The sequence below is a fragment of the Polyodon spathula genome, chromosome 19, assembly GCF_017654505.1.
Source record: "Polyodon spathula isolate WHYD16114869_AA chromosome 19, ASM1765450v1, whole genome shotgun sequence".
Lineage (NCBI taxonomy): Eukaryota > Metazoa > Chordata > Actinopteri > Acipenseriformes > Polyodontidae > Polyodon > Polyodon spathula.
In genome coordinates this window covers 28,428,812-28,486,243 of record NC_054552.1, presented here as the reverse complement: position 1 = coordinate 28,486,243, position 57,432 = coordinate 28,428,812, and the positions used below count along the sequence as shown (strand labels likewise).

Sequence of the window (57,432 nt, the reverse complement as noted above, 5' to 3'; positions counted from 1 at the left end):
AATTATTAATTTAAGACATGCTATTTACATAACAACTAAGTATTAATAATGATGCATGAAGGATTTAAAAGGCATGCACCAAAATCCTATTGTTAATAATGACATCAAGAACAAAATATTGAATAGAACTACTGTTAATAACAAAAAATAAATGAGCATACAATAATCTGTCTCGCATCGGCCCATCACTTATCTGCCCTAACCGTTTATCTGCCATGATCAACCTTTTCAGCAACGTTAGTTTATTATTGAACAGAGAAGATTAGTTCAGTTAGTTTTTATCCTATCAAAGTTTTCATACACTGTGTTGTATGTGCTGTGTGCGCTATCATTGCTGGTAGTGTCATGCGAGCTGTTTAGTGTGTTGATATGTAAATAAAACCTGTTCGCCTGCAGGGCCTATCAACTTCAACCTCCGTCTTGATCTCCTGCCTGTCACTCGGCAGTGAATACATGCACAGCACTGTAGGTGATGTCAGAAGTATTAATACCATATATATTTCTAAAAAAGGGATTTAGGGGAGCTCCCGAATAAAATCTGAATCGCAAAACAATAATTGTGTTTATATAGTAATTGTTACAGCTCTGTATACTTGTATTTAAAACAGGATTCACTCATCTGACTTTTTACACATCTGCCTTTACACTAGTCCCACCGCAGGCAGATATGTGCCGGATTACTGCATGCATATATATGACCGCACTGGGTTGATCCCCGGAGCCAGCATCGCAGCCGTTGTGTGTGCTGATCCCTAGAGCCAGCCTTACACTTCAGCAATCAACACCAGACAGAAGGATATCTACATCATCAGACACAGGCTGAAGAAAGGGTAAAAAAAAAACCAAAAAAAAAAAAACATGAGAAATATACTACTTTAAAAGCCATTCACCAGAATGTTTTCGATGCATACCCTGGTTATTAATGACCATGATTTTGACACACTTTGTAATCTCCAGCTGTCCAGTTTTCTTTACGATAGTTTACCAGATTGATTCGAATCACTGAATGAAGGGTTTCTGTTTTCTTTTGCAAGTCTTGGTGTTAGAGTTAATAATAATAATAATATAATAATAATAATAATAATAATAATAATAATAATAATAAATGTTTAAATATTGCAGAGGCCTTCTAAATTATAATAGCACATATTAAGTAGCAGGTTTCCGAAAAATATAGCGTTCCTAGTCCTCACGTGCTGCTACAACTGTTTAAATAACGTAACTGTCATTTTTCCTTTCGTTGTTAAAATCCTGACAACTTCCTACACTTACATTTTAAAGTTCGTTTCAAAGCTCTTTTCTAAAGTTAAATAGGTTTGAATGAACATGCTAGTGCTGGAGAAATGTTAGAAAAAGTTTAAATGCTGCCTTAAGCATTATCATATTTGTATGTTTACACTAACATCCAAATGTATCAAAAAGATTGTCATTATTATTCATTTAAAAGTAACACTAACAAATAACGCAGGGTATGTATGTCATGTAAAACCTGGTATATTATATTTATGTTTATTATATTTATGTTTATATACAATATGATTTTTTGCTGGAATGGTAAGTAAGCATGGCAAATAACAATGAAAGCAATACAGAACCATCTAGAACTCAAACGCTAGGATATTAAAAAGGTAAGTAATTATATATTAGGAAAATGCTATCCTTGTTATGGTTTGTAAAGAGGAAGGCTCTGTGTGCTAAAGAGCTTCCTGGCCATACCATGTCATTGGGGAAAGGGAAGCTCTGGTTGTGTGGGTGGGATTGCTTCAGGGCCACATTGTACTTAATGGTATCTGTCAATTTACCCAAGATCCTCTCCTTGGGAGCCTCAGATTTCTCCTAAAACAACAACCGAACAAAGACATGCATTCATATTCAAGCTGTACAATTGGGATACTACATGTGAATACTATAATACCTTATATCTGACCAATTCAATTTGACTGTTGTTACGATTTATGATATGATGCTGTTCTAAGTGAAACATAAGGGTGTCGTTGCCAAAAAAAAAAAAAAAAAAAAAAAAAAATCTCTAGGTGAAATGTCATTGGAACGCTTTCTTTAATATAGTACCAGTTACAATTTATTCATTGATAATCCCTATCAGAAAAAAAAAATGTGCAGGCAGATCTATCTGCACTGTATGACATTTGTAACTGTAATTATTCATGTCCCATTACTTGTTGGAGAATTGTGTATATTGGTCATAGATAATATGATTGAATATGCAGTGGTTAAAGTCTAGGGCTTGGAACCAGGTGGTCACCGGTTCAACTGACTGACTCACTGTGTGACCCTGAGCAAGTCACGTAACCTCCTTGTGCTCCACCCTGTGGATGAGATGTTAAATCAATGTCCTATTGTAAGTGACTGCATATAATGCACAGTTCACAGCCTGCCTCTGGAAAGCGCTTTGAGATGGTGGTTCACATGAACAGTGCTATATAAAAATAATGATGTTGTTGTTATTATTATTATTATTATTATTATTATTATTATTATTACATTGTTTCTTTCAAAGTTTGTATCATGCCTTTTAACATAATTAAATTAAACCAACGAATATGCAGACACTCAGTCTCACATTACATCTGCAGGCACTTTCATGGCAATTAAAAACAAATTGACAACCCCTTGCTTTAATAAAACCCTTCACTGTAGAACCATCAGTGTCCCACTGTTGCCATGCCAACTAAACATACTTCAATAAGGAAATCAAATCATAAGGTAAGACTCCAGCAGAGAGGTAATAGGCAGAAACAAACTCCAGAGGGAAACCTAGCCAATAAATGGTTCGTAATTCTGTAGTTTGAGGACTTAAACCAACTCCTAAAAGATTATTCTGACACAGGTTTGTGGCAATCTGAGTTTTTGCACAGAGCCCAGGTTGTACACAGACTGAATTTTATAAGTACTGGAAAGGTGACAAAGAGAACACATGAATGGAAATAAGACTCCTATTGCTTAGCATTGTTACCCATTCCAGGTTTTCCCACAAGCTTGATTAGCCACAGTGTATAGGTAACAAACTCAGGCGTGTCTTAATAAACTCATAGTAAAACCAGGAATGGATCAAACTGCTATGCAATGGGGGTCTTATTTTGGTCCCTGGTATATCATATAGGGTGCTGTGTGATACAAGATTATATCCATTCCACCTGGCTGCTCTGACTTTGAGGGGGTGAAAAGCATCTCGTATCTTCCAAAGGGCCCTATAATACATATTTAAAAATATACAGTTAAATAAGGATAATACAAGAGCACAGCTAATCAGAATGTGATTTTCAACTATCTAATACAAGCCCCCTGATACAAACTCATACAGACATTTAAGCTGCATGGATCACATCAATATTAGGGTCTACTAAATATTATATAGGAATATCACTTGATTGAAAGTGGCATTATCCAGAAAAAAATTATTATAATGTACCACCAATACTGAATCATAAAATCTGGGTAGAACTAAAGAGTCTTCTTAGTCAAACATTATGACAAGCACCTTTTCAATGACATTAAAAAAGAAGCTGAAAAAGTAAATGTTTGCCTACCAGAGTGAGGCAATCTTTCATTTAAAGAGATACTGAGTGCTACCTGCAAAGACTTAACACAGCCTTTCATCATCAACATACAGTGCAAACAGAGAGTACCTTTGACTGTCTAAACACAGCCAGTGCTTGTTTGTAGTAAGATGCCATGGCAGAACTGAGTAGCTCCTAATCCTTCACGCATCTGCCACTGCCCATGCAGATCACCTAGAGAGTGATCAGCACAATCACCAATTAGGAGGTTAGGATACAAAGCAAGAATGAATTCAACAGCAATTCACACCTTTGCACTGTGAGACTGGTAGTGGACCTTGCACTAGAAGTCAATACTCTGCTCTCCATGGGAGTGTCTCAACAGATGTAATCTTCTGTTGTTTGGACAACAGAACTGCAAAGCTCCTTAAATTGTGCTAAATTACATCTATTAACATTATACAATATGAGCCACACTATGTAAATCACAAGAAATGACATCAGACTTAATAATTGCTCAGAAACATTAAAGAAAATAAAAACAACATTAGTTATCGTAGTGTCAATGCAAGAGGTGACATTTGTACACAACATTATAAGTCAGAAACCTATTAGCAACTATACTTATCACTGAGTGTGGATCTCACACTCTGAATGTCAACGACAAAGAAAACTAAACTTTTAAACCATGAAAGGCTCTATAAAGACAGATTAAGCATGTTAATATCAGCTTTTCATCTGTTTTTATTTAGATGTAATGACTTGTAATATGTTTGGAAGTGTTTGGTGGATACCTTTAATCAAGCTGAGAGGGTATTTTCTTGACAAAACAAAAACTGTGCAAGAAATACACCATCAACTTGTTTAGAGGTAGCCAATAAACACATATATGAACACACAAAAGATGCACTGACATTTTCACAAATCAAACAAAGTGTGATTGTTTTGTTTTTGTAAAGATGATGTACAGTACAATGAACAGAATCCAATGGGTGTATAGTTGTAATAATAAAGCCTAGTAGTAAGATCTTGACTGGGAGCAAACAGATCCTGTTTTTGAGCCCCAACTCAGACACTGACAACTACTGTGACCCAGATGGAAGTCCCTTTGTACTGCACGTTTCACTAGCCCAATCATACATGTAGAACAAGCAGAGCCACATTATGAAAGGCCATGTGTGTCTAATTGATTAATTGTTTAAAACCCCACTTGTACAGAATGAGTAGCTGTGGAATTAGTGTTTTATACGTTGCCAGAGATCAGGAGTTCAGCTGTGTTGTTTCAGCTCCCCACATGTATATTGTATAGTAGGTTTGAGTGAGGCAGATTTGACAGTTCTTCTGGAGAGAGATCTGCTGTGCACTACAGGTCTCTAAGTAGCTTTTCATTTTAATACTCTAAATCTTCTTCTTCTTCTTCTTCTTCTTCTTCTTCTTCTTCTTCTTCTTCTTCTTCTTAGTACTAGTATAATAACAATATAATTTTGCTTTAGCTATAGCTGTAATTAAATTGAAATTCCTTCAAGTTCTGTGTAATGTTCTGGCATGGACTCAAACCAGCTTATGTGGTGCTGGTAATTGATTTGACACTGGGGGCCTCATTGTTTCCCAACAAGATTAATTTTGCGTTGTCCTTCAAAGCAACCTAGAATTTTTAAATGAGAATTCAAACTCCCTGTGTACCCAAATACCATCAGAATGATATGCAATTAATTCCATTACAATTCTGACAGTTAAAAAAACTCCTTTCAGTTAATATGAATTACTCCCCAATTCCAATTGCAGTTGTATATTTCTAGTAATTGCACATGGCATTCCTGTACTATATACTATTCACAGTGGGGAATGAACAGGTGCATTCAACACTTCAATGCACGCAGCTCAGTGTACTACTGTATTTACACATTCATAATTGAATCATGCTGACTTCAGACATTCATTAAATCTCCACAGTGACATGGAGGCATCAGATTAAATAAACTACTTCCAATAGGTGTATATTTAAGAAATACAATTGCAACCAGCTCCTGAAAACCTTTTGGGTAAAATCAATCAATTTTGTTATAGCAACCTCCACAATAGAATTGTCACAGAGCGCTTCACAGGGTGATAAATAAAAAAAAAAAAAAAAAAAAAAAAAAAAAAAAACAGTACATTGTCAATTTAAAAGAGAATCCAGCAGGAAACATGACTCGAAAGTTACAATAAAACACTAAGAACAGAACAATAAAAGGTGCAGACAAGTCATTTTTACGATAAACAGGCCAGACTATAAAAATTTGTCTTTAGTTTTGTTCTAAAAACAGCAATGGTTGGTGCTTCCCTTATGGAACGAGACAGTTTATTTCAAAGTTCAGGAGCCCTATAGTTGAAAGCTCTTCCGCCTGTGTTCTTTAATGTACTATACATTTTTATTGATAAGAAAACTATGGCTATAATACATTTTTTTTTAACAAAGGAAGGAACATTATGTACTAGATTACTCAATTAAAGACTTATAGAATTAACTGATCAATAATATCATCCAAGAAATCAGTAAAGTTAGTTATTAGTTATTATTAACGTTAATTAGGTACATTAATACATTAATAAAATCTGAATTATTTGACTGCTTCACATTTATATTGAGGTGTGCCTTACTAATAATGATTTTCTTCATAAGCCAGATAATATAGGTACAGTATTCAGCTGTACTGAATAAATAATGGTACAATATAAAACACACCAGATTCTTTGTTCCTTTCATATTTTTGATTGTGAAAGTTTTTAAAGCAGGACATCCAATAATAATTCAAATAAAGTTACTATAATTTAAAGATACAGTACATAAAAAAACACATTTATATTAGCCACCTTCATGGTTTGTCTGTTAATCTGTTTCTAATTGTTATTAATGTAACATAACTCAAACAGTAACCAAGAAATACCACCTTAAAATCCCAGTTTACAGTTTGTCCCCATTTGATGCCCCAATAGAATACCGATTAGCTACCTGAAAAATCAAAGCCTAAGACTGTGGTTTTGTCAGATCTTTAGACAGACGCTTACCTACTTCCTTGAAAGCTTGCAGGGCCTCTTGGTAATAGAACGCTGCTGTTTTATAATTCTTCATCTGGCTATAGGCGTAGGCCAGATTGCACAGACTTTCACCCTGAGCCTTCCTTTCCTCTAGGGCACCTACAGACACACACACATGTACACCGCACATCCAAATTCAATGCACAACACAACCATGGTTACTTAAAAGAACGGTTAAGACCTTGTCGCTGGGTGGATTTTGGAAGCATGCCAGAAGTGATAAACGAAGTGTAAAAAAATTAATCTGAAGCATTGCAGTGCATACGGTAACATTAGAGATTATTTTAATGCAAAACAAGAGCCACCTTGTGTGCTGCCACAATAACATAATAAATGGGATATTTTATCCACTGTTACCACTAGAGGGCAAACACTACCTTAACCAAACTTGCAAACCTGACTTTTAGATGCAGATACTATAACACCAACATTGTACTTTTGGGGCAGGGTTCTCCTTGCATATCAAAAAATGTCCCTGTCAACAGGTAGTTGTATACTGTATTACGAATGACAGAATTAACTGTAATGCTGGTCAGTTGAGTAGCACATCTGAGCAGTCAAGACAAGAAAACCTACAAGTTTTTCCAACACCACGACCTCAAAGAACCCTGCATCTTACCGTACATGTCGGCTGCCTCAGCGTGATACTTGAGTGACGTCTTGTACTGGTTCATTGCATTGTGGATCGCCCCTGTGTTCTGAAGCAGCACAGCCCTCTTCCCGATGCTGAAACTCATTCCTGAGCAGCTGCCCAAGGCTTCAGTGAAACACCCTTCTGCCTGGCTAAAACTCTTCAGCTCTGCGGAATGTAGGCCAATGTCATTGAGCAGCTTTCCTGGAAGACAAAATGGTAAGTGACAGGCGGCACTCATCAGTGCTTTCGTGTCAACACCAATCTGTGTCAGTAAAACAGGGAAAAACAGAAAAAAAAACACCAGCCCACCAAGTACACCAAAGGTACAGGATCTGCCATCATAAAGTTGTATTGAGATGCAAGCCATTTAAAGCCATCAGTGTAAATGTCATCTCAAGCAACCAGTCTTGCAAGTTGATTAAACAGTGGATATTGAAATTGAATTTCTCAACAGACTCGCCCTGAAGTGTTAAGATGCCAGCCATGACTCTAGATTGCTTTTGCAATATACGATTCACAAAACTGGATGCTAAGGAACGTTTGCAACTCCCTAAGGCAAGAGAGTGTTATTGAAGCACAAGAAAATTAATTTACTAAATGTTATTTTATGTAGAAATCCATATATAAATACATACTTAAATAAAGCGTGAGGAAAATTACTATACATATTCTTAAAATCACACTAGATGGAAATAAAATGTAACTCTAAGCCCATGGCATTCCATTATCCTCTAGGACCCAATGGTGGGAGAAGATATACCTTTTAGGCTTGAATGTGTTATTGCTTTGCATATCTGATGACACTCCTTGAGAACCTGCTGCACTTCTGCTTTAGAGAACCTCTGGCTCTGGATCATGTAGCTGGCACATTCCCTCAGTGCCATAGCTGCGTAGTCCCACCTCCCAGCCTGTTGGTAAGACTGTCTGGCCAGCCTGAAGGAGTGTGCCCCTGATGCAGGGTCCTCCAGGTTCACAGAATAGTAAGCCAGCTTTATCAGGGCATCCGCGGTGTTGTCAGCCTGGTGAGCTCCATAGTCATTCACAGTCTTCTCGTAGAACCTGACGGCCTTGGAGTACTCCTTCATTTCTTCGTAGGCGATGGCGATGTTGAAGTACATGTCTGCATCCCTCCCCTCGGGCTCCTTCAGCTTGCACTTCATCAGGCACTTCAGGCCCTTCTTGGTTTTGCCCACAGCAATGTAGGCAGCACCCAGGTTAAACAGATAAGGCTTTTGGGTCTGGCCTTCAGAAAGCTTTAAAGAAAGCAGGTAGGCTTTCTTGAAGATGGACAATGCTGTTTCATGATGGTCATCTGCTAAAACCTGGCTGCCAGTCTTAATTCGGGCCAGGATGGCTGTGGCTTCAGTTTCACCTGAACTGTTCATGGTCACATTGGAAGCCATGGAAGCCATTTAAAAAATATAAATATATATAAATATTGCATACTTACCTTATTTGTGGAATGCTTGTTGTCTCAAAAAAAAGTAACTGAACTGCGCCAATATTTTCAAACTTTTGAGAAATTAAAAAAAACACCAACCAACCGTGCTCAATTCCACATGCAAAATGAAGTTAGGTTTGTAGTATTTGTAAAACTGTTCCCATGGTAACAAACGAGCTACTAAAAGCCAACGTCTGTTCTCTAAATAAACAACATGGAAAGGGTGCTGGGTAACAGCATATACCTGTCACCTGTGGTGGTATCTTTCAAGTAGTGTGTTACAGGTATCTGAATACACGCCAGCCCTGTTGCAATGTTGGTATCTGTCTGTCTACATCACATTATGACATCTGGTTGTGACGGATCAATGTTAGTTTACAATGGCAGCTTCATTTTATTATAATAATATATAATATAATTGTCTTACAAAAGTACAGCCTATCTATCTTTGGGACCATGGGTTTTGATGAAACAAGAAATAGACTGGATATCTGGAATAATCAAATAGAAATATAGTGCGTGTGTGTGTGTATATAAATAAGACAATGACAGTAACGTACACAAATAGAAAGGAAGTGCTTCTTGTTCTGAATGGCACAACTCAGATTATAGTGCACAAAGAAAGATGGGTGCATTGTACAAAATCACACAGTATCTTTTAAAACATGCATTCTACTTAATAATATTTATACATCACCTGAAAAACACTCTTTTTTATCAATATACACAGCACAATATGAAAAAAAAATCATTAAAATATGTTTTAAAAAAATCTATACCTTGTATGCTAATATACAATTTAAATTTAACATTTCTTTGTAACAGAAAATGGCAAGCACACATTTGTGCTCACTCCTTTAAAAAACAAAACATGCAAACCAAACTAGAGTAGTCATATATAAAATGTGTACCTTCCATTAAGGAGTGGCATTATAAAGCCAGCCATTCTTTTAAGCTGTCACACTGATTTAATACCCTGGACTTGTATCTGTAAATCAACTTTACATCAGCTGGCTCCCCTGCTGTATTCTTCACACGGTGCTTGTTGCCAGACAATGAGCTTGGGCGAGGGCCATCGATATAAAGCTGCAGTTCAAGACTAAGATATAATTCCCTGGTTTTGTTTACTGCATTCTTCCAGTCTTAGCCTTCTGTGCAGCAGCAATCACACACTGCTGACAGTTTGCTTACAAGGGATGAGCTGCACCAGCTTCCCCACCCTTTGAAACCTGCCACTAGTCAGCGTGCCTCAAATTGTTATACTAAACACATTTTATAGGAACAACCTTAGATTTTATATTTTCAACTTTAATATGCAACAACTGTTTAAACCACGAGTGACACTGTATTTTTAAGTTACTTAATAAAGCAGATTATAATACACAGCAAATTTTTTAATTTATTAAAAATAGCTATTTTTTTTTTAATTTAAAGTGCTATTACAAAAAAGAAACTGACAGCCCATTTCTACTGATAATCACTAACATCTAAAAGACTGGATTATTCCTTCAATATTTCTTCAAATAAATACAGCAGAAGCAGTGAAATAATTAATATATTGCAATAAAAACAGAAAATTGTAGGCTGTATATACACTGACTCACCTGCCAAAAAATGAACACCTTGTGCTACTCACTATTACCAAGGTGGGCAACCTTTGCAGCGATAACAGCTGAGATACAGCGACCAGACAGTGCCTGTCTGGGAGCCAGTGATACTGGACTGTGTTGGCAGATGCTGTTCAGCCTGCAATGCTGATAGGAATGAGGACATTCAGAGTTGGGGTAAATTCCCTATGAATCAATTCCAATTCCATTTACGACAGAGGCTTTATTGAGAAAACACACACAACTGTGTAATTCCATGTGCTGTTGACAAGTTGCGCATGTGTTTGTCAAGTTGTATGTATGTTTGCTCAATAAAGCCTATGTCAAATTAAAAGGGAATTGACCTCAACTCTGATGACATTGTTCCCCTCCAACAATGCAGAGAGATCAGCAACTAAGAGCATCGGCCAGGGGCTCTTAATGCACAGACCAACTCGCTCACTAGATCTGTCCAATCAAGCTGCTGCAACTAATATTTTGGCAGATAAATCAGTAGAACTCCCTTTTTCACCCCAAGTGTCTCTGGGAGCAGGATAAAGGGAATGTTATACCCAGACTTGATGGAAAATGTTAGGGGACACTCCTCAGATGAGGATGAACCTGTTTGTTATGATTGTCACTGTTGAATTTTCCTTGGGTCTAATCTTGGTGTCTGTGGAGTTTAGCTCATTGTAATCATTTCATATTTATCCTTCATGCTGTTTTCTTCTTCTGGAGTCTTCTGAGGGTCTGTGTGGTGAAGCTCGATGAAGAGCACGTAGATCACAGCTCCGACCATCCCTCCAACCAGCGGTCCAGCCACAGGAATCCACCACCAGTGGTTTCCAGCGCTGCCAAGGGAACAAAGAAACAGTCAACAACAGTCTAGATATTACTCGAAATTTGTCATTTTACAGTTTCCCACTTTTTTTTTTTTTACCTTGCTTATAATTTGCAATTTTCAAGTGTTACCTGTGATTTGCCCAGCGTGTCTGTGCCTATTTGTGGTTTCTGGTACCAATAGATCTCAAGGTACAGTAAAATAGCTCTGCTGCAGAGTGATGACATTTTGTATTCACTACCCAAGCAATACATACTGTACAATATTTGGGTTTTATCAAGCCACCAGATGTACCTGAAAACTTCAGTGCCCCACCCTGCCATGGCGGTGAAGAGCCTTGGACTGAGATCACGTGCTGGATTAATCGGGTAGCCGCAGTTCAGGCCCATGGAGACCCCGATAACCATGATGATGAGACCAATCACCAAGGGCTCCATTCCTTTCGGGGCGCCCTTGTTCTTGTTGTCCAAGATGGCAAGGATGCAGAGGAGCAATGCACCAGTTCCTATAACCTTTGTATCAGCATAAAAAGAAAACTCTTCCTTTATTAAGCTATCGAATAGAACTTTACAATGTGCCATTATAATACAATCAGATAGGCAGCACCCACTGTTGACAGTCTGAGATTTGTCACTACTGTACGTTGTGACTTTGTAGCTGGTTGTACATTGCTTTTGTGCATGTCAGACTTAACCAAACCCAATCCCCTTTACCTAACAAAGCCTTTAGTGGTACTGTTCCATTAGCCTTACTTGTCAATAAGGCAGACACTGCTGGTAATAACTACATCCGTTTGGATCAAACAGCCTCAGGTGTTTTATTGATTACTGCCTGCATTAGACTATTTAGGCTCTCTAAGTGTTTGAGCTAAATTAGGACGCTATTGACCAACTTTATTCTTCTGCACCTGAAAGCAACTGAATAAACAACCACTTTACAGAGGACAGTCTCTCTCTCTCTCTCTCTCTCTCTCTCTCTCTCTCTCTCTCTCTCTCTCTCTCTCTCTCTCTCTCTCTCTCTCTCTCTCTCTCTCTCTTTTATTTACAGAAGCACTGCTAATAAAATGCTTGGAGTTACACAGTAATGTGCTGTTGAAAGTCCTTTGCTTGTTTGTCTGTTCCTTTGCTGTCTGTAATTGCTGAACAGTGTAGATATAATTAATTTATTTAAGCAATAATATCAGACACAGAGGATAATGTCAGAGACTGTGGCTTGTTTTATGGTTGCAATGCATCTGGTCATTCCCCCTGTGGAGGGTATTGTTTAGATTATAGTGTTAACTGTGCAATTTTTATGCTAATTAATTCCATGTCCATTTAAAAGCGCTAACTTAAGTGACTGCTAATTATGTCTATTTTTCTATTTATATTATATACAGTTATGTTATATATTAATATATAGTTTTGTACTCCTCAGCAAGAATAAAATACTTTGGTTTAATAGGAATATTATTTCCAGTTTCTGATGAAGTTACTAGAAATGGTGTAACATTTACTGTACATAATGTATAATTATCTATATAGAAATCTAGGCTAGAATAATATACTTACCTGATCTATAAATCCATTTAAGATTGAAAGATGTTTGCCAGGGTAGGATGAAAAAATGTGTGCTGTTGCATTGGGGCCAGTAACTGTCAGCACTCCACCTGTATAATCCAGGAAGGCATCTGTAAGAAAAAAGGAATCGTTGGACTATTGCTGTATTTAAATACTGTGCAGAACTCACAGTGTCAGCAAAAGAGGATTACCATTTGAATGCCAAAGACTTTCCTAGAGGCTGAAATTTCCTCCAAAGTTATATCAATTTCACAAAGCAACCAAATCCTAGCAAATCAATACCTGTGGCTATCTGCTGTGATGAGTAAGTTCGGATAGAACCACAGCAAGTCTCAGGCCTATCTTATCTCATTAGCTGTACTCAGATCATTAGCAAATGTTGTCAATAACACAAATAGACCGTACAATGAAAATTTGGTCTTTATGGTCTTTTTTCTAGTGCTGGATAGTTCATGCTGTAATACCAACCATAATAAAGTCCATAGACTGCTGCGGCGCCAATAAAAGCACCAAGGAACTGAGACACGACGTAGACTGGGAATTTGCAGAGGCTCAGCTTCCCCAGCACACACATCGCCAGAGAGACAGCAGGGTTTATGTGAGCACCTGGAAATAAACACTAAGCTCACTATTTGGCATATACCTTTTCTACTGTAACATGTACATTTCTTGCATGACAGAATTTGAAAAATTCATACAGCAATAGGCAAGCCACTTTCAACCTCTCTTAAGGTTTTGATATGATGATGGACTTCAAGAAGCATCATATCATGTATCAGTACATTAGAAAGCAAAAGATTGCCAGGTAATGCATAGGACTAGAGGGCACGTATGTGTGGTCTGATTCTAAGTAAATCCTGCAAACAAAGATATGTAGCCCAATACCCCCATATACAGGGCAGCATACATTTGCATAATGACTACTGATATTTCCGAATAATTATGACTTTCTTGCTAAATGGTTCAGACTAATTGTGATTTATGTATAAATCATCTTTAAAAATAAACCTTTGCCTTGATTCAAAGCCACTTTGAAGCAATTAACTTTTAAGTAAATGGACTTGGCTTCTCAAAACCTTGATGTGTTAATGACCTGTGAGGCAGAAATAGGGTTTATTTGGAGGTCAAAGTGTCTCAGTTACCGTTTTAATGTTTTTTGCATAACACTGTGGACAATATAATCGTATAACATAACAAGCGTCTTAGGTCAAGAAAAGTGATTCACTCTGGGTCTAATTATTGTTTTTGTGTACCCAGATAATTATAATAAAGTCTTATTGCAGAGAACATTGCCTTTGTATCTAAAATGAACCATTTTTCTGAATGATTTTCTTTTCTTGCTGGAAAATGAGCTGGATGACTGTGCAGGCATTTCTTCAGTGAATTAGACAGAGAAAGAAAAGCAAAGCCTGTGCATTGTTACCAGTCCTAGCTGTGTCAGCTGTGCTATGCTGTGTGGAAATCATTTTTAAAGAGTTGTATGGCCAATTCATCAAACTCCTAACTCTGCCAGCTCTCTGACATTTGCAGACAAGTTCAGAGAGTGACTTGTTCTGCTACTTATTTAAAATGTATTTAACAAAATCTATGAGTATCCAAGCTAAATCTCGTTTCAGTAGCCATGTTCATCTGTGCCATTATGTAAACCAGATAGTCATGTCGAAACAGGACATACCTATGTGCAATAGAGGGGCAAACCGCATCTTGTAAAATATTAAATAGCAGATATTCAATTGGCATTATTCCTCTCAAAGGGCAAAAACTATTTTTTTTTTTATTGTATCATCCAGAATTACAAAACAAGATTAAAGTGTACACGTACTGTCCCCAAAGTTTCTCTGGACCGATCGAAAACAAAAATAAAAGTCAGCTAAAAGTCAGAACACCAGTTTTATTTTCCGTATCAGTCACTTGTCAAGAACAGGGCAAAGGTCAAGTTCAAACACTGAACAGAATGTTCAAAACAATAATGTCCTTCTATGCGCAATGCCTGGCTCTTGCTGGTACTTTGATTGGTAAATGCCTCAGTTAAATAGCCCATGTACATCTAGCTGAGAAAACAAAAGTCTCTGAACCCAACTTTGCTCATAGTTCAATTTTTTATAGTATTAAAATGTGTTATTCTTTTCAATTCAGTGAGTGTTTAACGTTCAGTTATACTGGGATTTACAAGTGATCTTCAGTGTCAAGGAAATGTATAGTACAGTTGTGGTTTAGTATTCATTTGGATCGATACTCGATATGTTCTTGTAAACTCAGTTTGTTTTGACAGATACCTTTTCTAGTTCAAGACTTTCATTTATTCCATAACAGAATGTAAAAATGAATCTCATAAAGTAATTAGTAAGTTTCAACCTCCTATAAGGTCTTTATCAACTGAGCAGTGACTTAAGGTTTTGTTGTATTTCATTGCTGTCTTCACAGTGATGTTTTAGCCACTCTCCAGAGTCAATTTAACGTAAGCCACTAACACCCAAGGTCGCGAATATGACCTCTGTGTATGTCAGTTTAACTCCATGGCAACGTCATAAGGCACATTGGGAAAGAATCCATACTCCGTTCAGAAATAGTTCCACGGGGACAGACTGAAAAAGTCAATCTGGATTGAGGCTAACATAATCTGAGTGGATTTGCTTAAGCGCCCTCTGAATTGAAAAGTGATCTGGTTAAGAAGCATTAGAAGGGATACCGATGTCTGTCAAACCGAAATTAAAATGAAATAATTAAATAACATTAGGCTTTTTCCACACGCTAACTACTTCAGGAAACCAGAGCTGGGAAAAAGCCCAGCACCTGATTCCTACACAGGTACCTCTATGCAGGAAGTGTGCCCCAGTAAAGCTCATTAGTCTGATCTCTCAGACAATCGTCACTGATGTCATTTAACAACATGCAAGCTTCCCGCGGTCGCGTGGGTAGGTGCAGCCATACAGAAACATATGCAATTATCCTTGATGAGTTTATTATTTTAAACAGAGACAACAGTGTGGTGCATTCTAAGGACCCATTTCAATCTCACAATCTAATCTTATTATTGGAATGTTCTGCTGCATTCTAAAGTTGACTGATTGGTGTTTGTTTACTACATGCTTACATATTTTAGTCTTCATTTTAAATAAAACAATCACTCAATACTTACCCGCTCCCATTTGTATAGTGTAGGAGGATTCATATTCTATCATGTAGGTATGCTGGTCCTCTTTACTTTTTACATTTTCAAACTTGAGGGTATTTTAAGGGATGTGGAAGTTTTTAAAATGCATTGTCTTGTAGCTAGCATGGGAACTTTGTTTTTGTGCCTTTTCGTTTTTCAGTTGATTTGAAGACTGTGCTGTCACATTGAATCAGGCAAAGACTGTTTTCACAACACTGTAGCAGCAGGTATTAGAATCCCACCTAACAGCACTGTACGTGTAGCAAGGGGTTTGTAAAGTTTTAGACAGGACACTTATACAGTAATTGTTGCACAGGGAGTAAACCTGTGGCGATGGGTTAAACGGACTCCATCAAAAAGAAAATAAAGTCTGAAAAACTAAATGATTTTACAGAAATTAAAGGGACTTGCAGGAAAATGGTTTAACTAAAAAAAAAGAGTTTAACTTATTTTTATGCTGCATGCTTCACATACTTTTATTTCTCTACTGATTTTTTTTTTTTTTTAATATGCTCACACATTATATTTTACCATATTTCAAGATGCAGGGTTAAGGACTCAAGTACTGAGCCCCCTGTTACACCATCCTATCTTGGCTCATCTTCAACACTATATTTTGACCTTTAAAACACAGACGCTGTTAGGATTCCTGCCCATTTGAAACAGGGATAAGACTATTCAAATCATGCCAGAGTGTGACAAAAATAAACTGCAGAATCTTGCAACTTTACAGATATAAACTGCTGTATGATCCAGTATTTTAGACACAGAAACACTGTAATGCGATTCAGTATGGGTAATTGTGGGAACTATGCTAACACTATGGGTACTCTGCAATGCTAAAGTGTCTAGTTCTTCTAGTTTTGAACAAATCACCTGTTAGTCACCAAGGGCGATGCAGCTTTAAAAATACAGTAATGGACTAAGCTAGGCTGTCCACATCATGTCTTTGGAAAGGGCACTCTGTAAATGCATTAGGTATGATTACAGGCATTAGTTACAGTACCTGAAACTCCTCCCGCCACATACACAGCCATGGTGACTGCGAGTGTAAAGCCAATGTGTATGGTGAGTGGATCTCCCATTGAACCTCTGCTTAGGACAGCCTGGGCAACCGACCCGACTCCAAAAAGCTGCAATCCAAAAATAGGCATTAGTCTTTTCAATTGGGCACATTAGTACACTGGGATTTGTAGTAGAGCCAACACGTTTAATTAGAAAGCTTTTGTACCGGAGCTGCTACTGCATTCCACTCTTACGTTTTTCAAATGCATTATAAAAAAAATATCAAAATAAACCAGAAATAAAAGCTTGGGCATCACAGAGTAATAGCAGCGGCAATGCTGCCATAGATTCTCTCTGACCCCAAGTGCAGCTGTTGTTAAAGCCTTCGAAGCATGAGACAGCGGATTATTAAAGCAGTGTCCATGCGATCACAGGGAAATACACAAGAGGTGTGTTGTGCTGATTTGTTTCTATTGTAATATGTGAGTCTTGCACACAGTTTTCAAATATTTATCAATAGAAGAACATCAAGCAAAGTGGAAATTTTCAAACAGTCTCCAACTTTCCTAAATCTGTACAGGCTGAACTAAACTGTAAGAGGGAGAACTTTGCAGTCTCAAAAGCTATTGTACTGTATATTATATACACATGTTCAGATTCAAGACCTTTCTAAAATAATTGTGAAATCCTTAAACCAATAAAGAAAGGGAAGGTGTGCTGGTGTCTTATGTGTGCTCAGATCAGTAAGTAATCCACTTGTTATGTCTTTAAACACCTGCTCCTCTCCTCTGCCGGATCATTGGATAAATGCAGTACACCAGCTCAGTCATAGCTGATGCATGCAGGTAACAAGTTCAGCAAAATTCATTAATTTTAATAGAATACAAGAGGTGTGCTGGAAAAAAAAAAAACTTGATCATTCAAGATTCCATTGATTTTAGATAATTTTGCTTTAAATTACAAACTCAATTCTGATTTCTATAAACACAATTGCTTGCAGTTTTTTCAAACACATCCCTGTTCATTTTATGGAACTTTTTTTTTTCTCCACGGAAATGTGAAGCAGGAATAAGTGGAATATCAATTTTCCACTCAATTGATTAATTCTTTAATAAAGGACTAGGTAAAAAAAAAAACAAAGTGAGTAAATGATTAATGAATAGTCTTTAAGGCGACGTGTTTAAATATATAATTGCATACACACATTATTGTGTTTAATTGCACCCATTAGGCTTACAAAATAATTAGGATAATATGTCAGGCAACAAACAACTTTGTTTGCCATATGCAATTTAACTCAACTTAATTGCATTATTGGTAATGTGTTCAAATCCATTTTCATTGTTGCCATGCCATTAAGTGTAAGAGGATTTCCGAAAGATATGCCTAAAACATCATTGTTCTGATAAAATGTATTTAAGGTGAATGGAAAACCTTCTGAGTTTCAGAGGTAATTGAAAATGTTAAAAGAATAAGCCCGTCTGGCATTGTCAGCCCTCCTGCTATGAAAGCAAACAAACAAGTTAATGTAGCTGATTATACAACATGTCTTTGTATACCTAGACCTGTACAGCATTTTAAACATAGAAGTGACATTATCATATTCATTCAATTAAATTAACCAACAAAGAAAGAAAGAAACAAACAATCAAATAAATAAATAAAATTGAAATACATTTTTAAAAAAAAGTTAATAAAAGTGTCTTGCATTACAGGACTTACAATTAGCAGAAATGTCCCAAGGAATTCTGCTAGGGCTTCCTTCACCAGGCTATTCCTCAGAGCAAACCTCTCTTTAATACTCGTGTTGTTTTGCCTTTCCATATCTCCCCCCTTTGCTGATCAAATGTGCCTCTTGAGTCCTATCGCTACTGAAGCAGTGCGAATACTGACTGGGTCCCTCCGTTGAGCTGCGCTGCATTTCAACCTTCGGCGCGTTTATCTGGACACTAGCTGGCGTACTGTTCGTCACTTAACTGATAAGGGATTATATGATGTGCCTAACAGAGGACACACCTACCCGGATCTAGTGTCTGTACAGCCAGCATTTTGAACCATTTTAAATTCATCTTTTTCTTTTGTTCCACCTTCATTTTTCAACTTTTTTTTTTTTTTTTAAACAATTATCCCAGATAAGATAAAACTCGAATTGACAAAAAAAAAAAAAAAAAAAAAAAAAAAAAAAAAAACCTCATGGTTTAATTATTACTTCATTTCAAGGCAAATGTCTTATCTTTACAACAAAACTCAAACAAAGCAAACGTTAGTCACATGCAAGGCTACAAGAATACATCGTTTGAGAGGTGCTGGCTGTGGTTCTAATTTTTAACTATTCAAAAGTGTTGCTTTAAGACAGCATCGTGTAAATTGTGACTGGAGTTGAGGAGTATTGTCCTTTGTGTTGAAAAAGTGAAAGACAGTGTGAACATCATAACTACAACATAATAATATTTATTATGCATTTGCAGATAGGCGATGCGGGTAGGGTACACTTTAAATTTTTCATATACTGAATCTGAAAACGATTTATCTAAGGGGGATGTGAATGCGACTTCAGAAATATGTCAGAGGCATAGCCAAACAGAATATTGATAGCGCATGCGCATATTGTGTCACATATGCAGATAAAAACAGGTGGGTCCTTATCAGCCCCACTTCTTCTTCTTCTTCTTCTTCTTCTTCTTCTTCTTCTTCTTCTTAGTTAGTTTGTTTGTTTGTTTATTTATTTATTTGGCAGGTGCACCCTTGCAACAATGAGACAGTCCAGTCCAAGGAACGCGAAGTTAGGCTTTGTAAACATTACAACGTGACAAAAACTTTCACCATTTTTTTCTTTAAAAATTATGTGTTATCATTGTAGGTGGTTATTGCAGCTGTTCCAGTTTTTTTTTTTTTTTTTTTTTTTTTTCGTTTGATAAGTCTGTTTTAAGGTGCTTTTACTATGAGTTCAGTCGCAGCTCTTCGACTCTCTGATGACGTTGTCATGCCAAATTTCGAAATTTGCCACGTCATCGTCAGGCGTGTATATCGGCTACATCAGAATTAGAAGTAGATTTTAGAAGTAGAACCAGCGCCATCTAGTGGTCTCGCACTTTGGATCAAATTTCCTTTGGATGCAGTTTTTTTCTGAGTACGCTATGCAATAATAATGCATGGGATGGTTCGCTTGCTAAAATAAGTACTCTGACTGACCTGGCCTACATTGCACATGACCATTTGGTTACCTACAACAGTAGCGTTGAATAATTTTGATTTGGTTTATGGAAATATGCGTTTACATTTTACTGTTAAAAAATGAAATTGACTTTTAACTTTAAAATTTAAATGTACCCTAATATTAAACACCAAATCTTATTTCCCATGATGCTCTCAGTATAAGGATATTTCTAAACAAATAAATGATTCAATTGACAAATAAAGTACTCTTAATTATGTGTGTGTATGTGTGTGTGTGTGTGTGTGTGTGTGTGTGTGTGTGTGTGTGTGTGTGTATATATATATATATATATATATATATATATATATATATATATATATATATATATATATATATATTCGTACCGTGTCCGTGGATCTCAATAACCTGGCTTTCTTCGGACCACTTATTTTAGGTTCTGTAGCAAAATATTCCAATACAACAAGCAGCCCATATCTCCGGTCCTATCCCTACAAAACCACATTATCGGTAGTTCCAACTAGAACCATTAGGGGTTATATGATGGAGGTTTTTAAAGAGTGCAATGTCCAAATTTCCCAGCAGAGGGAGCGCCAAGCACAGAAACTCAGATCGCAAAATGCATAGCAAGTTCATCTTTTCCTTCTGCCCTAAAGCACTGTCTGCGAAGGGGGGACATGTTTATATTGCATTAATCAGTGTCACGCTTTCAGAATTGCTTTCTTTGATGTCAACATTTTCAGAAAGTCACCCATGCTGTGAAAAAATGTAGTGACGATGGAGAAAAAACATTTCAGGAGGCTGTAACACACTGATTTACAAATTACAGCACGGCGGACAGTTTTATTGTCTTGTCAGTGAAGTTACTTTGCAATTTACTCAACAAAACAGTCCTGTATTTTCATTATATGTAATTGTATTCTTATATTCCATACTTTATGAACAATGATGTAGTATTAAAGAAAAAGGAAATAGACATACAGACATGTTTAATACATCCTACAAAATGTGCATACAAATAAATACACAGACTATATATATATATATATATATATATATATATATATATATATATATATATATATATATATATATATATATATATTCAGGTATATAAACAAATATATTATATAGTATCCCATTGTTGCAATAGATAGAACATCAATTCTCTAATTATTATATAACATTACAAATTAATAAACATCCAATATTACTTTTTTTAAAGCACAAACTACAATAAGACAAATACAATAATGTTGTTTGAGAACTGAAAACGCGCGGGGGAGTTGTAGAAGTCTGAAACTCTTAGTTTTGTACGCTTTGTGGAACACTCGCATCTCGACATTTCGGTGGAATCCTTATGCAGGGAATGCGTATTCAAAACGCAATTCTTGATTAACCCAAGCGAAACGGTTAGGCGAGCTTAGCACCTTTGAATGATCAACACAAAAACAGAACAAAAAAGCATTTGATCTCTTGTGATGTACACTTGTTGAATTAAACATCCCAGACTGAATGCTGTCTCTGTAGGAGGACAGTCTATCGGGGACACTGCTGTCTGGCAATACAAACTGGGACTGAGAGACGAGGAGCTGCAAGATTCATCTCTCTTTTTAAATACACAGTAAGAGGTCGTGATTGCTGTCGATTGTGCTGAAAATTACCAACATATAACAAGCTGTTGCAAAATATCAAATATTGTTGATACAGGGTGACAAAATATATCAAATGTGCATATTATGTTCGATTTTTCTCACAGTCTATATCATATTTATATACTGGCAACACGGTGACCTTTATTTAAAAAAAAAAAAGGTTACTTCTGCCCGATGTAATAAACAAAATAGAGATGAGGTGTCTAATGCCTTTACTTAACAGTTAATATATAATTAAGTTCACAGGTTTAGTTGTTTTGGTCGATTTATAAAACGTTTTGTAATGATTAGAAACTTCTCCATCCGACGGATTTGAGCGCGCACCTAGGTGTTAACTCTTTTTTAATTAGAACCCCTAAATCTACGGCGACGGGCTCTTTCGCTTCCCCAAAGCTCTCTGCTAGACTTCCCAATTGTTGTTTAGCACTGTAACTGTATCAGGTAATAAAAACAATGATAAGTTGAAATAAACAAGATTACATTTCATTCTGTGAACACCTGCATGGTTTCTGAAAGAAGGGATCTACTCGGGTATAATATTAGTCACGCCAATGATTTTCCGAAAGGCCGAGCTCAGTGCTTTATGTAAATGTAACATTTTAATCATTTCATCCCTGGGAGGATGGTCCAGCCCCCTGCCTCTGAACAGACCCAATAAAAATGGACCATGAGTCTGACACCTGGCTATATACACAGGAAGGAACACAAAGTCTTAATCAGAAATCAAGGGGAGAAATCTCAGGTCAGATCGCAATCGACGAGACACCCGAGGCACGATGACTTCTAGTAAAATTGAACTCCCAGGAGAAGTCAAGTCAGACCCCGCTGCGCTCATGGCATCGCTCCAGCTCATGCCCTCGCCAATTCCTGACTTGGAGATAAAGTACACCAAGGTTAGTGCAGAAGGAAACACTGTAACACTTCAGTCCCAGACACGGATACAAAGTTACGTTCGCTTTGCTGCAGTTTAACTGGGACAGTGGAACTATCTGGTTTAATTATGCAATATTTTACTGTACTTAAAAATATGCCAGTTGTTCGAGAATTTGAATATGTTATTGAAACGAGGGAGTTCATTTAAAAAAAAAAAACGACTATATTTATTGATACATATAAAGGACAATAATAAATACAGTACGTGATTTCACATTATGCAATCGGGTATTTAGGGCCGTTGTTTTACTGAATGCAACTATGCAAATAACACAGTCTGTCTATTTAACAGGCATTTTATGCATTTTTTTTTTTTTAAATAGTAAAAAAAAAGTTAAAGTTGTTTGTTAATGCTTTTTAGTTTTTACTTTCCTTTTACAGTCCAGGTGTAGTTAACTCTTGCTTAGACGATGTGAAAGAGTCATTGTTATAGAAAAGATTATATAAAGTGACTCTTAACAATGCATTTTTTAAAGTAAATGTAAGGGTAGTGTTTAATGGGCTACTGATTTGTCTGAGCCAGATTCTTCAGATAATGCAATCAAAGTGAAATCGTGCGAAGTATGAGTTAAATTCTCGGAGTGTCTCGGGATAGGCGCACAATCACCCCGGGGTAGCTACGATTACATCATAAACTTTTTACTGGTGTCGTTTTGCTATTCCAATAGACGGTTTTAAGAAATCTTTTCTCTTTGTATTAAGGGATAGTAGCATGTATTTTTATAGTTTATTTTTAAATCACAGCTTGACTAGCGATACTTCATTTTTACAATATCTTATTACTACTGTGTATGCATGAGAAACAGTTAACTTTGTTAAAAATAAATTGAAAAAGGGTAAAGTCATAAATATAGATGGTAGGGTTCTATTGGGCTGAAACATTTGTATTGCATTTACTGTATATTAAGACAAATGAAATAAGATAGCAAAGGATGAGTCCGTAACTACAGATGCAAAGTATAGTTTTACAGTATAGCGCAGTTGCTGGAGGCGTTCACGCAGGTGTCTTTTTACATGCAGGTGCTTTCAGAGCAAATATGGAAACGTTTTGAAATTGTTTTACAGACCAATTATAAAAATAGACTAAGGGCCATGTGTGTGTGTGTGTGTGTGTGTGTGTGTATAATAGAAACATTTTTTCATTTCAACTATGCATAAAGAAATACAGTAGTCTACGTGTATAGGACCACATAGGAGAACACTTTGCCTAAGAGAACACCCTTGTGGTGAAACAGATTTTTCCCATTGTGAATGCTCTGCCTAAAGGTACAGGAACTTTGCTTAAAGAACACCTTTTTTTTCCATTTGTTCACAGCTGATACAGTACTGTTTTGCAACCTGATAACTCATCATCATTAAATTTAAATTAAAATGGTTTATTCAATATTTTGAAATGCCACCTGTCATCGCGAGAGTGTCTTGAGGCATGTTGATTGGTTTATTAAATCTTTCAAAAATCGATGTCATATCATTGGCTTGTTTTGCATTCTGATTTCCACGAGAGCACCTCATCGCTACACAATAGCAAGTAAACAAACAGTGAAACACACTGCTGTTTCTCTTGCTACAAAAAGTTGGAAATTGTTGAGTTGCTTCACCATTCTGTTAAATCATTTTTTAATGTGTGTAGGGGTGTTGTGTTAATTTAGTTGGACAGTTAGTTTATTAACTTTAGTTTGTCTGTTTCTTTATTATTATAGTTCATTAATATACACTTGCCTATTGCTTTTCTCTAACTTATTCTATTTATGCTTCATGACAAGTAATGCATATTTATTGATTCATATTGTGTCTAGCGATCAACTCCATCTTAAAGAACACTTTGCTTGCTTCCAGAGGGGTGTTCTCTTATCCAGAGACTACTGTAACAGCAAGTTTAGCTGTGGACTGACAGTAGTGTTATATTTTGAAGAGAAACCACATTTTCCAAAGCCTAATAAGCAGAGGCAGTAAGTATTCTGCATTCCCACATCCCTATACTGTATGCATGGTAAAGAATTGTGCATAGCAAATCTCAATAGGAGTTGCACTGCTGTATGGGTCTTCTACAGAGAGACCTCTAATCCTGGGAGAGCTGTTTTCTAGCTCAGCTCAAAAGGATTAATTGTTATTGAGATTGTAACAGGGAAACATTTGAACGGTATCTGTCAGTGAAATGTGATTGAGGCACATGTTCATTTACTCCACCCCCCTTCAACAGATCTCACTACTTGTCAGAAGCACTATACAGGAACTGATCTGTATCTAAAGTCATTATTCAAAGGACTGTAATTAGGCCTGGCAATAATGCAGAATTTCTGATGTACCATTCCCAACCCATGCCTGCCCATTCTGCTGTGGAACTGGATGGGATCTTAACCCCTCCGCGAGCTTGACCCTCCCCAGTTTTAACAAGTACAAATTGGCTCTAATTTTCCTGGTGTTTCTGTATCAGTGAGTGGTCTCGTTTCTCCTTTATCAAAGAAGTCCTATTAACCAAGCAACATATTGACAACTGAGTTCTGGTCAAAGGGTCTCTTTACCTCTTTACTCCAGAAGTGTCTTCCTCTCCACTGAGGCGGCTCTTTGTAGTCAACTCCCCCAGCTGTTTGCCTAAACGGTCCTGAGGGAGAGTAAGTGCTTTGAACCTTAAACAATACATTAGGCTTCGACTGGTCCCCAGAAGAATCCAATCATTGCTTAGGGAATCAGATTGGGGAGCTGTGGTGTTTCACATCACTGCTGAGCTATGCAGTAAATTTAACCTCCACTGAAGGGTATTATTGACGTTCTCACCATTTTAAAAGCAGAGAGCCAGTTATTAGGCTACATGTGTTTAGTGTAATTAATATTTTGCATGTTTACGTGCTGGTAGGTATTTGTGCCACCCGGCTGGGTGGAACACTTCTCAAATTAAAATCTTTCTGGTGACTGCAGCCATTTAATGACTATGTATCACGGAGTTCAGCACCTTGAGTGTAAATGTTGCCTTGTAAACAGCAGGGGGGCTAGCAGGTTTCCCCCGCATTCTATTAGCATTACAAGCACTCCAGCTGAGGTAAGGGGGATGTGCACACCAAGCGTCCACAGAGAAACAAAGGGACCGCTATTCAATGTGAATGGTTGTTTAGATGGTCACTGATTTACATCCACCATCCCAGTCCTACACCATGTGTAGAAGGCAGATGTACTGGAAAGGACCAGTGTGAACTTCATATGTTTTCAGAAAGTGCTTACCCTGATTAGACTGCAGTTTGCACTGTGTCCAGAGGTAATCTGATACTGAATTGCTATAATGAAGGGTGGGTGGATCAGTGTCACTTAAGATGCACCCTGCACAAGATTATGTGTCAAGCTGTATCCTTTATCCACCTCTAGAATCATCTAGAGGTACAGTATTGTCATTCTCATAGTTTTTAACCAGATCAGTATTTGAAACTGAAGTTAGGAGGAGGTTCTGTGTTTGATTATTTTTGATGTAATAAATTATTTCAGATACAATCCTATTCACATATTTGTAACAAAACAGGCTTAGCCAAGGATAATGGGTACCTTAAAGCCAGATTGATCAGAAAAGTACATCCTGATTGCAGATTATAGGCCATTCAGAGTTAAGGATAAACTAAATGTAAAGCACATTTGCTTCTGTTCAGTTAAAATATAATCTCTATTTTTTTTTTTTTTGTTTTTTTTTTGAGCTGGTGATTTAACTCTTCAGCTGTGAAAGGTCTTTGACAGCAACCAAAACAATCACTAACTACCCCAACATTGTTTAAACCCCATTTTGTGCCTGAAACAGACCAAGGTTTTATTAGATTCTTCAATTTACGCTCTTATTACTATCTAATTGAAGTCCTGAAGTCCTCTTTCAATCTACTCAGCTGAGAAGGGCCAGAGATGATAATCACATTGTAGTCCTGTGCTTGATGTTGTTTTATGCAAGTATCTAAAGTGATTGAAATTCTACAGAGATGGAGTTTTGCAGAAGCTCATTACCAGCCACTTGGGTCTAATATATGGTCCTCCAGTACTGTGCGGGTCAGTGTCACTGCTATTCTTCTTTGACCTGAGAGATCTGGAGTTCTTCACTTCAAAACCAAGTCTTGCTGTGATAAGATCAAGCGTGCGAAGGTAGGGGTACTGCTGGTGATTTATCATGCCATGGAGAGCGATCAGACCGAAAAGGGGCCCGTTGCAAATGAGCTGACATTCCACCAATTTCCCATGTTTGATCATGAGCTTCCTTCTGCAGCCGAATAAGAAAGCCACCCATGCACTTGAAATATAGAAGACGATTTATGATTGCCTCATAAATTAAATTGCTTCAAAAAGTTACTTTGTTCAAATGCTTTCAAACTAAAAAAATTAAACTAAAGTTGGTGAGGAGAGTGTAAGTATGTGGTCCCAGATAATTATACAAGGCAATGTAATGTTATTTCTGGCTAGTTTGTTCATTACCCGCAATGGCATATGTAGAAAAAAACAAATAATGATGAAAACAAAAAGCCTTTGCAGATTAGCTAAGCAGTTTTCTTTGGAATGTATGCAAGGGCATCAATATTAATCTCATAAATCTGACACTGGAATTTTGTGGATATACACAGGGATCCACAGCTGTGATTTCATTCACAAATATCTCATGAAACAATGTTATACTTTACAAATGAAGATCACATTCACGCAGTCATGTATTTAGTTATGGTGTCTTTGCACACTGGTAATTATAAAACATGAATGGCAAATCCATTGCTGTTCTGAGTGGCTGTATGGGTGAGCACTATATTAGGAGGTAATGCAGGGATACCCTTGATTACCCAAACTAATTAACCATCTAATCCCAAGTCATATAAACAATGCTTTGTGTTTTCTTCCTCCAGTGCGTCCCCCTACAGTAAATAGGAAAATAAACAGACACCTCCTTTGATTGCTGGGCTGCCATTTGCAAATGAAAGGCTTAACACTTTGAAAGGCTCTTCCTAATTAAGGGGTTAAGAGAATACACAGTGCAAACATTTGGTGGTGGTGGTGCAAATGTTGTCTCCTCCTACTCTGTTAAGGCTGGACAGACTACCCAATGAGCTTTCTCCCCCCAGCACAACTGCTCCCACACTTTCAGTCTGCACTTACCCAGCTAAATGGAAGAGGACCACATTAACGTTTTCAGTTACAGTATGCAGCTTAAATGTAAACAAATGTAGTTAAGAAACTTTCATATTAGCTAAACAACTACAGATGCTTTTTTTAATGTGAAGGGACAGAAAAGGGTTAACAAAAACTGTTAATAGTTGCAGAAAGTTTGTAATGAAGCAAAAAAGTTTAAATTGCATTTAAGACTGATCTAATGCTGTGCAGAATAATAATTAACAGAATAAGTAAAGAAAGTTTAAAGAAAGTGAAAGGTTTGTTATATCAGCGTTGTGACAAAGAAGAGAAAAACGGCAGCTGTGTCTGTTTCACCTATCCTTTCCTAGCCTGTTACAATAATAATTATAAATCCTGAAATCTTTCCAGAAGGGAGCGGAACTGAACTTCCCGAGATAGGAAAGGATATGGAACTTCCTGACCAGACTCAGGCACAGGTGCCCAGTTGTATCTCTAATGTTATAGAATATTAGTCTCCGGAATTTTTAGCATGCCCTTGAAATTATCAAGAAATTAGCCTTATTATAAAATCCACAATTCTTCCAGCAATGAGAAGATGCCGGTGGCCAAACAGATGTGCTGTTTCTCCAGTAAATCTTATGCCCTTGGTCTTGCAGCCCTGTGGGTCTCCAAGGAGAAAGGCACATATGAAAAATAGATCAGCTTTGAGGAATGTTCCTAAATCAATGGAACTAGAAATTCCCATTCATTTCTCAATTCACCCAGAACACTTTCTCCTATGGGATGCTATTATTATTTGGATGTTAAAATTCTCTTCCTTTGCAAACACCCTCTCTCCCCCACCCCCCAAAAAAAAACATTTACAAGACTGTAAAAAACATTTCTGAGTGTGAAAAACCAAATCAGTACTGACCTAGATTTTAATGCTAAACCACTTATTATTGGCGAGAAAAGGATGCCTAATTATCATATCACTTGTCATCCAGTATACAAGCATACCATAACCACTACTTAACTTAAATGTAAGCTTTGCTAAAACGTGCTCAGCTTGCATGGAGGCTTGCAGCTGTGCTGGGAATAGACATAAACACTTTGCTAAATTATAATTAGAATAACCCGTTTCCAACACTTAGAACAAACAAAAAAAATGCTAAAAGAAGGATTCCAGGATTGTTTAGGGAATCATTTCTTTACAAACATTGAATCCCCACAATGTTTGTGTATGAAAGCCGAGATGCAATGCAGCTGTAAGCATTTTATCATAAGCATTCATTTGATTCATTATATTTGGACAGCCAAATGAAAAAGTAAACCATATGAAAGAATACACTTTTTCCACAATCAATAATCTTTCCTAACTATATACAGTGTCTGGCTTAATGATGCATAAATACACAGTAGCAAGCACAACAAATATGAAGGCTGTGAGCCTGCCTAAGTATTGTCTGTGAAATTAATTCATTATTATATACAGTAGTGTGCAAATGTATTAGAACGCCTCAAGTTTTGTCATTTATATCCTTTGTATACTTATCTGCATGAAGAGTGTGAGAGTTTCTATTTTTCAGCCACTAATCAGTGATATTGAAATATTAGGCACTTTGTGCTTTAATTAGGAATCTTAATCAACTTCTAAAAAGTCTCCTGCATTTTACCAGTTGTGGCTATGTGTTCCTTTTCTCTTACTATTTTAAATGAATTGAATGTGTGGTTTTTAAACTCATCAATTAAATTAGACAATCACTAACTTGCCTGTTTTGACAAAGTTCCATTTGTTTATTAGAAGCAACAAGGTATTCTAATAAAGTGCATCAGACCATAGAAAATAAAGTTTAAAATACATTTCTGAAAAGCCCAACAGACCCCACTTTACAATAATGTGCACATAGAACGTAGACCCATTTTCTGAAGCATTACGAAGACAACTTCCCAGTGTCAGTACCTGTCAGTTTTAACAGCACCACAAACAGAAGTACATTATTCAGAGACTTGAATAGAGACTGTGCTAGCTGCATTGAAACTATACAAAAAGAAAAAACTTAACCCACTGCTCTTTTCCGATCCCATTTCCAAACCAGAATGAGTTTTGTTTTGAAACCTTAAGAGCTGATTTATTGTCCAAGCTCCCTATCTTAATCAGGTCACTCAATGGGGCTAGTAAAGGTGAAAGAGATTCAGTGCAGGGATGGAACAATGAACGCCCCAAGTGCTGTCCATTTCGGAGCGTGATTTAGATGGGAGTCCAGAACTCTTCTTTTCTAAGGTTATTTTCTTCTCCCTTTTGCAGCGTGAGAGGGGTTAGCATAAAGCTCCCTGCGGATTGCATTCTTACCGAGACGTTTGGGTTGTCAAAGGGCTCCTCTGATTTAAAGCGTTCCTCTACAGTGGGTACTATAAATTTAAATCTAATTTAGTGCTCTGTAGGGTTTTCTGTTTTTGCAGTGTGTCATCAGTTGTCTTAGCAGTGACATTTTTATGAAGTGCCTTTAATGAGAGTCAGACAGAATGGGTCCAAATGTATACATCTAGTGAGCAGGTGATATCCCATTGAAAATGCTAAATGGGTTCTGTACCAGATTAATTGGAATGGAATCTGAGTGTAGGTAGTGGGAGTGTCTGCCGAATGGTACGAGCTGATACAGAACACCCCATACTCTCAAAAGTGAGTTGTTTAAGAGTAACATTTTCCTTGTAAAAGAGCCAGCTGGGGGATTCAGTCTTGAAACGCTTCCAAAAGAACTGGTATTTAATACCTGCACAAAAGTAAACACTCTACACTTTACTGCCAATTAAAATGTATTTAAACCTCTAAGATAAACATGCAGAGGAGTTACTAAAGATTGGGGAGAATAACACTGTGGTTTCCTCCCATGTTACATGAGTTGTTTTCAGTGCTTCTTCTGCTCAAAGTAAAGTGTGGTATTTTAACCAGCAGATGTGCTAAACACGAAGGCCCTTAGATACAGCGGTAAATAAAAAATCTATAAAGAAAACTCTTAGTTAAAGTTGTTAGTTAATCTTATCAGCCCTTGATTTGTGTTATCCTTTTCATGTTAGCTTCCAAAGTTTTGCTTCCAAACATTTGTGCTTCTTTAGTGGAATAACCTGTCAGTATAAGAATAATGTAGATTTGCGCTTAAAATACAATGGACTGTATTGCCACAAAACTGTGAAAATTGATTTTATACTGTTTAAAAGCAGTAGGAAGACAGTGATCTAAATACAATTCACTAAATAAAAGTTTTTGTTGTACAAGCCTGGAGATTCCGAGCAGCAGGCTCTAAATGCATTCTAGCAGTATTTAATGAACTGCTTCTTTTTACACATGACAAAAGCAAGCATGCCGTGTGTTTTATGATCTAATAAAGGAGCAGTAAGTTGTGAAATGTGTGTGTAAGGTGTCTCATCTTCGATAGGGATATTTCTCTCTTTCACTGCTTGTCTGGACTTCCAAGGGCTCCCTAGGGAGGAAAAATGAGTCTTCAACACTGAGGCGGCTTCAATAAGCTGCTTGTTAACTCAGGAGATGGTTGCCTAACACCTGTCTGAATCAACTTTCACACTTGGAAAGCTTCGGCATAAAAGCTGTATTTTCACAGCTAGAAATTGATTCTTGGGAGGCAGACTGGTATCTATCAAAATGAGCAGCTTTCTCCTCCTTAGTAAACCCACATATTCATGTTTGGAGATGTGTCCTTTCCAGTTCAAATACGAGACCTTGGAAATAATGCAAAGTCTATTTAACAAAGACTTTTAGGCCTTGTGCAGATGCAGCCTAAATGCAGTTGCAAGTTCACCTTTCACTCTTAATCCGGTTTAAGTACACACACAGTTTGATTGCAAAAGGCAGCGACAACCGTACCAGTTAATCCTATTCGTAACAGGTAGCGAATTCGGTTATTAATTCATTTTGGTTACTTAATGCACAGCAACTGTGTTTGTGTATTACAACTGCACTAAAACAACAGCAGTAGGTGCTCGGTAAGTTTTTGCGCAAGTAATGATGTCATCGTTTATCAGACATTTCCGTGTGATTAACACGACTAAGAAAAAAAAAAGGGTCCCATGCCTGATGAGCCAAGCTGATTTTGTAATATTGATGAATAGTAAATTCATAACAATAATAAATTGTGCATGCATCTAGTATGCTTTTTTATTTATTTAATCAAAGTGCAGTTGTATAATATTTTGTTGTAAGAACCACCCCCCCCCCCACAAAAATTGTATTTTTAAATTAAAACAGTATGGGACAATTCATGTCCCCAAACACCACAGTGTGACCGAACGTCTCATCTGTGTGTTTTGGCACTCCAGGAAAGGTGTCAGTAATGCGTACATTTTTAATCCAGTCATTTGGAAAACACTCAAGTCGTTCCCACCAGCCTTGTGGCCAGAAATTCGGCCAAATGTTTCATTCTACCGTCATAGTACTGCAGATCGTCACCACTGTGTTTAGCCACCACACAAACCCAACGAATGTCGTGTAATAAGGGTCCGAGTTCAGTTGTTAGTTTAAACAGGGAGTCACTCACTGCAGTAATGAAAGATGTGTGTGTACAACACACAACCACAACGAGTGCTGTTTGTTAATACGGTTGTCGTGGTAACAGAAATGTGTGTTTATGAGGCCTTGGGCTTCAGAGCACATGTTCGATGGAGGGTGCTGAAAAAAATAAACGCAGCCCATTACGCATGAGGGACCACAGATGAGAATGCCTTGTTGAAGTGTCAGAACACCTTTGTGTTATTATGATTCAATTGTAAGGCTTTAATACAAGAAAACATCTGCCATACTGTTACATGTCTCATAGAATTCTGATAAATTCAATATTTTTTGGCCATTTATTTTTTACTTAGAAGGCAATGCCATTTTAGATAACAGTGTTGTAGTAACAGTTCACGGACTCTTGCAACCAGTGTGAAATGATTTGAATATATTGTTATGCCCTGCTAAAACTGATCTTAAAAGCCATACAACTTGTATGTTTGTGCTTTGTGTTTCAGATTTTCATAAACAACGAGTGGCAAACGTCAGTAAGTGGTAAAACATTCCCTGTGTATAACCCATCAAATGGAGAGAAAATATGTCATGTTCAAGAAGCTGAAAAGGTATTTTTTGTAAAGTTTAAAATTGTTATAGACTTAACAGTTTGCTCTCATATTCTTCTGCAGAAATTCTCAGTGGAATTGAAACCTCTGTTAATTAAAGTTTAAACAAACGGTGGGGCACATGTTGCTCGTTGGCTGCAGTGCTGGGCTGAAGTGTAGAAGATTGTGGTATTCAGGGCCTGGCACCGCATCGTTAACACTGCTCCAACAGCGAATGCCTGGAGAGTAAAAAAACAAAAGGTTTAGTCTAATGTGGTTGGGCATGCAGTTATCGTGAGAGAGCACATGGCTACTCCACCCCATTCTAGATTTAAGGATCAACACGGGGGAAAAACTTTAAAAAAAGCATAAAACCTGCTTGATATTGTGTGTGACCTATATCTTTTTATTCAGTTAAAGAACACAATTATTTACATGTACTGAGAAACATTGGATGGTATTGCTTTATTATATTTCAAAATGTATTTTGTTTTTTGTACCAGTTCATATTAGGGTGCTTGCAGGAGTTGTAAATAGCAGATCTTGGAATTAAGGTAGAGGGATAGCAGTTTTGTTTATGCAATTCATAGAACAGGAATTATGTTATGTATATCGGATTTTTAAATTTTTTTTTATACGGTTCATCATTTTCAAAGGGCGATCCGGCACAAATGAACCTGTCGGTACTTGAAACTTGGCTGTTGCTAAAGTGCTCAGCTGTTGTGACTTGTGAGGTCTGTAATATCTTCTGCGCTCTGTCTCTCCTCACAGGCAGACACTGACAAGGCTGTGCAAGCAGCTCGACTGGCCTTTACTCTGGGCTCAGTGTGGAGGAGAATGGATGCCTCCGAGAGAGGGAGACTGCTGGACAAGCTAGCAGACCTGGTTGAGAGGGACAGGACGATCCTCGCTGTAAGCCTGTGCACATTTAATTGATCATCTGCTACCCGAACCAAAGCGGTAGACAATTCAAATAAAATAATAAAAATGGAAGAAAAAAAAACCCAGCAAGAAACATTCTAACTATCCTTAAAGTAGCTTTACAAAAAATTCCATGTAACAAGAACGATGGTAACTGTGTGCAATTATGTATTGCTAACAGTGCAAACAAATGCTAAAAAACTTCAGTTATCTTCTTTTTTTTTGGCTCAGACAAATCTGGGCGAGGAATGAAGCTAGGAGGTCATTAAGTCAGGATTCAGATTTCTTCTGTTGCTTTAATAATAAATATACCCTTGATTTTTTAAAAGTGCTCACAACAGTGATGGAAACGGTGAGTTTAACACATGGTTGTTTCCGTGATAAGAATTGTGCCATGGTTGACTTTGCATGAAGCACTTTCATGTTTAGTCTTTTATTAAGGTTCCATACATATGCTTTTAATAAATCCAAACGTTTTTAAAAAAGGCAGGATGATTTAAAAGTTTCACAAGTCAGTGATAATATCTTGGAACTTTTTTTCTTTCTTAACCAGGATGAGACCTAGACACTGTGGAATTCCATTCTATTTGTTTATCATCCCGTGTGATAAGCCTTAACCTCTTTCTTGCTGATAAGGATTGTAAATAATGATCCAGACATTTGGCTGAATGTTCACATCTCGCTGTCATAATATCAGATTTTTTCATTGACAGCGCATAAAACGAATTTTGCGCCACGGTATAAAAATAGATATGTCAAAGTGTCCTGGGGGACAGATGTTTCTCTTTTATATAGGATATCAATCATCCTTCCCATAATATACAACCTGCAAGTCTTCATATTTTCTCTTGTCTCATCCTCTCCACCTTCCCTTTCAGACTTTGGAATCAGTGAATGGTGGGAAACCTTTTCTCCAGGCATTCTATGTGGACCTTCAGGGAGTCATAAAAACACTAAGATATTTTGCAGGCTGGGCTGACAAGATCCACGGGATGACCATTCCAGTAGGTATGTTTACAAAGCAAAGGATCCTCGATGTGACAGCTGGAGGATTCAGACGTCGATAAAAAAAAGGCTAAAGGTCATTTCAAGGGTTGCTTGGTAAATTCTAGCAGTATATAATAATAACCCAAACCCAAGAGTGGCATTTGAGAAAACTGGTATTTTTTTGAAAAACAGATTAACAAAATTTCTCACATTTTTTTGCTAAAGGTTTAAAGAAAACAAAGTTTAAAAAAAAAAAAAAAATAATAATAATCTAAACGGAAAACACGTGCAGTCCCTATGGTGTTATAAATCTGAGTGCTAATGGTCAGTGCCCTGCTGGCAATGCCCTCTCGTGAGCGCTGGACCTCAGAGGATTGGGGTCCTGTATTTGTTGTTCTGGCTGATGGAGTTGTTTGAAAGAGCTCTGGTAGGATATATGCTTGGCAGCAGGGTGCCCCCAGCTAGTCTTCTCTCACTTAGCACAGGAGGATCTACTAATAGTGTGGCTCATAGGAACAGAGAGTTAACTTTCTCCAGTTAACTGAAACTTGGGTTACTACATTCCTGTAACCTTACTTCAAGCCTATGTAGCTTTGTGCAAAGTTTCAACTGCAAATAACCAGTGCATTCCTATGAAATAATTTATTTTCACAGGAACAATCGCTATATTGGATTTTTTTTTTTTTTTTAATACATTTAAATTCATTATTAATATTTTTTTTCTTCTTCAAAGCCCTTTTCAAATAATTTTTAATTTTTATAGGCAAACATAGTTGTGAAGAAACAATAAAAAAAAAAAAAAATGCTTTTTGATGTTTCGTGCTCCAGTGCCATGTATAACGAGTCGGTACTAAAATGCACCCAAAACACCTTTCATGTGTTGCCAAGCTGAACTGGACCGATGAATAATAATGTTCTTCTCTTGCAGATGGAGATTATTTTACATTCACAAAGCATGAACCCATCGGAGTCTGTGGACAGATCATCCCTGTGAGTATCTCATACAGCTCACTGTTTATTTTTATTCAAATCAGCTCCTCTTTTGAAGATATATTCAACTTTACTCTCACAGCTGTAATTTTTTTTAAGGAGAAAGAAAACCAGCTCCCTTTGTTGTACGGAGCAAGTTCGCTGGAGATTTAGGAATGTTTCCATGTGGTTAGAGCTTTGTTTTGGAAGGAATTTGCTGATATTTCTGAAGTCCATGTATTAGCGAAGTATGATAGTCACGGTGTTCATTTTGACAAAGGAATTATCACTCTTGTTACCCTGCTTAAAGAATTTAAAATTCGCCTTACGCTCAGTGTAACTTTCTGTTATTTTAAACCAATAGTGCAGTAAGCATGTGCTTAGGAAGTATTACCAGGGGGCGTTCCTGCAATTTAAATAGCTTATTGTTTATTGCATTAGTATTGAAAGAGTGTAGTTCAGCTCATGGAGTGAATGCTGTGCAAGTGAAGAGTCAATGTACCGCTGCCAACCCTTTTCCTTTCCTTTCCACAGTGGAACTTCCCATTGTTGATGATGGCCTGGAAGTTCGCCCCGGCGCTGTGCTGTGGAAACACGGTGGTCATCAAACCCGCTGAACAAACACCACTCAGCAGCCTCTACATGGGGGCCCTCATCAAAGAGGTAACCCCGTTTTGTGTTTTTTAAATTGTTATTCATTTCAGTGCATCTCAGTTGCGGAAGGAATCTGACCAAGTCGGTATTAATTTCACCTTGGTTTAGTTTGGCACTTTTCTCTAAACCTTGTTTCTTCTGATATTGTTTTGACAGGCTGGGTTTCCACCAGGAGTTGTCAACATTTTGCCAGGATATGGGCCAACTGCAGGGGCTGCTATAGCCTTTCACATGGGCATAGACAAGGTTGCTTTCACGGGATCAACTAAGGTAATTTAAAAAAAAAAAAAAAACTTGCAAGAAATATCTCTTTACTGTATGAGGTTCTTTTCATCTGACGGTAACAGAAGGAACAAAGAGATCCCAGGTAGGCTGATGTCATACATCCATCATGTGCAATGAAAAACTAAGAGAGGCATCTTTCATTTGTTATCACAGCAGAACCAGAGTTAAAACTACAAAACAGAAGCATTACTATTTGGTACAGAGTGTGTCAATACTGATACCACAAATAAGGCATTACACCTAAATGACAAATAATGATTCCTGACCTGTGTTGGAATCAAATACCCAGAAACGAAAAGTAGATTGAGCTGTTCAGCTATACTGTAGCTTCTCTGACAGCCTGCGTGTGTGCTTGGCATTAAAGCAGTGTGTCTGGCTATTAGTTCCAGCTATGTAGGAACAAATGCACAACTGCAGTGCAATACTGCCTCTTTCCAGCTCTGTCTTCCAGCATGTCTGTCTTAAACTGTACTGCAGTTAATAAGCCTTGCTTAAACAATGAATGTAAAAGCAAACCTTTTATTGTGAGGGCTGTATTTGCATATTAATTACTTACAAGAAAAAGAAAAAAAAAAGCTGTACAGAGAGGAGAGGCCAAGCTAGAGGCAGCCTTTCATGACGTTAAACAAAGTGATTGTAAACTGCTTCCTGGTGCTTTTGGATTTCTTGCAACAAAATAGCAGTAATCCAGGCATAAGCAGCAAATCCAAATTATAACCCAGTTGCCCCAGCATGATAACACCCCTTAACGTGTCTGTTTCCAAATGGTTGTTAGTATCAAAATCCCTTTACTGTCTCCTGTGCTTGTATCAAAGCTGAGCGTATCTCGCTGCCAGGGCAGTGCTTGTCAGCCCCCAGTCACAATTAAAAAGATTAATTTTTACATTGAAAAAGTTAATAAAAAACCTGAACCAGCCAAACACCAAGGTCAAGCAGCACAAAGTGCCTGAAGCGCTCACTGAAACTCATGTTGCTATGTCTCGTGAGCGCCCATTATAGGAAACACATTCAAGTGAACTCATATCACCTTTTTTTTTTGTAAATCAGTATTCTAAACAATGGGGCTGGACAGTTTGTCCTGGTGAAACGAGCATGACTGGCTCAATATAATTATTAAAGACCATAAATCTTATAATTGTCTGGCCAAAAGCAATGACTGTATTCAATCGGCTTTTACCCATTGTTAGCTATGGGCAACAACGTCTTAAAGACAGCTCTTCAGAAGTTTTAATTTAGAAGTTTTAATTTATAGATACCTCTATATACAGAAAGAACAGCTTGCTTATTCAGCTTTCGAATAAAAGGAACATTATGGCTTAAGTAACGTTCAAAAGCACACCAGGGTCCAGTTTGTTAATTTAAAAAAAAAAGTTTTGTGGAGTTCCAGGCTAAACTGACCTTTTTTGAGTTTATTAAAATGTTCACATATGTTGTTCATTTCATAGTTAGTTAATATTTATGAACCTATTTTTAAACTGATAAAAAAATAATAATTAAAAGTAATTCTAATCTATTTTGCTAAACATTCAAAAATTGTTTTTATATAAACAATGGCAGCGTTTGATCATCAAAATGAAACCTCTGAAACACTCCTAGCATTTGACACAGGAACTGCATGTTAGGGCAGATTAGGTCCTCTCTGGATTAGCTTGTATTTGTATTCAGTTTAGAAGTGATTGAGATTTATGTTTAGAGTTAAGAGCAAAAAAATCATTTTTTGCAATGTAGCCTAACACTGAAACAATGCGAAGACAAAACTCAATGAAATCCAGATTTGATTAGATGCCAAGGAAGGCAGTTCCTGTTGATTCTTTTATGGCTGCTTCTCATGCCACTTGCAAATATAAGACTTTCGTTTTGTCATAAGTGGTTAGAAAACTTTTCCCTAAAAAAATACCTTTTTTTTTTTGTTCCTCTCAGTTCTTAATCTGGAGTCAATTAAGGAATAAAGCAAATGTAGCACCGGTGCTGTTAAATATACAGACAGTGAGTCACAAAGCTTTTGTTTATGGAAAAAGAGACTGTCCTTTTTGTTGTAAGAGCCGCGGCACTAGCTGCATATTGGTAGACGGCACACTATATTGTTTCTAAACACCCTTCAGTAAAGCCCAACACACCGGACCGTAGATCAGGTGGCAAATTGTTTTCTTTATTTTTGTTAAATTAACATACCATGAACTAATCATTACTCAACTAGATACAAGAAAGACCATCAAAGCAAACTACAGGAGAGCTGGGATTGATTCATGCCAAACAAATGTTTTCTGCCTAACAGCTGTAGTACCACTCGTCCTAATTTACTCAGCAGGCTTCTCTTTTCATTTCCGAAGTGAGATTAATGCAGACTTGCGACTTATTTAGGAAGATAGTTGTCCAGTCCTTACTACAGGGCTAGTTGCATAAGTAATGAGTGTTTGTACCTCTCTTTCTGCCAGTGTTAATAAGTTGTTAAGCTTTTGTCCTGTGCGCTAGAAGCAACTGTGAACAATTGTGGGTCTTCAATTCAGCAAAGAACGTCAACATGCATGTGTTTTCGGGTCAGATTTCAGTTAGCGTAAGATATAAACCAAGTAAAAAAAAAAAAACTCTACACACTTAAGAAAGAGAATGGAGTAAAGTCTTGAGTTCTAGTCATTATAAATCATGTACTTCTACAAATAGCAGGTGTGCTGTATTTGGCGACCCATGTGACAGAAACACTTGGCGGAAATCCTTTGAAACAAAATAAAAGACACCTAAGAAGATAAGCCAGGATGGGAGTCTTGCAATGCCTTACTCGCATTCCTACCAGTTATTCAGCCAAGCCGTATTACTGAAGTTGGGAATAACTCCAATAACACACAGGCCCCGTTCCAACTCTACCGTAGAGTTGAAGAGTCAATACCTTGATTTCATGTTCCTCTGATAGCATCTTCATCAGCATCTCTTTTTTGTGTTTAATTGATATTGTGGATGTTGGGTCTCCCGTTTCAGTGAGCCTCTTTAAGTTACCCTTGTCTCAAGCTGCATAACCTGCTAAGCTATTTAATGGTCATATCCCATTGATTTACAGAGCTGCCCGCTGGAGTTAACTGCATGACTGCGTTGTGTGTAAAATGTTTCTCCATTTCTTCCAAGATTGGAAAGCTGATCCAAGAAGCAGCTGGAAGGAGTAATTTGAAGAGAGTAACGCTGGAGCTGGGAGGGAAGAGCCCCAACATTATTTTTGCAGATGCAGATTGTAAGTCTCAGAGCCTTTTTCTTAAACAATGTGTAAAAAGAAAACAAATAATATTAGTGTTTAACTGAGCCTGTTTGTTCGCACTGTGGACTCGTTACAGTTTTTTTGGTGACATCATGTCCAGAGAAGGTGAAATTAAACTGTATGCTCTGTCTAGCTTACAGTGTATAGAGGATCTGACATTGTATTGGCAAATAACATAAATCTTTATTTAAAAAATCATTTAGTAATGTGAGAAGCTAAATGCCTGTCTTTTTATTTGAAATAATAAAAGTTGCCTCATATACCCTGAATACTATAAAAAAAAAGTCCCACATCTTATAGTTGCTGTTTGCAATTGCACATCAATGTCCACATTTAAACATCACCAGTCATAAAAAGTCATCAAATCCATTCAGGTCTACTACTTTCTAAACTCAGTGAAAGTGCACTCAGCCATGGTTCACTGTCTTTAGTCGTTACTGATAATCTTTCTTTGGTCACACTGTAGACACTTTCTAGGTAGTACTCAGCAGGTGTTAAAAACAACACTGAGTAGTCAACACTTTATCGGGAGAATCGCAAGAACCTGTTAAGTCAGTAGGACAGCATTGGCTGGTTTAATTAATCATGTAAAACTGTAAGATGTTATGTGCTTCATTCAGAAAACGCAGTCTTCTTTAACTCCATGGTGTTGCATGGTGCGCAATTGATTTTCAACTGCAGTAAACACTGGCCCTTCTAACAATGCACTCCCCTGCGATTCCCTCTTTGCAGTGGATTATGCGGTTGAGCAAGCCCACCAAGGAGTGTTTTTCAACCAAGGACAGTGCTGCACTGCTGGATCCCGGGTTTTTGTGGAGGAATCCATTTATGATGAGTTTGTCCGGAAGAGTGTGGAGCGAGCAAGGAGGAGAATAGTAGGGAACCCCTTTGATCCCACCACTGAGCAAGGGCCACAGGTAAAACAAAAATATACAGTTAATAAGTACAGTAAGATACTGCCTTTTTGCTTATTGCACATAGAATACTCTTTCTGGTGCTTACATAAGAGCTGTTCTAAAACAGCCATCAAGAATGATGATATAACAGCAAGCCAACATTGTGGACATGGCGTGCGTGCAGTTTCATAGCAATCTCGACTGTAGCCTTGGCAGGCTTTCAATTTGTTATTCTCATTTACTGTTTCTTAAAGAATTTGTACTTTTAAGCTGACTGACTAAATCTGTTTTTGAATGTATTATTTTTGTTTAGATCAATAAAGAGCAGTACAGCAAGATCCTGGCACTCATACAGAGTGGGATCAGTGAAGGAGCCAAGCTTGAGTGTGGCGGCAAAGCCTTGGGCAGAAAAGGATTCTACATTGAACCTACAGTGTTCTCCAATGTCAAAGACGAGATGCGAATCGCTAAGGAAGAGGTATGATGCGTTACACCTCAAAACAGCTGACCTTGACATGCCTGTTTTAATTATATTTTACGATCCTTTGCTATGATCTTAGCATGGTATAGCATAGTAATCTTGTGATAGGTTCCATTTGATTAAGGGCGTGTTCATTTCTTGGTACAGGTCTTTGCTGTTTCCTTAGTTTGTACAGTATTTTTACCAGTAGATTGGTTTAACTATGTAGTAATCGATCATTACCCTTGCAGATATTTGGACCTGTTCAGCAAATATTGAAGTTCAAGACCATGGATGAAGCCATTGAGAGGGCCAATAACACTGAGTATGGCCTTGTAGCGGCTGTCTTCACCAAGGATATAAACAAGGCCATGACGGTCTCTGCAGCGATGCAGGCAGGGACAGTATGGTAAAACAACTCAGACCTTCTACTTCAATGTACATTAGAAAATGATTCAGTAGTTTCAGCCAATCAGCTTCTACCTAGCAGGCTTCTATCAGACAGTAGATTTCCATTGGAACATCACATCAAACTCAAAATCAAAAACTGCCAGCTTTTTCATTTTGACTTGCCTTAATGAAAGCTCAGTTCACATCTATTGGACAGCAAATACTAACACACAATTGGTCCAAATTGATTTTATTAACCACCAAAACCAGCCAATCAATACTTTGCACTGATGGAAGCAACCAGTCCTGTACCCACAACTGCCAAATCAGCCAATAACAGCCTTGATCAGAGCTTAGCATCTTTCAACAACATCAAACCGAGACACAGGACATATAACTCCAGTCAGGGTCAACTACCACACAGTTGAGCCTTCATTGATGGGCACTATCGCTTAAGTAGAAACTATCATATCCTGTCCTGTAAGATACAATCCCCTCTATTAACTGATGGACCTCTGGCATGTATAATTTACACATGCTGGTACCAGTTGAACGGTACTGATGGAAACTGATCAATACACATTTTATATGGGTCTAAAACAGTAAATTCAGCTCTTAGTATGACAGAATAAATTCAGTTGCATATAAAAATGAGGCACTAGAAAAGACGAGAGGGGCATTGCTGCAGACTCACAGGCAGTTGAAACTATGGTGTGTCTGGGAATGCAGTTTCACCTTTTGTCAGCTGTCACTAAGTTCATGTAAAACAGAGCAAGAAAACAGGACATTAATATAATTACAATTTTTTTTCATAACATCGCTGACATTTCTTTCTCAGGTATAACACACTTTCGGCGCAAACAAAAAAAAAAATACCAATTCCCTCTGAGAATCACTTAATGTGGCAAGTTCTATTGTATTGTGGAAAGCAGATGTTACCTAAAACATAAGAACATTAGATTTTTTTTTTTTACTGCAAAACTATGTTTATTTTTTTCAATTTTAAACTGTTCTTACTCTTTTTATGTTCTGTTATCATATTTTAAATGAGTGTAAAAAGTTTATCAACATGGAACAATAACACGTGTCGTTGTGTGTTCTGTAGGGTAAACTGTTACAACGCGCTGAATGTCCAGAGCCCGTTTGGAGGATTCAAAATGTCTGGAAATGGAAGAGAAATGTAAGTGTCATCATCACAAGGTTTTGGCTTATTCAACTAAGTTATTATGCGGCTTTTAGCAGTTTCCTCCTACTTATTCTATATGCTATATACTATATACTATAATCTCTATCTCTCTCTCTCTCTCTCTCTCTCTCTCTATTTATATATATATATATATATATAAACAAGAAAATCAATTTCGACTGTTAGTCCAATAATGCCCTTTCTAACGTGGTAGTAATCTATGAATTTATTTAGAAAACGTTAGTAAATTCAAAGGAAACTTGTCCTGCCCCACATTATTCAAGCTGTACATATTGTACATTGATCTCTGCAGTCAGCACTCTACTGCTTGAAGAACGTGTTCAGAATTCAGCAGACTATTAGGTTTATGTACTGCAATGCTCACTGGTAGAGTCAGTGGAGAATGGCAGAGCTATTAGACACCTCCTACACCTGGATTGCTTGTGTTCTCTAGTGTATGTCTAGAAGGGTTCGCTGGCTACCTCTAATCAAGTTCACAGTGTGTTTTTCATGCACTCTTTGCTATGTCAGGTCTATCATTAAAAGAGTGCAAGAGGAAGTACTGTTGAATGTTTCTATCACCAAGAAATATAAAGCTAAACATGTCCTTCTTGTTTACAGGGGTGAATATGGATTGAGGGAGTACTCTGAAGTCAAAACTATTACAATGAAGATTCACCAGAAGAACTCCTAGAAGCTTGGTTAGCCTCCAGTGTAACACTGAGTGCATTCCTAGCCTCTAGTAGATAAAGCACTCATCACTGGGGAGTATAGATCCCAGCAGTGATGCACCACACTACTAGTAAATAAGACATAAAAGCAGAGCGGATTGACACTACTGCAAACTGTTATGCTTTTCATAAGCATCTCCTTAATCCCCTGCAATTAAGTTATTTTTAATGTGTGGGTTGGGGATTAGGAAATGGGAAGGCGTATTTAAAACTGTAAATACAATACTGCCATTTTATATGTAATATGTATCTGTAATACCTTGTAATGTTCATGAAGACTTTTTGATTTTGTGGAGTAAAATCAATAACATTGGTGCTCCCATTAAATCAGATCATACCATGAAAATGTTACCACTATTTTTTTGATATGACCACTTACACTGTATATTATCTTTCATTAATATTGTTTAATTTTATTGTAGTAGTTATGTATCCATGTTTTTATAAAAATATAAAGTCAATGCATTGTTATACAGTATGTATATTGTTTTATGATTTTACATGTTCAGTTTAAATCATGTATATACAATTATGTACTATGAAAGTATGAAGATATAAAAAGTATTTTCTATAGAATTTTTTCATTAAAAATGTAAAAAAAAGTTTGAAGTTTGTTTTGTTTTTTACTTAAATTTTTTTTTATGAACACTGTAAAAAGACATAGTATGTGCAATTCAAGTCTCTACATGAAGAAAAAACAGCTTGAAACAGGAATGTCTTGAACAGCAACACTGGCAATCCTTATATACACTGCATAGCAGTTGTTTTTCGAGGTCTGCAGTAAAATCTTCTAGAGAAGAACAAAAAAACAATGGGAGCTGCATTCGTGCTGTGTGCAATTAGCCACCACATGTTCTAAATAACCGTGTAGAGAGATAAGAGCATGAACTGTCCAGTTGCCTTTCCCTCACACACTTGGCTTTTAACAACAACATTCTGTGACTATCCTACAGGGCAATTTTGAATGGAAGTTAACAAACACAATCTCCAAAGCTCCTTCATGTTCTCATGAATAAAAAGCATTTCTACCTACATTATTTCACCTTGTTAACATCCCCCAGGTGCAGGAACACTTTGTTTTAGACTCAAGCCTAAGTTGTTGTTTTACTTCTAATGCTTCTTGAAAAGAGATTATGATGTACATTTCCTCTCCACTAGACTTTCGATAGAAGTGTATGTGGTAAATATAAACAGGTTCATAAACACTGTTAATGCAGCTAAGCGGTGCTGAACATTGGATCATGAAAACCTTATACCACACAACAAGGAGGAAGCCTCTGGGGGGTAATAGAGTTAATGAGCCTGGCAATGCAATAACTTTAGTGTTTGAGCACTAAGGCCTATGGGTTATCCATTCAGCGTAGGTGCCCTTCCATAATCGCTTATTCAGTTGTGATGAAACACTCGTTAGCACAAATTACTGAGATGATCAGGCTCTTTGGGTAGAAGGATATTCATATGAGAACCACTTCTCTAAGTCTGAAAAAACTAGGATGCAACATTCTTTAAAACAAGTTATTGAGCGGTAAGAATCTGGAGATGTATTACAGAGGAACCTGTCTTTCTGTCCAAATGTCTGAAACTGAATTTTTCCTTGTACTGAAATCTCAAATTTAGCATTTACAGCTGAGGCAGAAGATATATATTTGCAGGATTATTCTGTGGTCACCTTATAACTACTATAAATCTCCCATGAACTGCAGGTACTTTGCACATTGTTCTCAATATAATGTCAGCAGAGCTGTGAATTGTTTCTATTGCATCACACTGAAGGATCTTGAGAAGCAGTAATTGAAAGATTGGTTGAAGTTAAGACAGTGGCTGGTTAGCATCCTTTGTGATTTTTACTGACCAGCTATTACACAGTACAACGTAGGAGTTAGGACAGTGGTATAACCATGTGTATAAGGATAGTTGGAAACAATTTTATCATTCCAGAGAACATGATCCACAATCAGATGCCAGAGCTGCACCAGGGTCTTCCATGCAGTTCAGATTAAAATAGTGGGCACTGGGCATTGGATATTTAAGCTTGCCGACTGTCTTTTCGCATCCGTTTCAATTTTTTTTTCTTTGCGTTTAACTCCTTTTATCTTGAAAATAGTGTATCTTATCATTGCCTCTGCTCATAACTTGTGCCTCTACTGTGATGCCGGTTTCACACAGATGAATCGATAGCAAGTTTCCTGGCTGTTCAATACACTTGGTGTAAGATGGGTAAACTGATAGCCAGGTCTGGCCAAACATTCCGTCCAGCTGGCTTTCAACACTGGTCTGATTCTGCAGATCAGAGATTGTGCAAGCCTTTCCTGAAGCAGCACATTCCTGCAGCTATTCAGGGAAACTTCACGGAATAATTTGAAGATCTTGCAGGATTTCTTTGAAATAGCCAGGCATGTGCGTAAGTAAGGGAAGCGATAGTATGAATAATGCAGCATATGAATTAAATAAATAAATGATGATTGGATCAAATCCTGGTGAAAATCCTCCAGCTAGCTCATCTTTTGTTGGTAATTGTATATTAGTAAGAGTGAGGTCAGCTGTTTGATGAAACATTCAAGTCCAATGAGTTGAGCAATGCAGGGCCACTGGGGGAGAGGAATGGGGTGGAGGGAACTAGATGTTTATATTTACCAGGATAATTCTAATTAAAAAATGTTTATTTTAAAATGTAACCACCTTTTCTTAATAATGAATTGGTATATATGCATGTTTTCTTGTTTAAATACTGTTGTGTGAGATAAATACCGTGTATTAATAAAACACATAATAAAACTGGCTACATTTATTAGGGTGGATCCACAGAGATGCAAAGAATTTGTATTGACTTATTCATACAGAATATCTGAATGGAATATGGGCAGAGCTCCAGGGCAGACAGTCCACTAGAACACTGACATCTTTAATGTTCTACAAGGTCGTCCAGACAGCATCTCCGTTTAATGACCCAGCCAAAGGATCACAGTCCAACCTTGAGATAGTGCCCCCTATTCTTACTTTGAAGATCCCCTCTTTTCGTCCGTACATATCATCTGAGATCTGGCAGGATCATAATGCAAGTGGGTATGGCTGTATGCCACAACTATACTGAAATCACATCAACATGTGGGCTATAACATTTAAGACTATTACAAAATAGAGCGATGAATCAATCATCACATTTGAACTAAATCTGAAAGACTATACCAACTATACCCTCCAACTATATAGGGGGCCTTTGCCATTCCTATGGATCCAAGGTTTAATACGAAGCTCTACTGACACCCTGTGAAGAGATAGTTATGTACAGCCCTCAACCAAATTGCAGGGTTTGTTTTCTGAGCTTTCAGGAATTCTCCCACTAGTCTGGTCAGAGTTGTAACAGTGTAAACCCTTCTGTTAGATCAGCTTGGAGAGAGGGAGGATTAGTCGTCCTGGACCTGTTGAGCTGGACTTCTTTGTTTGACTGTCTTCTTGCTCAATCTTTTCCAACAAAAGAACATTGAAAAAGATCCTTTGTCAGAATGCTTGTCATCGAATTTACAGTTTAAAAGAAAGAAGAGATGTCTAAGTTTTATCTAGAATAACAGCTTTCCTGTCCTAGAAGTCCCCTATCTTGTTTCTATAGATTTTTCCGTTTCAGCCTTTATTTGACACTGTTAGTATTTTAGAAACCCACTTGACCCATCCTAAATATCATTATAATGCTTTACTAATAACATTCTGGAAATAACACAAATACTGTACAATAACTCATTCATAAAGTATGAACTTTTAAGCAGAAAACTGTCATAATTCATTAAAAAAATAATAAGGTGTCTTAAAAAAGGAAAAATATCCCCCTCCTAAGATGCAACCCTTTAATTTTAGTTTTGGACCTAAATACCAAGAGAATTCCTCAGAGAGTTCCAATGAGGGCAGCGCCCTCTTGTGGCTCCACCATAGACCTATACATTCATGGATTCAGTGGTGCAACTAGATCTTGAAGAAACGAGACACCTGTGCAAGGCTTGGGTAGACTCAGTTTCTGCTGCACCCCAGGGGCTTCATCGCTTTTCTTTTAAAACACTAAAGAAAATAAATTAGTATAGAGCAGCTAGCTCCACACACAGTGGTCATGTCATTAATGATATCACTGACTCTGGTAGCCCACCTAATATCATACTAATATGATCTTTCAACTGGTAGCCTGCGCTGTATAGTGGGGTATGTAGCAGCTAGAACTGTCATTGGTCCTATTAAATAACAGCCTGTCAGAAAAGTCAAACACATTTTTTCTTGTTTCTTCATCTGTGAAGCAGGACTTATCAAGCACTTTTTGGCTTCAATTATTAATGTTTCAATTGTTTTTGGAGTCACTGTTTAAAAATATATTCTGAATCTTAGACACGCAGACTATGTTTGTTTTATGCATGATAGTCCGTCTCCGGTTAAGATGAATCACAGATCTCTCTTTGCACATCAAATGAAACAAACTGGTATGGGAGCATGGGAAAGGCCTGTTTTTAACGGCATGTGTCCTGCTTCCTTCACATGTATTTTTTTTTACACATTAATTGGTTATCAGCCAGACTTGAGGCACTGAATGTTCCTCTCAGTCTTGTCTTTTGCCTTTGAAGTGATTTCTGTTTGAATAACATTCCCAAGTTCAATTTATCTACAACAAAGACGCTGTGCAGCACTTTCAATGTAAATTCAAATTGAAAAGTAGACTTTTGTACAGTAAGTCTGGCTTCCTTGGAAAAAATCCTTTGGTGAGGGCTGGCAAAATAAATGATTCATATCTTTAATAACAACCATTGTAAGTAATGAGCCACTGCTGTAGAGTATTAGTTGTTGTCATTATTGTGACTATTTCACTTTTATTTTTTAATGTTTTAAATCACATTTTTTTCCATGAATGTTTGCCTGAAAAATGTAAGAATTGACTCCACATTCCTATCATCCCTCCTTTACATGAAGCATTAGTTTTTATCAGGCTAGTTGTGGGAAAGTGAGGTGGGGAAGCATATCAGTGTTGCACAAACTTAAGTGCGCATGCTTCACCTACAGGCTAGTGCGCAGCTAATATTCTTCCCAACCTTTGGGGTGGGGGGGTTGACAAGCAAGAGAAATAAAGTCCTTGTTTTTCTTCCCCTACTTTCTGGTAGAGTAGGGTGTTGTTTCAATTTCCAGGTCATTTAACCGCAACAGTGACTTTGTGTTAAAGCATGAAGTGCTAAACTGGCTTCATTCAAGACCTTCCTTCAGCTGGGATTTATAAAATGATTTTGTTAGCCACAACCATTGTAGCCAATGCAGAATAGGCAGTTTTTAAGTGTCTATATATGTTTTACTCCCACCTGGACTTATCCCATCAAAATTAATTTTATAAAATGAACCTGAGGTCTCAAGATCCCTTTTTAAGCTGGAGGGAACTATTACGGGAAATGTTAAGAACATTTTCCGAATGAATGATTCACAGTTTTTGGACATTGATGGTGTGACAGCTGAGTGTACATATTCCACCACATTCCTGGCTAATGATTTAATTGAGCTTACCACCTTACTATTTTTACTTCATTTTTTTAAATCAGCGAGAACAGATTGTCATTATCAGGCTTCATGGACAGCAACTTATTAAGCCTAATATTATAAAGGGTACAGTTTTGTAGTAATTTAGTAGCTGCTTTTGTAATTAGGTTCCCAAGACAGGAGGCAAAGCTATAACAGATTGGGAGAGCACTAAACAAAGGCTCTCTGCACTGTTGTAAAGATATATGTTATTTATGGTTGCCATTGTCAAGTAAAAAGACTGTGTAGTAGAGTGAAAAATGAAATGTAAGTCTCAAACTGTATTAGTATAAGTAATTTAGCATTGCATAGGAATCCAAACAAAGTGCAATGGTTTGTTTGGTGTAAGAAAAAGTAAATTCCTATCTGTTATGGAACTCCTCAATGCTTTTGTGTCAGTTTGACAAGTGGGCAACAAAACAATAATGCGGATGAATGTCGGTTTTGTGGAATTAAAAAACGCTAGGGGCTGAAGCCAAGTTTCTATCCATCGGCACTCTGTACGTGCAAAATAATTCAGAACAGTGCCAGGACTCTCCACTCAGCTCCTTGACATTGATATGGAGGGTCCAGAGACTTCTTAGGTGGGAGAGGAACTCTCTCTACACTTACTCACTATGATTAATTTCTCATGATAATGTATGTGCGTGTGCTGTGGATAGGTACACACTAAAGACCAGGTCACCAAAAATAATGAAGTAATTTAGTACTTGGATATTCTCATTCTTGTTTTCTGTTCATTATAAACCCAATGGAAGAATGCAGGATTAGCTAAGAAGTGGTCACAGCTGGGAATGTACCAGTGTACAGTTTACAACTTTCAAACTAAACAAGATGGGTAAAATACACAGTTATGTTTTCCCTTTCCGCAAAACCTTCAAGTTTCTTAACATGCTCCACAAATAAAACATAAATCTAGCCCCCAGTGCACAAACACCAGGACAGGGCTGACATACAGGCCAATCAGAAAAATCAACAAGAGAAAAAGAAAAGAAAGGAATTCAAGACAGCTCCACTGGGATTTAATTATAGATGAAAAGTCTATTGGGCTGAGCCATATTTACAAAGTCCTACAGCTAAAAGACACATTGATGTACACAGAGTAGTAGTTTATGGCTAATTGTCTACTGGTGTCAAAAGTCACAGATAAGGCACATATCTGGCCAAGCAAGCAATAAGAAGGTAATAGCCTCAGGGTTTTATGTAATTATGATATCTCACTCGAGTTTGACTCATAGTCAATGGACTCAGCAGAACAAACAGCAGCAATGAACTTCCTAGACTCCTGTCTCTACTACACCTAGGGTACAGGTTAATGACAATATGCAGGTAAAACATTAAGAGCTTTGTTTTATAGTTAATGTGTTTTGAAAACACTGACTACTTATAATTAAGAGTCAATTTATGAACTAACAACCTGACTCAATTCATTACAATTTAAGATGGGCAAAGTAAACAAACACTTGAGGAATTGAAATCCATAAATCATATCTACCAACCCTTCACCGTTACAGCAGTCAGTGAAGTAAGGTATTAAAAGCACATTTAGAGGAATCTTTTTTGATAAAGTGAAATGTGATATGTTTGACGAAGAACCATTACTCAGTCCTAATATATTATTGCTATTAGAAAAACATAAAACAGGAAGTATATATTTTTCTGCTGTGGGTGGAACAGGTTTTTAAGCAAAGAGAGGGAATGCTTAAGTCAATCTGGTCTGCGTCCAACACTAATTTAGCCTTTGGTCTGTTGGTTGGGAGTTAGCTAGTTTCCTCTTTCCTCTTACATCACTCTTAGGGATTCAGACAAAAATAATATGGCCCCAATTGCATGACATTACAGCTTCCTTAAATGCACATGGGAGGATACTGTTAAAAACCCTTCAGAACCAAATAACTACACCAGCTCAGTAAACCAATAGCTGCACAACTGCTATTGATAAGGGAGTGAGATGGGTTGGTGAACTCACGCATCTTTTTTTTCATTTAACTTGTATTTGTATTTAGCCAAGGACAGCCTGCTGTAGGAAACGTGCACTACAGAGCCTTGTTTGTATTAGATAGTACTATAGGATTGTGTATTGTATAGGCTAATGCTTGAAGTGCCTAAATCAAGCCAATATACACAAATCACAAAGGCATTTAGAGGCTTTTTACAGTAAAGGTAGCATGTAGAATTAGCAAGGCAATAAAAATGAATGACACTGCTGAATGCAACCCTTAGGATTTACAGATCCTAAATCTTCTCCTTAATGTTAATAAGTGCTTTCATAGTTAAGTTGCACTACTCTACTGGAAAACAAGAAATGTTGGCAGGTCATTTTTTTTTTTTTTTTTTGCAGAAAAACAAAATGCAAGCATTTCTTGCCAGGAAATATCTACAGTAGTACATCTGTAAAATTTTGGTGCAACAAACATTTCTGTCTCTTCAATGTATGCACAGCTCTGTTGGGTATATTATTAATGATCTGCTAGCTGAATGGGGGAGACCAGTGGATTCTGAAACGCATTTAACAGGATTACAGAAGCAACATTACGACAAAACAAATTGCTTTTACATAATATCTCTCACATCAAATTGTCTTTACACAAAACAGATTTAAAACAAAAACTAAAAGTGTCTTCCAGCAGGTAACTATTGCCTCTCATATTATTTTCTGGCATTGCTAATGTGATGAATAACTTAGAACCTATTTTATGTTGCTTAGTACCAAAGTTTTAAACAAATTAACTCCAGTGTCTAATGTATGAAAGTCTCTGAGTATCAGGTTTTTAAATTTTTGAGAAATTGCTGTTTGAAATCAAAGTTATTCCCCAAGTCTCACATTAGAATTTGTTGTTCTAGTTTATTTAAGAAATAGAAGCCAAATGCTAACACACCCACAAAAATTGCACCGTGTAAGACTTTAATAGAACCCAGGTGTTAATCAGCTATCTAGATGCAGACGATGACAGCATTATAGTGGTATTGCACAAGATGCTGAACGGGCTGAATGGGTTCAAGTCTTACTGTTGAGGTCATAAATACACTTTTCGATTCTGCGAAACTATTTTTACCCATATTAGCAAGTTAAACCCTTTAAGTCATGTAAATCTCTTTAGCCGTAGGCCTGTTTCCCTTACTGAAATCTTACCCCAGTAAAACCAATCATTTACTTGGGTACAGCTTATTAAGTCCTTGAAGATCAACAGGTCAACACAAGGTCTTCTTTAGACTTAAGGGAAAATTCAATTTTCTTTTCTTTACCACAAATTGGATCATTCATTTAGGTCCACTGGAAATACCTGAAATAATCATCAAAGATCAAGTGAAAATGTGTGTCTGTGTGTAATGTAGTAATGAAATTTATTAAAGCCGTAATCTAGAAAAAGGATTACATTACTTGCATTTCCAGTCATTGCTCTAATTTCAGTTAAATGTACTTTAACTATACCATCAGTAAAGTGTTCAAACCTTTGTACAATATAAAGAACCAGACCCAATGAACATATTTTGAGTTGTCTGTATACTTCTGCTCAGGTTCCAAGTATTGTAGAGTAGTCGTTATCCTACTGCAGACGTAGAAGCTAACGGGACTTTAAATCACTTTAAAAGGTCATGTTTCAAGCAGCCTAAAAGCTAAACTAAAAACACATTTTGCAAATGTCTACATATGCAATTTCGGTTTTTTATAGCACTGAAATCCTCTGGAGCTACCATTAGCAGCAGATAATTGACCCGGTGATCCTCATTCAATTCTTTTACATGGCACCACTCTGACACCCGAATGTTTGCTCAAAGCATAATACACGATTACTTTTCCACATCCAACAAATGGTGATCCCCAATCCACAGCTCCATTTGGAATGCCTGGTCCGGTGCATTCTGCTGGCAAGCTGCTCTTTGCATATGCATGGGCATGCTGCAGGGGCCATGCTGACGTGTAAAGAAGCTGCTGATCTGTGCTTTTCCCCAGCAGGCAGCTCAGCAATCCGTCACCTGGGGCTCCTGGGGGGATGGAGGTGTGAGGCCGAGTCTGGCTGGAGCGCGACCAGCTGTGCCTCGCAGTACCAGGCACAGCAAGGAGCTGGCTTCCCTAGCACTCGGCTCAGCCAGGGGCGCTGTTTGTTAGGGAAGGAGCGGTGAGGGTTTAACAGGTCTGCTGCAACAAAAAGACCAGCCTCTGTTTAAAAAAAAAGAAAAATGATATTCTGTTCAATTTTAGTTTACTGTTTTTTAACCAGAATTTTTAAAAAAAGTACACTTTACTTGTATACAAAATATCTTTTGAAACTGTGTACAATGCCTCTTCATTTTAAAACTAAAACCAATCATATAGAAACAAATTGAAGGGGGACTAGCAATTCAATCTAAATACTTCCATGCTTTAAAAATAACTGGAGTGGACCCCCACTAGGCGTGCTGATATTTGTTTTAGACAGAACTGTGCTAAGGAGATTGAAATGCAGTGATTCCCATAACCATAGCACAGTAATCAGAATCAATATTTTGTTCAGATGGTAACGAAAGGTTACCAAAAACAACTTGCATTCATGCAAGAATCAAATACCAAAAAAATATAATCAATAACAGAAAATGTTTGCACATCAAATTATAAATAGAATGTGAAAAGGTTGTAAAAGTGTGTACTGCGTTTGGACATGGAATCCAATACAATGTCAGGAACAATGGGGGTGTTGTAAAGAATCAGGGCCACTGATTCCATGGTCTCGAGTGACATTCGGACATTCGGACACAGGCGTTGTTAATAGGGTTAGTTTGCAATCTACAGTGCTGCTATACATCTGAAAATGTGGGTAGTCTGGGTTCTGCAGTGATGCATATAAAACTGATGTTGTAAGATCTGGTTTGAACAAAAACCTGGACAATAATCAATAAATATTAACATTTACAGCACACAGCAACCTATGGACTTGTTTTTGCACCTCCGAGCTTTACAGCAGGCAATATTAGGAATGTGTTTGTTATGGTTAAAGATACTTTTCTAAAATAAGTGGACTGGAAAATATATTAAAATCATACTTGTTAAGTATAGATATTTGAGAATAAACTGTCACAGTGCAAATGAGTCACTATTGCAGATTACGGTAAAGTCCTAATTGTATCCTGTTTACAACTAATTAGACCAGTGGACTAAAATGACAATGTACGTCAGAGTACTTAAATCAGAAACGGCAGATCGCCTGGTTTATCCACAGCTGTAACCATCTCTGAATGCCTGTATATAATGAATAAATGATCAACAAAAAGGTTTTTAAAAGGCAGGATTTCAAAATAATTTTAGGATAGAGACACAGTTAAAATAAAATTATATATACATATATATATATATATATATATATATATATATATATATATATATATATATATATATATATATATATATACACAGTACCAGTCAAAAGTTTGAGTACACCTGCTTGAAACTAGGTTTTTCATGATTATCTATGCTTTTAACTGTATAAACTTGTCTATAAACACTTAATATTTCATTATATGATACGTGTACTTATATAAACTGATAATCAGAAACGACTTTAAGATGTACTGAAATATATCATGTGGATTTTAACTGTTTAAATGTACATCTTTGTGATTTTTCTGGCCAGCCTTAAAAAGTCACTAAAGATATCTGCTATGGAAATCGGGATGAGCTTTGATCAAGTTGGTTGAATTATATCTCATGGAAATAATGTTAAAACAATTATAAATACATTCTACCACTGATTTCGACACTTTTGGTCTCTGCATCTTTTGGAAGCCACCAGCATCCCATCAATATGCATCCTTCCTCAGCCTGTCCATTCCAAAGCAGAGGCTGGAATGTGGTGGCGTTTCAGCACCCACTGTCTGTCAGAGTGTTGAAAACTCTGAAAAATCTCCCCTTGTTAGTTAAACCAATGACTAATATATATATATAATATGTACTTAGCACACAATTCTGTGATTGTGAAGATAGAACTCCATACATTAAAAACAAAATGGATTTAATATTTGCAGGGAAGTTTAAGTGCTTGTATTTTGAAGTGAAACGAAATAGAGACTTTTTTTTTTAACCAAAAATGCATGTGAGTCTGTCTGTCTATAACTATCTGAATGGTGAACATCACCAAAATAAGAAGGCCCATGATCTCAAATTCATTTATAGTATTGAGTAAACCTTGTCAGAGAAGAAGGAACTGCAGTACTTTATAGTCAGAGACACTAGAGAAGTTTTGCACGCTGCTGTAACCCTTTTATCAACCCATTTTTTAAACTGACGTTACCAGCTGCCCCAAAGGGGGAGCGCTGTATTGCTATTGTCTTGAGCTGCTGTACGAGATGTCAACATGGACGCGTGAAACGACTGCTGTCTCCCTGGGATCTACTTGGAAACAAGGACTCGCGCCTCACGCTATCCTGATTTCATAATAACATTTTTAATCAAATAAAACAACATTTGATGTGACAGGATTGATCCCTGGGTGTATTTATGGATGTTTGATGTGTGATGTCACGTGAAATGTGTTTGTGTGGGCCTTCTGGGCTGTTTAACAAACGCTGGGTTGTTAAAACATGATATTCAAATACATATGTATAATTACTTATTTTGCTTATTGCTGTATGGATATAATACATATATCAGGCTAACACAGGACATTATTGGAAGCATGACGTCACAGTTCTGTTTTAATGATCTCTCAGTGGATCTATGGTAAATACTACCAGCCTTTAAACATTATGATAATGCTAAAAACCTGTTCTGAAACAACAATGCTGAGCGGAGACACCTGCTGAGAGAACATTTCAAAATCACAATCAAGTGCAAATTAAACAAGTTCATAATCACAAACTTTCTTTGTAAGCAGTTACATATACTGTATATTGTATTGTGGCACAATATTAAGCTGCATAAGGTAATCTAATTATATTAAGGTCTGAGATTTCATTTACTTGCATACAATGTGAACTTAATCTCATTTTAATGGCCTGTTCTGAATAAACTAGTCTGCACAGCCTGTTGACATGTCTTTGGCAAACATAATTCTTACACACATACCATATAGCTGTTCTTAACTGGCTATATATGTATGAATGTAGCATTTATTTATGGCTAAAAGTATAATCTATACAGTCGATGTGGGCTATGAGAGCAGTAAGTGGGGATGTAAAAAATGTAAAAAACGTAGGTTGGGGAGAGGGGAATTCATCAGCAAAGTGTTATGCTGACCAATGCAAGCCATATTGACCTGGGAGACCTAGGTTGCAAAGGCAGGTGGAAGTAAACTAATCACACTTCTAACATCATACAGGCATATTTTATACATTCCAGGTTTAGATATGGTCATGGATGTAATTCATTGTTACTCAAGGGCCTTCCAATCCACCAAGAGAATTAACTCATAGAATTTCGGGGTTATAGGTTGGGATACAGATGTGGCTCTAAATGACAAGGTATCACTCAATTCAATGAGTGAATACGGTAATTAGACACCTGTAATGGGTTATCCAAACTGACAAAGCACAGGGATATGACATACAAAGAAACATGGCTAGTGAGTTGGGATTTAAACGTAAACCAAATGAAGAAAAAAAAAATCAATCGTACTGTATACACACTACTATAGCAAATATATAATTACAAACCCGTTTTTAAACATCACCTCTAGAGGTCTATAGATTACTCTTTTTAAAATCTAGCACATTTGCAAACCACCCTAACATTTATCAGCATGAACATAAAATATGAAGTATTATCTGAGAAATTGTAGCTGAAATGGCCCCAGGTAATATTAGGTAATATGACACATCTGTTCTTTGCTCTGGACTGTATCCATACCACATTGCCTTTCTAATTCCTGTGCAAGCACGTTATTTGAAAATGACCCATGCACATTACTTACTGGTAACCGCTATAATTATCTGGAAGTTAATTTCCCAGAGTGCATATTATTACTGTTTAATAAATTACAATGATTTTCGACTAGGAAACAATTATTTTTCCAAAGGGAATAATCAACATTCAGTTGTAATATTATGTTTCTCTCTCAGTAAAATATCTGATTTTTTTTATTCATTAGGTTACTGGTACATCACAAAGCTACAGGCTTCTTGTTCTTGAACACCCAAGTAAATATTTCAATAAAGGGTTTAAATGCAATTTTTATACCTCTTATTACGCGGCTATATTATGTCTTTTTATCTTGTTTGTTTTTACTTAAACAAAAGCACTCTATAAGTGTTTGTTGCTATGCTAACAAGAAGCAAGAAAGATGATTTTAAAGGTTTGGTTATCACTACAAATTTAACTCAAATTATAAGATTACATCAGTGGTATAAACTAGCAAGAACCGACCAACTTATTTGCTGGTAGGAGCTTTTCAATTCCTGTTTCTTGCTAGTTGCTAGGTTTAAACTTTGTGTCCATTAAACTATAGTTTAAGTAACA

The 57,432-nt window shown here is 37.1% G+C and overlaps 2 protein-coding genes across 3 annotated transcripts; one reads left to right on the top strand and one right to left on the bottom strand.

Moving 5' to 3' along the window:
- Positions 1-9,058: 9,058 nt before the first annotated feature.
- LOC121294919 (aquaporin-9-like) lies at positions 9,059-18,790 on the bottom strand. 2 transcript variants are annotated; one of them, XM_041219117.1, is made up of 6 exons: positions 18,539-18,788; positions 16,818-16,944; positions 13,126-13,263; positions 12,649-12,767; positions 11,393-11,610; positions 9,061-11,108 (listed from the first exon to the last, which is right to left on the bottom strand). In XM_041219117.1, the coding sequence occupies exons 1-6, from the start codon at positions 18,638-18,640 to the stop codon at positions 10,940-10,942; spliced, it is 873 nt and encodes a 290-aa protein (XP_041075051.1). In that variant the 5' UTR covers positions 18,641-18,788; the 3' UTR covers positions 9,061-10,939. The 2 variants fall into 2 exon arrangements, with proteins under 2 accessions (XP_041075053.1, XP_041075051.1); XM_041219119.1 differs by lacking the exon at positions 13,126-13,263 and having other exon boundaries at positions 9,059-11,108; positions 18,539-18,790.
- Positions 18,791-22,339: 3,549 nt separating this feature from the next.
- Positions 22,340-43,913, top strand: LOC121295050 (retinal dehydrogenase 2-like). Its single transcript, XM_041219345.1, has 13 exons — positions 22,340-22,539; positions 32,666-32,770; positions 33,521-33,661; positions 34,549-34,678; positions 35,586-35,647; positions 36,161-36,289; positions 36,437-36,550; positions 39,683-39,785; positions 40,542-40,726; positions 41,019-41,183; positions 41,417-41,574; positions 42,661-42,735; positions 43,363-43,913. Exons 1-13 carry the CDS (start codon positions 22,423-22,425, stop codon positions 43,433-43,435), a joined length of 1,557 nt encoding a protein of 518 aa, XP_041075279.1. The 5' UTR covers positions 22,340-22,422; the 3' UTR covers positions 43,436-43,913.
- The last annotated feature ends 13,519 nt before the right edge of the window (positions 43,914-57,432 follow it).

Coding starts and splice junctions, on each gene's coding strand:
- LOC121294919 (XM_041219117.1), bottom strand. CDS start 18,640: ATGGAAAGGCAAAACAACACGAGTATTAAAGAGAGGTTTGCTCTGAGG. Junction 16,945..18,538: donor TTGGGACATTTCTGCTAATT/GTAAGTCCTGTA, acceptor TTTGGATTGCAG/CTTTTTGGAGTCGGGTCGGT. Junction 11,109..11,392: donor TGGGGCACTGAAGTTTTCAG/GTACATCTGGTG, acceptor TTCCCTTGGCAG/CGCTGGAAACCACTGGTGGT.
- LOC121295050 (XM_041219345.1), top strand. CDS start 22,423: ATGACTTCTAGTAAAATTGAACTCCCAGGAGAAGTCAAGTCAGACCCC. Junction 34,679..35,585: donor CGGGATGACCATTCCAGTAG/GTATGTTTACAA, acceptor CTTCTCTTGCAG/ATGGAGATTATTTTACATTC. Junction 36,551..39,682: donor CTTTCACGGGATCAACTAAG/GTAATTTAAAAA, acceptor ATTTCTTCCAAG/ATTGGAAAGCTGATCCAAGA.